We start from the raw sequence: 70,387 nt of genomic DNA, 5'->3' as shown, positions 1-70,387 counted from the left end.
ACTTCTGCGATGCAAAATGAAAAAATTCTCAAATTTAGTAATCTTGTAAACTACTTGCAGGCTATTCCAGGAGTTCCAAGAATCAAACATGGATACAATCCTGCCACATGGATTTTGGAGATTAGTTCTCCTGCAGTCGAGTCTCGGCTTAAGGTAGACTTTGCAGAATTGTACAATAAGTCAGAATTGTACCAGTTAAGTATCACTTGAAGTTGCACTCCTAGAGTACTGTCATTGTTCCTATTTTTCAATGTGAAATAGACATGGTCTTCTCTTTTCATTTTTGATATCAACTCTTATCAGGAGGAATCAAGAGCTTATAAAAGAGCTAAGCATGCCATTAGAGGGAACAAAGGACATTAATTTCCCTACTAAATATTCGCTGTCCTTTATTACTCAATGTAAAGCTTGCCTATGGAAACAGCATTTGTCCTACTGGAGGAACCCACAGTATAATGCTGTCCGTTACTTCATGTCAATATTTGTAGGTGTTATTTTTGGACTCATTTTCTGGAAAAAAGGAGATAAAACGTAAGTCCACATTTTCTCCTTTTAAGTGTTGTACTTGCAGAAAAAGTTATTCGTGAACTTTTGTTAGGATAACACATGAATCAAGTAAGACCAAGAGTACCATAGGTTGGACAGTAATTGAAAAACTTAAAGTTTTGTTCATATTGGATGATACTCCACATTGAAACTTTAGAATTCAGGAGAAAATACGTTGAGTTGGAATATTTGTAGGAATAATCAGTCTTGTCAATAGTCTGTGACTCAATAGTTATCATAAAATTGCACAACTTCACAAGCACCGACAAGAACTCTTGTTGATCGTTCTCTCTCTCGTGTTGATAAAGGCATCAAAAAAGCATTTACCAAAATCCTAAAAATGAAAAGATAAAGGTTATTTTCACGATCATGAAAGGTGACTTAGGTGAGGACATTATTTTTGTCTGTAGAGATAAGGAGCAAGATCTTATGAATCTAATGGGAGCTACTTTTTCTGCTATTTTCTTTCTTGGAGCCACCAACACTGCCTCTGTTCAACCTGTAATTGCAATAGAAAGAACGGTCTTCTACCGTGAAAGAGCAGCTGGAATGTACTCAGCTCTTCCTTATGCAATTGCTCAGGTAAATGCAGCTATCCTTTCAATGAAAGCAAGGCAAAAATAATTGAAAATCTTAGTGCATGTTTGGTTTAATTTATTTTGGAAAAGTATTCACTCTTTTTTCTTTCATTTTTCTGAAAGCTTTTGAAAAATAAGCGATTATTTGTCTAAATTAATCTGTTATCATCAAACATGGGCTAATTCCCAATGACTGAGCAAATTTATGGTATCTATAAGCATTGCCTTGCAGGTAGCAATAGAATGTATTTATGTTGCAATCCAGTCATTGACCTTTACCCTTATCCTTTACTCAATGATGGGGTTCCCTTGGCAAGCTGACAAGTTCCTCTGGTTCTACTACTTCATGTTCATGTCATTTGTCACCTTCACACTTTATGGCATGATGACTATGGCTCTGACACCAAACCCACAAATTGCTGCAATTATTATGTCCTTCTTTCTAGTTTTCTGGAATATATTCTCGGGCTTCATTATCCCAAAATCGGTAAGTATAGCAAAGCAAAATCAAATATATTTGTAGTCAGGGAGTAACAAAACAAATTCTAAATTGGCCTCCATTAAATATAGTTCACACACATAACACATCAAATGTACATATTGAAATCTTTTTGAAATCCATTCTAAAAGTCAAATTGGATAAGCTTTTGAGCAAAAATATGTATAGGTAGGAGAAGAAAATAAAATAAATAATCAAATAACATAATCAAACTTCTCACATGGATTAAAATTAATTTATGCTCCTCAACTTATGATAAAGTTAAGTGATAGAGAAATGTATAAGATGATTTTAACTAGAAGAAGTTTAATTTTGTTTACCTCTTTAATTTTTTTATAATAAAGAATCTTCTTAAAGAAAATGGTATTATAGTTCTTAATATTTGATTTATCATTTTCCTTTATCATAATATATTGGTCATGTACACTTTAAACCGGAAATAGCTTATTCCACAGTTATAAAACAAAATGATTTTTTTTTTCAATTTCAAATTGTCAGCCAAATTAAGAACTATAACAGAAATTGGATAATCACAGCATAGGATTCTTCCACGATTGTTTGACAGGGAGTCAGTCACCCTAGAATCCTTCAAGTAATACAATTTTTTTAAATTCTCACCCCTTTTTGGACCATTGTGTGCAGTGTCATATCTGCACAGACCCATTTACAATCTTAAAGTTACTCACACAAACCCATTGTGTGTTCAGCACTTTTCTTAACACAATCAAGTGCTGATAGAGGAAGAGCACGGGATGCACTTCTTTGAACTTTGATGTTCGTGTGTTCTAGGACTCTCGTTTCTATGTTAAATAAAGTACAAACATTTGTATTCATCTTTGAAATTATTATCATTAGTTATTTTAGTCTCTAAAACTTAGAAAAATAAACTTTAGTTCCTTTAATTAACAATTGTTAATCCTTTTAGTCTCTAATGTCATAATCTGTCAATTTGATCTTTAATTTCGACAACTCGGTTATTTTAATCCTAAACTTTAGTGCATATCAATCAATTTAGTCCAATTTAGTCCCTAACTTGACGGACCGAATTAACTTAAGGAGGGATGGTTGTCAAATTCAGGAACTATATTAGCGATAGCTGTCAAAATCAAGGATTAATTACCTGATTTAAAATTGTTATGGACGAAATTGACCATTGATGCCAAAGTTAGGACTAAATTAATTGACAATTGTCAAAGTCAAGGACAATTATATTGTCTAGTGGTGTTAATTTGAGGGATAAATTATTATTTTATTCATGCTAATTGCTAAAACATAAGTGCTTCTTTAACAGCTCAAACAAAGTAAAACCATTAACTGCTTTTCACTTTTGCAGCAAATTCCTATATGGTGGAGGTGGTATTACTGGGCGTGTCCAACTGCTTGGACTATGTATGGCCTTCTGACATCCCAGGTGGGTGACAAAGATACTCCAGTTGAGGTACCTGGATCTGGATCAATGTCAGTAAAAGCATACCTTGAGAAACAGATGGGCTATGAATATGGCTTCCTAGGAGTTGTTGCTGTGGCTCATGTTGCTTTTGTTGCACTGTTTCTTTTTGTTTTTGCATACGGTATCAAGATCTTTAATTTCCAGAAAAGATAATTACCAAAGATAAAAAAAATGGAAAGAACAGACACAGCTAAAAAAAGAGGAAGGATATTTAAAAGTTTCTGTATCATTAATTGTTCCAATAAGTAGCATTATGGTTTCCAATGCTGTGAGGAATTTCCACTTGTAGCTAGTTATTGGTTATTGTTCAACATCTTCGGTTTGGAATTAACATATCCTTCCATATTATACAATTTGAAATGATACATGATAATGACAGTTAAGAAGTTTAGTGTGGGAATGGACCATTTTCCAAAGAAGGTAAACTGTGTTTTTCCTAATCAGGAAAAGTATTTAATTTGGGAAGAAGAAAATAATTGGTTATTTTGTCCTTCACAAGTATAAATGGGAATACAGCAAACAACTTAGTAACAGGACATGACGTAGCAGTTTAAATGGAATAAATTAGTATATTTTCATATGTTACCTTCTGTTTTTATTGAAGATCGTCCGCGAATATTGTATGCCAAAAAAGAAAGGGGTATCAAAATAACATCCTTCAAATGTAAGATATTTTATAAAATTGAGTAAATATGATCATTACTTATTAATGCCAAAAAAAAAAAACCTACAATTTTTATATGTAAGTCTTTAAAAATAAGTTAACTTTTCCATCAATACGTGCATTAAGAATGTAATTATGAATATGCAATCATATAGACATAAAGAACAAATTATTACTGAGTCTACATAAACAAGGAACAAGACCTGTCGAACCTCCTAGGAGTCATGTATTAAGCTGTTCTCTTCAGTAGAGCCCCCTACACTTCTTCTGAAAAGGCTGCGGGATTTTAGTCAGCTCTGCCAAATGAATTTGTTGTGGTAACTGCAGAAAATCCTTTCACTGGAAACAACGCAAAAATTTGTACAATATAACAAACACGTCCTTGCAGGTAGAAATAGAGGTGGTTTTTGTTGCAATTTAAACTATGATCCCATTAGTAGAAGAGTTAAATAAAATAAGAATTGTTGGCATGATGACAACAGACAAGTTTCCTGATCTCTCATGTCCCATTGCTTAACTCAACTAGACTTACAGGTTCTATACATCTTCCTTTATGACAAACAGGCTATTTTAGGTAATGTATGGTTGTCATTGTGGATTGGGCAGAAGGCTTTAATACAAGATGCCAGGTTGGGCCGAGTATTTTACAAAAAAAATTTAATCCCATTATTTAGATTTTAGACACATTAATCTTTAGAATTAGAAACAATTTGAACCATTCCAAACCCATGGCCGATGTTTAGAATTAGAAACACATCGAACACAATTTTATGGACATTGATTTCCTTTTATCATTATCCATTTGGTTAGTGCAAGATTGAACTCTCTGTCTTTTGCTTTCGTTCATAACATAACTAAATGCATTAATAATGGATTAAACTGAAGTTAGTTAAGAACTTGAACATAAACAAGTTCCTTGTTATCAACGGTTGAGTACACAAGTAATAAGGAAACTCAAATTAAACACTTCAATGGTATATGCAACGTAAGTTTGAGTCTGCATGAACATGCTGCTGGAAGAGACAATTTTAGTTCTGAGTAGAATTTATCCCAAAGATTATGGAGATACATTAACAATACTGATAATGGTTGTAAGTAGGATAATTTGGAAGCCTATATTGTGTTGAGCACGTGTAGGGAATCTTGAATGATGGATTTGCTTCAAAATTTAGATTACCTAGTGAATTCTATTGATCTGGCTCTCGGTATATTTCAAAATACAAATTTATATATTAAAATTGCCTATGTTTGCTTTGATTCAAATATAACAACCAATCCAAACCAGATAAAAGGTAAAATTTGTGTAACACAGCTGATAGATATCATAAAACTGTCAAATCTCTATGACATCAACGAAGTAATAGTGTTAAAAGCTTATTTTGTTTATATGCAGCTGAGTGGCATCCTTTTATAAGAGTAACTGAGAGCGCTAAAAACCAAAATTTAGTGCAAGTTAAACCCATTGGAAATCCGAACTCAAATTACAAAATTTTACAAATTTTTTTCTCTCCTATATTTAATGTCTATTCATGATTAGTCAGTAATAAAGTTATTATAATAAACTGATTTAAATATAATACAAATTTAGAAATGTCGAACAGAACCTACATTTTACAAATACATAAAATACATTTTATGTAAATTCCAAATAACTGATGGCTTTAGACAGTAGTCTTGCCCTCACCCTAAGAGTATGATAAAATATTATTTTTAGAACATCGGTGACATTCATCCTGAACTACCATTTAACAAAAGGCTACATTGCTCCTCACAGTCACAGAAGCTCAAGATTCTGCATCAGCCTTCAGTCAAATTCAGTTAAAACATTCAGAAACTGAAAACATATCTCTTACAAAGGACGTTTTAATGAAATTCCAGTTCCTGACTCATATACATATGAACTATTAATAAAAACATAGGGACAAACAGATTATCCAATTAGAACACTCAATTCTTGGCGTCAAGGAGTCCATGAAATTCCTCAAAGGACTTCAACCATAATTGTAACTATCGCCTCTCGTCAGTTTTAACAGGAGCATTGTCCAGGTCGTCAATCTCCTTCCTACTCTTTACCATACTCCATTTCTTACTATTGAAATCTAGTTTGTCAAAGTCCTCTGCAATTCCCACGTAACCACAGAGAATATTCTCCACTTTGTCTCCTTGATCTGTCTCTCTGATATTACAGCTTTTGATACTTTCAGATTTTAATCTCTCATATTCAGCTCTACCACGATTATTATCAGAGAGATATTTATGAAGCCTCTCTGCATCTCCCAGCCCAACAAACGTGCCCAGGAATTTCACCAATATAATACTTTGGTCTGCAGGCTTCCCTAGGCATAATTTAATTCTTCCTCTCACAAAACCTTTGCCTGCAAGTTTAAAATAAATAAAAAATTGCCAAATGTGCAGTTTTCACAAGGCAACAATTAATGAGCAAATTCCAAGGAGAAAAGTTTCATACTAACATCCATTTTGCTAAAAATGCATATTCAAATGGATTATTTATGCATATAATCAAACTAAAACATAAAGCTAAGTAATATTTGGTTCATCATAAATTGTGTTGTTTAAATAATTATAATTGCGTAGAATGTCACAACATCCAAACACAAACTCACCTCTTAGAAATGCCTCAATTGTTTCCATACTCACAACCTTCCAGTTTTGTGGATTGTCATCAGACATCGATATGTTATGGATGATAACAATAGGAGGCCAAAGAATCAAATCCTCCTTTTGAGCCAGAGCTTCTGCATGTGGCAAGACCTGGGGAACCCAAGTTACTGTATCTTGAGGAACAACAGTATCCCATCCCATCAGAACACAAATAGCTTTGTGAAGACCCAAGTGCTTTGCTCTCAGCCCAGCCTTATGGGACATATAAGCATGAGTTACTAGGCGTTGTGTGTCCATGAATTCTTTTGAGGAGCTGTTACCATAAAGATAAACAGGACAAATAAACATGTTATGAGTTATACAACATTACTTATACTTATCTTAAAAAATAAAACTTACTGATAACTTGTACATTATAAAATTTTCTCAAGCATAAAAAGTACATGAGAAATTCAGAAAGATAAACTATTTTCATTTCAATGTAACTCACAAAGTTCAAGTCAACCTAGGAAAAGATGCCAAACATTATATAAAAAGAAAAAAATCATGGCAATAGTCAAGATAAACAAAATATTATACTCAAAAGACAGAAATAACCTCAATGGCAATCGTCGAAATAAATAAAATATTATAGTCTCAAAAATAACCTCAATATAATCCTTGTAAATGCATCAATGAATATGGCAGGATATACAAGACCCTTTGATTATCATAGTAATAACAGACACATGATAACTTGCATGTCATCAACTTCCTGAGAGTACCTAAGATAAGGAACTTGGTTTTTTCACTCATAAATTCCCTAAAAATATGATGAAAAACCAACAGTAATTAATTTACTAGGACTTAATAGATTAATGCTTAGAAGAAAAATCATTAAAACCTCATTATATACACCTAAAATTATATTAGTCCTAATCATGACACAAGTATATCTCTGAGAAATCCATCCTCTTCCTCTAAAAATCTAAAACCCAAAAATCACAGCCACAGTTGTACCAGGAAAATCAATTTTCACACCCAGCAGTCCTTAAAGGTTCTAGCAAATTTAACCTACAAACATTCTCCTACCATGACGATGTACTGACATATCAGAGCCATAATTTTTGTGGTTGTCAATCCAAAGACAATAATTCAGGATCATTTACCCTTTGAACATCATTTATCTTTCTTCCCTTTCTTCCCTAAATATAATTAATCTGCAATTCCATGGGTATCTAAAGGCTAAAATAATTACTTAACAAATTATTTACATTTTAATTGAAAATGCAATTAGATGCCAGCTGTAGAAAAAAATTTAACCGAACTTCAAGACCATGCAACAGAACAGTGAATTTAAGTCTAAGTTTCACCATCATTCACAAGAAAAGACACCAGTTCAGCTGGTTTTCTGACTCATGTTCATCCGCACAGCATTTTACCATATGTTTGACCCTATTGGCAAGGGGGGTTGGAGCTATCAAACTGTCCACACATCTGCCTTATTAAAGTATAACAATTACACATACCAACATGCATACTTCCAAAGTTTGAGAACCTAAAAGGTGATCCCAGGAATAATAGCACGTACTTGACTCCACCTGTAAGTTAAATACTAGGGGAATTTCTTATTCAATATGTGAACAGAAGTGCTCCGTCTAATAAAAGAGCATCACAGAAAAGAAAACAGACCTTCTGCCACATACGATGCAGTACAAACTACCCGCTTTTCCTTGGTCCTGATACCTTCTTTGCACAAATAAGTTCAGATTCAACTTCTTGGAGTACATTAAGAAATTCTCATGTACCATTTGATTAAACTCCTCAGAGCCCTCAGTTGGCTCAGATTCTGCAGCATTTATCAAATCTTCAGATGATTCATCATTAGTTGTATGGTTATCCTCATCATATCCATACTTTTTCCAAACTTTATGTTGTTTTTGAATTGCATTTCTCTTAGAAAAATGCTGGGGTTTGTACCAATTTGAAGAACTGGACTTTGAATGATGCTTTATATTTTGATTGGAATACTTCTGAAATCGAAATGAATTTCTTTGTACATGTCCCATAGAATCTTGAGGTAAATTCCACTCATCAGATGGAAAATCTTCTTCATTCTCTAATTCATCATATTCTTTCTTATACTTCCTGTATATCTTATGGTTGAATCCAACATTACCAGATGAATACAACATATCCATATCTCCAACATCTACCCACTCTTCAGTTTCATATACATCTTGAAACTCTTCAGTTGCATTCCATTTACTTGGTTTTACTGTTCTCAAATCATGCATATCTATTTCATCATTGGCATTGCATTTCCTCTTCATAAGTCTATCTGAATGGTCATGAATGCCAATATCTTGTCTCATTTCTTGCACTCTGACAGCTTGTCTATAAGTTTCTGAATTATGTTTAGACAAAGGTGAATTTTGAAACCTTTCTTGCTGGAGCCCTGGATCACTATCTCTTCGAGATTCATATTCTGTTCTTAAAATTGATAATCGATCAGCCTCAGGTGCACCCATATATACTTCATAATCTTGTGGCATTCTCTTCCCAATTTCAAGATGATTATATCCAGATTGCAAATAGGCCTCACCTTGCATTGATGCAATTGATGTTCTTCTAACATCATGATAATCAAAGTACTTTGGCTTCTGTAATGCAGGGTGATCATGTATATTACCCCTTCTTTGATTTCCATAAGATTCTTCCCTATTACCAGTTCTATCAAAATCTGGATTTGAGATATAAGGTCTGGAAGATTCACTAGTATCATATTCCATTACAGCTTGCTCATAGTCCAATCGACCATGAGGAGCTATCCTTCTACGTAAATCATCATATTGATACAAACGCTCATCCTGTGCTGCTCTTACCTGCAATTTAGAATTAAGATAATCTACATGCTCAGACCTGGGAGGACTAACCTCACATCGCTGGTGACACATCATATTCCTATGTCCAATTTGAGGACCTCTAGCAGTGTCTACATGTGTCCTTTGCCCATGGCCACTAAACCCTAGAGGTTCTGCAAGTTTTCGACTGCTCCTTGATAGATCATAAGATGTAGTAGGTAAACACATGCCATCGTCATGTGAGCATAGAAAATCACTCCTCCGCATTTCTATGGAGGAGCTTCCATAATCCCTCATGTGAGAAGTGCCTGCAAAATCCCTTGCATAAGAGGGAGATACAGGAGCATAAGAAACATCCCTTGCATGAAGAATAGTTTTTTCTGTCCCGCTGTGGGATTCTGTGATGGGTATCTTATCCATAGGTGGAGTGTCCCTGTGCTGTAGTCTCTCATGCTCAAATCTCCCCATGGGCACAGCCCTGGACATTGGAGGCAAGTGCCCGCCAGCTTCTTCATATCTTGTTGTTACACTTACACCCATATCTGGAATTGACCTATATCTATATGAACCTCCCGTTTCATTTTCACGTATCACAAACTTCTGATCCACTACACCCTTCCCACCACCCAATCTGCTGTCAATCAATTCCTTCTCTCTATTAAGATAAGCTCGCTTTGCATCCAAGTTTTCATTATCCACACTGTAATCCATGGTTTTTGACAACTCATATCTAGCTCTCAAGCCCATAGGTGGTGGGGGTGAACAACTTCTATGGTCAACCCCATCATCAAAATGTGATCTTTTCCTCACTTGTTCAGCAGGAGGTGACCTTGACCGAGCCCTACCACTCCTTCGACCACCCAAATGCCAATCATAATCCCTCCCTTCAAACCCTTCAGAACCTCCTCCTTTGTTCCCACCACCAACCCTTCTCACCCCATCCACTTTCAAAGGGCTCTGCTGCACCGGAGACCGATCCAACACGTCTCGACGATTCCTCCTAAACGGGTCGGAACCCGCTTCACCTCGGTGCGGGGCACGCAACTTCGAAGATGGAGACAGTGCAGCATGCTCCTCTTCGCGCCGTCTATATTGCATAGTTAATTGAATAAACAAAGCAAACCCTAAATGCCCTTTTGGTGGAATTAAGGTAATTCCAAAAGGGATCTAAGAAACCCTACCGACCACCAAAACCCTAACCCTAAAATGATATTGATAGGGGATTGCAGATAGAGATCAAGCGAAAAATATAAGGTGCAATTAATGAATAAGATAGAGATTTATTGTCGTTGTGATGGTCAAACTCACACCTTTTGGGGGAAAGAGCGAAGTTGCATCGATAGAGAGAAACGATGAGTCATGATAAGAGATTTTGTGTGCGATTTAGGAGTTTCAATTTGCAATAAAAAAAAGGGGGGGGAAATTGAGGATTAGAATTGGAAAGTAAATGGCTTCCTGAGTTAAGAAGCAGTGAAACTGAAACTGAAAGATTGATATTATGGATTCATGGTCTTCTGGATTATGCTAGTTATAGTCAAAATGCCAAATTTTATATAGTATTTGAGGCTTCACATATTTAATTAATAAATGCTGAGAAATTATTGAACACCGATTGACTCCACTTATCGCACCGAACCTCTTTAGTTTTATTTTTTCTTAAACAAAGCCAAAATGAATCTAGATTTAAGTTATTTTTGTCTAATTTACTTATACAAATTACAATTTTTTAAAAAAAAATTTGAATGTTCAGTTTTGTGCAAACTGAAAAAAATTTAAATTCAAAATTATTAGATACATTCAATTCAATGTATAACAAAGTTGCAGGTGAACTTGCATCATATATAGTAATACAGTATACTTGCAAAATTAACTGATTAGTTATGATGATGAAGTAATTTTTTTTACAAGATTAGTTTATAAGAAAATGTTAGTATTAAAATATTAAAGATTTATTTTAAGTAATTTTTAAAATAAGAAAAAGTAATAATTTGATCTTTTAATTTTAATTTTTTTTTATTTTAAATTTGTTCTCTAATATTTTTCAATTTATTCTTTTAACTTGTATCTTAAGTTAATCTTTTCATTATATCACAATCAAATCTGATTGTAATCTTGTTGATGATTTTAGAAATTAATTAAAAAAATTCTTTAAATGCTGTATAATCAATATAACAAAAAATTTAATAATTCTATTGATTACAATAAGATATTAAAGTGCAGAAATTAATAATTTTTTTAATCAAATCTAACTTTTCAATACTTTTTTTATAATTACTGATATTAATCAAAGAATTTTTTTTAGATATTAAGTTGTGATTAATATAATATTTTCTCTTATTTCATTTTATTGAATAAAATAAGAGATTGAATTGGTCATTCTTCAATACTCATTCTACTTCAATTATGTAATATTTATATTTTGAGAATGATTGATCAATTTTTTTTAAAATTTTATTCCTTTTTAATGTTAATTTTAAAATTTTATCACATTTCATGACTTTTAAACAAATTAAGATAGCCTTAATAAAAAATGCAGCTTATGACAATATATATATTTTTTTAATGAAAATCCACTGTGTTATGACAAAAGAACTAATTTAAGATAACAAAAATTAGTTTAAGACAAAATAAAAGTTGGAGAACTAAATTTAATAAAAAAAATAAACAAAAAAATTAAAACTAAAAAAATAATTAATCACTGTCTATAAAATATATTTAATATTATTTTAAATAAAATTTATTATTTTTAAATTTTGTAAACAAAAACCTTTAATTATATGACAAAATACTAAATTTAAACTGGTGGCCATAAAAAAAAGTTTAAATAGTTGATTTTATGCTTAAGTAGAGCTTTTTAGTTTTATAATTAAGTCTTCCAATTTTTAATAAAAAAAGTATTTTAATAAAATATGTAGTTCAAATTAATTTCTGTATATACTAATTATATTTAATGATTTAAAATAATTTTGTTTTACTTAATTTAAAATTAAAGATATGTTTATATTGAATTAAAATATAATTTGACAAAAAAAATGCTAGCATTAAGTGCAATTTTAGGGTACTCCATTTAGGCTAAATTTTTAACTTGTTTTATAATTTTATTCTTATGTCGATTGATCTCACCTTACATCATAAGAGGATGATAAAAAATTTTACTAATAAATATATTTATAATATAAAAATAATAATTTTTTTCTATTATTATTTTATTAGTGACTTATACATTGAAGTGTATTTATTAAATATATTTCTTAATTTATCATTAAGTTCAAATAATAACATTTGTTTAACTATTTAAATTTATTACTATTAAATTCATTGTTAAGATTTTGTCAAGCGTACCAAACTTTCATTTTACTAAAAAACAAGTGTTGTCATATTCACAAAAATTAGTAGATATCTTTGTATTTTCTATTATCCTACTTAAAAACTTTAATAAAAAAATATTAATGTTTGCACAAATTATTCATGGATGAGAAATTCAAAAAATCAAGAATTAAAATTTACTAAGATATAAAAATATAAAGGTTTGAGCTAAGATTGAATTTCATCATTCATCCTTTTTTATATTTTAATGAATAAATATTTAGAAATTATTCTATAGACGTAGATGTACTTTCTAAATATTTAATGAATAATAATTCTTCAAATATTTAATGAATCCTCTAATATTAAAAATAAAAGTTAAAAAACAATCGATATATTAAAATTTATCTCTAACATTATAATATATTGAGTGTGTTTCATTCAATCCAATTATAAGATTTGCTTTCAAACTTAACCTTATATCCTAAATCAAAATACTATTAGCTAAAATAAAACCAAGCATTAAGAACAAAATAAAATAACCAACACATGTAGAAATGGATAATTATATATTAATCATCAAAATATTTTAAAGTAAAAAATTACATTCAATCTCAAAAAGATACAGTAGTACATGACATATATTACAATTAGAGAAAGAAAGTAAAAAAGAATAAAGAAATGTTTTCCATTATAATTACATTTAATCCCTTGCTTTCTAATTCTTTGTTCTTTAAAAGTGGAGTAAATAAATTCTTGTTCAAACTAATAAGTCGTGTTCAAGTTAGAAAAGTATTATCGCTCAAACTCAAATGAGAGACTTTCGCTTGAGCAAAAATTAAGCAGAAACTCAAGTTTGCCTTACAAATTTTCACTTAAGCGAGAAGTAAGAGATTCTCACTTGAGCAAAAATAAATCAAAATAAATCTTGTAGTCTCTTTTACTTTTCATTTTCATTGAACTCCTATAAATCAAAAATTTTAATAAAAGAGAATGATGAGAAATTTTTATCACAATCTCTACCAAATAAATTATTTAAATTTAAATTCTTATAAATTAAAAGGAAATTACAATCTAAATTTAATTTAGTTAAACAAATAAGTGCTCAAATTCATATAACACTAAAACTTAGCATTTATCACTCATCTTTGTATATTATATTAAGATGTAAAAATTTAAAGTCTTAAATCATAACCTTTAATCTTTTGTTTTTGTTTTTATGAAAACTTTACCTCTTTCAGTCCATTATAAAACAAAACTAATTAAGTATGAATAAAGTTTTACATTTGATTATAATTATTATAAATGCATGAAACTTATATCCTAGATCCTTTATGAACTTGTTTAGACTAGTGTTAAAAATTAATTCTTACAATTTTTAATAAAATTATATAGTTAGATTAATTTATGCACAAATTTTAACTATATTTAACAATTTAAAATAAATTTTGCTGTGTTAAACCAAACAAATACTATTACAATTAGTATTTTATTCTCATGCACAAGCTATTATCATTTTTAATATTTATACCTCAGACCTCATGTAAACATTGAAAATCAATATATGAAACGACGATTTCATAAATAAATAAGTATATTATTTATTGAAAATTAAAAATATTAAATCATAAAAAATAATATTTCTTTCAAATAAGCTGTATTAATTGTGATTCAAAGATATCTTTTATATGGATAAAAAATAGTTATAAACACAATACTGACACCTAAGTTTGTTATATCTTTAATTTGTATAAGAAAATTTCATATATAAATTGGATATTTCTCTTCTTTTACATATAGTTTCATTTCTATATATAATGCGAGTCAAATATAGCCGTGATCTGAAAGTCAACGTTGTGCGGCAACACCTCCGCAGATAAATGAAACAAGGAATACAAGGGAGAAGGGGCTATTAGTCACCATGTAGAGAAAGCATGCATGGCTAGCATGGCAATTGAGATAAGCTTTTTATTATATTATATTAATAAAATTTTCATTCTAAAACATAGATATTGAGGAAAGAAACAAGCATATTATATGCAATTTAAATTCTAACAGAACATCCATTTCCCATGTTTTAACTAGTAATCCATCAACTACAGCTTCATTAAACAAATACAAGTAAAACCTTCCCAACTATTCAAGGAGAAATGGTATCTGAGCACCAAGTTCTTTTTATGTCCAGTTTTGAACATTAAAGCTATATTTTTTCTTTTCTTTTGACATTGACAGTAGATTAGAAATTACTTTAGGTATAACTTTAAAAATAATTATTACAAAAGTTAATAATTTTTAAGTATTTGATAGTGCATGCTTGAATAACAATTTATATATAAAAAATTTACTCTGAGAATGTATTCTAATTAAATTCGTTTCAAAGCTGTTTACATAGTGCTGTATAGCTACATCATTCTTTTATTATTGGCAATTGTGTTCATTCAATGTTTATCAGAAAAGTTACAAGTGGGGCTAAGCATTATTCAGCCATAGAATGTTAATAATTGTATTAATTTCTGGGGTTAGCTTTACTTAACCAAGATGATAATTGATTCACAAGAGTTATGTATTACATAGGTTTACCAAAAATATATCTTATGCATGAAGGAATGTAAGTTGGCACCCAAAACACGTATATTGCTTCCCTATTCAGTCTCCACTCAGCCTCGCCCATTATCTGACTTTGAATATAAGATTGCAACTTTGCATGTGCCTTTTGAGAAAAGCAAAGGTTCTAAATTATCCATTGGCAAACAACACAAAACTTCATCATAATCCATCATCAAGTAGGTGTTCATTGTGGAAGCAATACAAGATTAGTTTCAACTTCACTGCTAAAACTTGAGTGCTACTGATCAGTGGCACTCTTAAGGTATCCCCATGATATTCCTCAAATGCATTCAATATTTCTATTAAAGAAACAAACTTCTCATAAAGGCAAGGAGCTCCTGGGAGTATCTTTACTGCATTTAGAAGTCAAGAGAAAACTAGTTGTTGAGATGAAAAGGAAGAATATTGAAGTGAAAGCAAAACAAGCCTTTAGTTGAAATAAACACAACACAATAGTTGGAGTAAGTTCTGTGGAAGCATATGGGCCTAGTCTGTAGCAATAGAGAGGAAATGCAGAAAATGAAGAACCTTGGGAGTATTGGAAGCAGTGGGAGGCTATCAACAGAAGAGTGTGAAGATGAGGAAGTTTCAAAATTGGCCATTTCAACATTTCAATCTAAGGAAGAAGAGATTGAGAGGAAAAAGATGGAGGTGAGAGAGAAGGTTGAACTTCAACTTGGTCGTGCTGAAGAAGAGACAAGGCGCTTGGCACACATTTGGGAAGTAAGTTTGATGACAAGGAGAACTTTCGTGATCATCATTTACTTTTCAATGTTATAAGGTAAAATCTGGTGACAGTTCAAGGGTAAGATGAAGTGAAGGCAAGGGACACCAAACTGACTTGGTGTAACTTGTGAGCTAAAACTCTTGAACATGATCATCATTTTGTTAGAGCTTGGTCTTATTTTAGGACACTGATTAATAAATTAAAAATAATTTTTTATGAAAAAATGTTATGAATATACTTTCATAAATATCTAATGCATCCTGAATGTGATTTCTAATAAAAAATTATATATTGACTCATTAAGTAGTGTCTAACTCTTTGGAAACTTACTAGCAAGACTCTTATTACCATGTTAAAAGAAGACAACTTCAGTTCTTGAAGTTAAATTCTAACATCATTTATGCTAACCCTTAATGTCATGCGTTGTTTTTGTCATATACATTAATCTGCTAGGAGCTTGAAGTGCTGGATGATCCTATGCGGAAGGAAGTTGCAATGGTACGCAAGAAGATTGACTTGGCTAACAGAGATTTAAAGCCACTGGGACTGAACTACCAGAAAAAGGTATGATACTTGTGTTCATTAGAGGCTACATAACAAAGATTCTAATGTAAACTCCAAAATACTTTGAGAACACAATAATGGTAGAAAAAGTGTATATATATATTACAAAACAAGAGTAAAAACTAAAATTGAAATTTACTGATAGGAAAAGGAGTATAAAGAAGCCTTGGAAGCTTTCAATGAAAAGAACAAAGAGAAGGCTCACCTGGTAGCCACACTAATTGAGGTACGGTACTTAATAGTTCGATTTCCAAGTCTTCACGCTTCAAAGTCGTGTTAATGTTTTTAACTGTCTTGGTAACAATGTATCTCTTTTCATATTTGCAATTTTATTAATAGTTGCTGACTGAGAGTGAAAGACTGAGGATGAAGAAATTGGAGGAGCTATGCAAGACCATAGAATCTATGTCACTGAAACCATGACCTGTGTGTGTATTTATTATATTCACTAGCTTTGTTTATTCAATTTTCAGCGGCTTGTATTCAAATGTACTTACATGTTATTCAAAATGCCTTGTTGACGGACCCGTGAAAATAAAAGGAAAAAAAAAAAAACAAATTCACATTGGATTAATTGAAAGGAGAGAGGCAATGAGCAGCCACAGACATTGCTAGTGTCTTATATAAATTATTCATCAAAACTTATTAAGTAATGCCAATGAATCGACAAACGTTAGAAAAAGTATGATTGGTCCTTTAACAGGACCTTAATTCTATGGCATCAACAACATTTTAGAGTAAATAGTTAAACTAGTCTTTTAAAAATTTATAATCTGTCATGTTAGTTCATAAATGATGAAAATTTGTCAAGATACTTAAATAAGCATTTATTGGTTAAGTTAGTTCCTAAATATATAATTCATGGGTCAAATCAATTCTCTCAATCCATAATGTCAAGTACTCAAGACTAATTTGATTGAAAAATAGTACATATTCAAGAACCACAAACGTAACTTTCATTAGTCAAGAACTTAATATAACCTATACATTTTGCAGGGACTAAATTGACTATTTAGTTGCAATTTCATCATATTATGCTGAAGATCTACCTAATAGCCGAGCAAGTAAATACATATTTTAGTTAATAGAGAATCTAGTTAGCTAGAACATCAACATTCATATAAATTGTTCTTTAGTTTGTTTGTTTGTTATTTTTTCTTTTTTGTTCGAAAACCTACTTTTAATTTCTTAGAAGGTTTTTATAGACCCATGGATCATACCATGGGCGATGATGATAATATCATGCCTCCTAAAATCTATTTTCTCCAATCTCCCGTGTTCGATTTTCTGAAGCCGTAACTAAATCTCAAGCCCTTGAAATGATCACGAGGATTGCCAAAGAATAAATCGAGGGGCAGTAATAAATAATCTACATTTAACTTTTTTAAAACCATTTAATTACAAATACACCCCAATAATTTGTTGTCATTCAAATGTCCAAGTACTTCTAGTAACAAGTTCCTCATTCAAGCACAGAAAAATTCTTAAATAGATACACAAATTATTATTTGACGTGTGTAAAATTGGATATGTCATGTCAGACATACTCATACCCTTCAAAATAATTGCCTTTATACATGTCAAATCATTTTTGGAATGTTTATAGAAGACTGCACATAACATTTTGAACATTCCAAAACATAATTTTTAACAGGAGGGAGAGAAAGCATTGGGAAAAAGAGGAAAAAACAATTAATTTTGTACATCCAACATTATACAGTCGATATGATTGAACATCTTTGTCGACGTATGACTATGATGTTGAAAATAGAAAAACTACATTTTAGGATATTAACAAGGTCGATGCTCTTAAAAATTGTAACTTATACCAAAACCTTACAGTGAATCATGCATACATATCTGGGAACCATGCTTTGCATTTCATATAAGTTAGATAATATTCACTATGGATTTCTTTTGCTCCTTGTCTCTAGGGTAAAAAAGTCATTTTCATCGAACAAATATTCATATAGGTAGGCGCTTGTACTCGACCAGAAGTTTTGGAATATCATCCATGCGCAACTGCAATAGTTTTAACACCAATTAGAAAATGATAAAAAGGGTATTGCAATTAAACATAAAAAGGAAATGAGAGACACATGATATATATAAAGGGAGACAAGGATAACTTTCATATTCCATTGAACTTATATGATAAAATGAGGAGGCCACTTTCATATTCTCAAGCTAAAGCGGAAGCAATGGCAATTCCATCACCAGATTAACTAATCCTGCATAACAGGAGTGTATCATTTGAAAACTATTTAACTAATTAGCATGGACAGTACATCTCAAAAAGTCAAATGATAAAACAAGGCACAGAGTGATAACATCTAAACATAAATAGGTGTTCAAGGTCAAATGTATGTACGTTGTATGCCATGTAGCATCAGAGCTGCAGTATTTGAACTGTATGCCTGTTACCCATATCAGCAACAAAACTAGTACCTGTGCTCTGGAATTGCTGGATAGATAGTTTACATCTTTTATAACTTACATGATGTTTTCGTTTGGGCACACATCTGTTTTCTTGAATTGCTTATGTATAGGAATGACAAGTTCTCAAAGTACTAACTGGTTAGATACACAAGTCGCTTCTTTACTTACAGCTAACAAGCCCTTCCTCCATCTATGGACCATGCATGCGTTGCACTTTCCCTAACTAAGGAAAAGGTGCACCTTCAACTACATAAAAATTGGGACAAGAAACAATCACATAAGTTCCGAGAGTGATTTCCCAATATGGACTGCTCCATACCCTGCATTTTAATTCTATTTATTGCCGATATTTGCATCTGTGTAATAGATAAAATGCATTTTGGTTTCAACTCTTAAACGTACAAGACAATCTAATTTCAATATTTTCAATTATGCTCCCTCTGTTTTAGTGACCCCCACCACCAGTTAGCCACTATCCATCTACATGGACAGCTGAGACTTTGCCACATACTAAATTCTGGGTGTAATGGATTTTAGCGGAAAAGAATACTGTCTTGCATATCTCACTAAAAGTAATCTAAGTGTAACTAGAATGATTTTAAACAGTAATTAGCCGGTTGTGAAGAATGTCATCAATTACTGATTTAAACCATATTTAAATTAATTGTCTGCAACAATGTATATCAACAATGTATACATTAAATATTTTAAACAGTAACTAATGTACAAGTTTCATTTTTCACCAAGAAGTAGCAATGGCCACAGTTTTGACTTTTGGCAATATTTTCATAGGTACTAAGAATATTACAGATGCAATACAATGCAATTAATTCATCCTTTTAAAAATGAAAAAGCATAGAAAAGGCGAAACAAAAGGCAGAGGTACAAGTGGATAAACATTTAACCACAAAAGTATACCTGAGTAGCATTTTTGACATGGTAAAATTGACGCACTTGTTCACCAAATCCAGGTTGCTGGTCAGATGCACTCCTTTCTCTAATGAAGTTAGTAAAACAAGCAGTATAAGCAAACTATTCATCGGTCATGATCAAAAAGCAAGAAAATACCCATAAACTGAAAAAAAAAAAACATGAAGCTTCTTCTGTCTAATAGAGTTTCCTTTTCTATCAAAGAAACTCTTTGTCCTCTCTCTCTTTCAAATCCTTACAGAAAAATACTATCTTCTATAATTTATTGATGTTTAAAACCTTCTGCTTGGATCTCCAAGTTCCACTCTCCAACAATTTGCTCCATCAAGCTAACAAAGATTGCCAAATGCCAATGGATCTATAAATTTTAGAAATGATACCCAGCAACATTGATGCAAACATATCAGGTAGCAGATTAGACCAGTAGGAAGGTGACCTTAGAATGTGTGTGATCAATCTAAATTCATATTTGTATTGAAAAGAAAAACAGGAGGCTCATCAAGTTTAGCAATTGTGAACAAACTTTAAAAATGTAGGAAAAATTGTATAAAAATATAGTTCTTACAGATAGTGCCGATGAATAAGACGTTGGTAATCCCGAAGCAATGGTCCCAGCTCTTTGAGTTTAATTGTATTTGATTCAGACTTTTTCCAATGCTCACGAAGCGCTTCAATTGCCTTCTTATTAGAAAATGAAATACTATTTCAATTAAAATTAATTGATATGGATGTTTAGAAGAGTTTTATGCAAGTATAGGAATCTCACCAGTGAATTTGTAGAAACTTTTTCATCTGCTAATCTTGATGCTAATTCAAGAAGCTCTTTGTCTTCCAACTCATTTACAATTTGAATCCTAGAATTGGAGGCTGAAACTGATATTTGCAATCTCCTTTGCAATTCAGAGAAAGAAAACCTATCTGTTTGACTTTCCTACGAAGGTGCCAAGCAGCAAATTAATCTAAGACATAAAGATAAATCTCTTAAATGAGGGAATAATGGGTACTTTACTTAGAATTAACAAACAAAATCCAATATTGTCAAGGAAGCATCTCTTAGGATCCAATTGCAAGGGATGGGACTTGAGTCCCACATTGGAAATATGGGATTTTAATGTGGGGTTAATAAGGCATCGGACTCTCCAACTACAGCAGTTAGCTTTGGTGGTGTGATTCTCCCAAAGTTCTTATTAATTGGTATCAATTTCTTCCACAATGTCTCCAAGCTGCAAACAAGTGGTGCAGGTGGTGACACTAACATTGTGTGTTTGCTTGAGACTAGTCAAAGAGGCTAGTACACAGCCAACTCGCATGAGCTCCAGGGCTGCAAAGCACATTAAAAATATGAAGTGTCGCGTCTGAAGAATCCAAATGAAGCAAACAGAGAGGTTGATCCCATCTCAATTGCTGAAATACACGATCAAGATGGTAGAAAGATGCAAATAGCACGCTGCCATAAGTTTTCTAGGAATTAGTAACCATAATGTTCATTCCTAGTCTTTTGATGATGTTTACAACTTTTGGGATCTTCGTGTTTCTACACTTTTTCCAACAATTTTTGAAATCTTCAGCATCATGCATCCAAGAACGAGGAGAGGAGAGTCACACTGAGTCATCAAATGTGCGACCTTGACTTGCAAGGCAATCCTCTTTAGCAACCAAGTTGTGAACCTGGTTTAGTTCCATGATTTCTGCTTCAGCAGGAATAGTTCCTTCAAGACGAGCCTGTAATGCTGACAATCACACACTTTTAAACCTAATCTTTTCAAAGGAAGCCAGTGAATCTGAAAGTATGTCCCTATGTGCCCCCAACCAATCTAGAGCACTGTATTCATTCAAGCTATGAAGGAATACAGCAAACCTCATACAGGCTGTTTGACAGAAAAGAGTGGGGAGCGAATTTAGGAGCAGCAAGTCAAAGTAGCAGGAGATGAAGAAGGTATTGATCAAGCTGCAGTCTTCATCTGACAATCCCAACGATGCAGAAAAGAATGAGTGGCTTATTACCTATGGTCACTTTGGAAGGAGAGGGGAAAATGGTCTTCTTTCAAAGTGGGGAACAGATTCCTCCATAAACACTGAGAATCTTTACCACAGATGTCACTCACAATCTCCAAAAGGTATACACGCAGAGGCACAGAAGATGAAGAACCAGTTGTAATTGCGAGAAAATTTCGTGCAATCCTGTAATTCCTGCTAGGTGAGAGATGACCAATGCTTCCGAGAGACAGGATGGTCATCACGAGGTAAAGACTCCCTATGGCTGGGATCATGAATTAGGGAGTCCCAAAAAAAGTGGAAGTCTTGTAAAAAGAAGTGAAACTATAGTGATTCTCATAAAGGCAAATGAGTTTTATTACCTTTTAAAAAGAGGCACCAGTCAGATGTAGTACACCTATGGCAAGAGGGAAGAGCAATCTTAAGGGAGTCGTAGGGAGTAAGAATTGTAGAATCAAGCACTAGCATGTTAGAAAATCAAAGTATCAAGTTTTAAGGATCCAAATGAAGCAAATAGGGGGGTTGATCCCATCCCAATTGCTAGCATACAAAATCAATTTGGTAGAGATGGAAATAGCATACTGCCACGAGTGTTGTAGGGTTCAAAAAGGTGGTCTTGTGACCCAACTCTGATTAGCATTTTTGCTAGGAACAAACCTAGGAGCAGGAAGAATGTCCCACATCCAAAATGAAATGGGGTGCAGGAGTGTTTTGCCGCAAGAGTCTACGGGAATCATAGAGGCACTACTTGATGCAGAGAGTTCCAAAGATTATGAATCATAACCGAATGCAAGAGAAAAGAAAGTCTTCAAGAGAATGGAGAATGAAGGTTGGTGGAAACAAATATTTGTAATGATAATTAAAAGGGCGAAGATTGAAGGGTGGTGGCATATTGCAAATTAGGAAAACTTAAATATTTAAATATATGGAGTAAAGGAAGGAGTTATGAGAAGATATGAAGGGAGTTATGAACCAACACAAGAAACTTTGATAGATTTTGCACCAAAACAAAGAAAACATAAACTTTGGTGAGGGATTGGAAAAGGTGGTCTAATTGATTGACAATCTAGGGACCAAACTCAATCGCAACTACTTCGATAATTCCTAGGGACACTACATGCTAGTGCCATTGGGCTACAAGATAGGCTGTCAATAGCATGAGCTAATGCCACTATCACAGTGTCACATCACGTCCAATGTTATCAATGGCGGATGGCAGCTCATGACGAAAATCCAAAAAACTGCCATAAAGTTATTGTAGCCGCCATGGTAAGTTATGGTAGATATAATAAAATACATAAAAAAATACTATATGTCACAGAAAATAATTAACTCAAAATATATATAACATAACTTACAATTCAAAATATAATTCAATACAAAATATGCAATTATCAAATGTCAAATTAACAATAAAAATAAAGATTATCAGAGAATCATGTTAAGAGTAGCTAAAATAAATAGAATTTTTTTTTTTAGGAAAATCAGACAAAAAATAGAGATGTGGGAGAGATAGAAATTGAAAGATGGAAAGGATAAAAATTAAATGAGGGAAATAAAGAAAAAATTGAGTGGAAAAATGAAAAAGATGAAGGTGCAGTCGCCAGAAATGAAGGTTGGAGTCACTGGAAATGGTGCAGTCGCCGGAGATGCAAGTGCAGTCGCTGGAAATGGAGACTGAACTGCACCCAAACAAAAACCCAAGGAGCCCAAGACAAAAAGAGATCTCAGCAGAGAGAGATCTCAGAGAAAGCAAAGAGAGAGATGTCGCAGAGAGAGTGAAATCTTGATGGAGGGCAGAGAGAAAAGAGATGAGCAGAGAGGAGAGTGAGATCGCAAAGAGAGGGAAAGTGAGATCGTAAGGAGAAGAGAGGGAAAAACCTGGATTTAGAGTTGGGTTATAAACCGGATTGGGTTGGGTAGGGTCTGGCCCAAAATTGCAGAAAAACCTTATTTTCAAAAAAAAAATTGTCATTTCCACCGTTTTTGCCATGGCCGGCTGTTACCACCATGCTCGTAACAGCCGCCATGAATTTCTGCCATGCCACGCTATCGTAACAGCTTCCTTCATTTCCGCCACACCATGGCACCGCCATAACCGACACTTAACAACACTGATCACGTCACAGTAGCTAACTGCTACTTTCACTTCTTATTGTCAATTATGAATATGGCATGAATTTTAGAGTTTTTTAAATTTTAAAGCAGTTGGTATAAATTATGTATCTGTATTATCAATAATTTCAGAATACCAGCTGTCCAGCTATATGTTATACCACTATAGCACTTTTAGGGTCAGCTGTTACACCCCGGTATTCGAGATTGATAACTATGGCTACAAGGAAATTGGCAAAAACAATAACTTGAAAAATAATAAAAAGGTGAACAATGCAGTTGAGGCAAGTGGTTTAATGCCTTTGAGGCAAAGAGGACCATAAAGCACACAAGTTACCATTAAAAACCTTAACATTAGAAAAAGAAGGGGAAAAAATATTACCATTTTGAATTAATTTTTCATTATGGAATTAACTACTCATGCATAACACGGTAAAATAAAAATTAAAGCCCCAAAGTGATAAAAATGATATGGGATGGGTGTTATCATTTTCCAACATCATAATGCAAGAGATGGTGCTACCAAACCAAGTTTAGCAAATACCTTGAATTGAGATTGAAAATCATCATTAAGTGAAGCATCCTTACTTTCAGGAATACTTCTAGGGGGAGATGTAGTTAATCTATTTGCAATTGGGTCCCCTGTGAATCATGTGAAAGAAGTGAGAGGAATTTAGGATGCCTTGTAGAGCCTCTACGAATTATCCAGTTCTTTTAACAAATTTCATTTCATATGACCTTGAAATGTTTAAAAAAGTATTTCTTGAAAGGATAACTTTTAATTGAGTATTTAAATTACAGTAGGTAAAAGAAAAATTAGAAAGTTCAAAGAGTAGAATATTCCTTTGGGTCAATTCAATTCAATTCAAAGGCTAACTCCCAAAAAGTATACTCATACAGAAGATACAACAAATCATAAATGTGCACATACATACACACAGAACAACATATTTCATGCAACAACTCATTACTGTTTGACACAGAATCTTTTCAAAGAAGTCTTTGCCAAACCAAAAACAGTTAATTACCCTTACTTGCATAGATTATAATAAGTGAAATACCATAATAGAAAAAAAAGAATTGAACAACAGGAACCAAAAGCTCTGTAGACCTTGAAAGAACAATGCATACCTTGAGGGACTAACCACCATGGATCACCATAAGTTGATTTCCCATCAAAACCACCAATTAGTAGATACCGTGAACCAATAACTGTCAAAGAGTGGTATGCTCTAGCAGGAGGGGGTTCATTGCCTATTGCAAGCCGCTTCCACTGTGCTGAAACTACGTACAACATAAGAACAAAAATTAACACAACTCAACAAAAAGTAATTGAACTTGGTATTGGCCACTTTTCTAAGAAAAACTTTCATTTTGTGGACAACTTTATCGTAATTTAAAGTAAAAAGAAAGGTTTCATATACAATTTGTCTCAAAAATCATGCATCTTAATATCAAACTTTACAGACCAGACACATCAGCAACAGTTAATGCAGCATGTAACATACACTAAATTTCATTCAAGGACACAAATGTGCATTATTAGCTTATTTGCTTCTTTCTAAATAAACTAATCCAAGCTCAAAATGAAAATTAGAGTATCATTAAGCAATAAAGGATAAGTTTGTGACTCCCCAACTTATGAAGATAAGTCAAGCTCAAGGTCACATCATAAGGAAAAATGTAATTCTTTTCTCTCCCCTATAGTGCATTTCTGTAAAATTTATATTAGATGTTTTGTTAATTATAGAACAAACAAAAAACATAAAAATAAGAAGAAAAAGAAGCTCTTACAATTAAGGGATGCTAAATTACTGAAATGAAAGCCAGATACTTGTTATTCTATAAATTTTAATTTTATTGTTTACAAAACAATCATCAAAATTGTATAAATAAATTAAAAACATTGAAACTACAACTAATAAACCGACCTTAGAAGTAACAGGTTAACTTCAAAGAAAACAAAGACTTCTTATCAGAATCTCTGAATTTCCATCTACAGAAGAAAGAAAATAGCAAAAGTCTCGCTTCATACAACTAACATACATCATCCAGTTTTCTCGCTAAAAACATTTAGCAAAATCCCAGACTAATCTATGTTAACCAAAAATCATTAACAAGTCAGCTTTAAATAAAATAGATTAACAGAGACACAACAGTTATAATGGTTCTTTATATAACAATTGTGATAGATATACTGATCGGAATAGTGGAAGTCCTCACCTCTGTCTAATATAATGCAATCATTATAGTAGATATCATAACGACTCAACCATCCACCAGTCCCATGCCCTCCAAACATCAACAACTGCAAAATCCACTCCAGAAATAAATAAATTACAGGATATCAGGGTAAAGCCGTAAATTTACACAATCATGAGGAATGATTAGGAAGTAGTGAATCCCTGGGGGGAAAGGGGAAGCACCACAGCATCAGGATTTATTTGATGACAGCAACCATAGTATTAATATTATTTGATCTTATAATTCTGAGTTGATAAATTTAAACTTTTTTAACCAGTAAAACTTCATTAAAAGGGAACAACAGATATCTCTTGAACTGAAGCATACACATATGAATCTAAGAAAGCAATAAGACAATGAAGGGGAGAATTTAACCGAGGAAACTTGTAAAAGAGAAGCAAAAGATAACCAACCCTCTAATATCACATAAAGGCAACCCTATATCTCATGGAAATACACAAGTTCCTACAGCTCTTTAATCTTAAAAGTAATCTGCACCCATAATTAACATGTATGTTGGTCACCAGGGCTACTGAGCTATCAAAGCTCCTTTACAGTGAATATTGTTTCTTAAACTATCAACATAGAGAGCACTGGGAGGCAGTCACACTCAGTTTAACCATAAGTATTAGTTCAGACAATTCTAAACTCATTGCACTAGACAGGTACTCCTAAGTCTCCTCTATCTTCATCAAATATCCCCAGTTATATTTTACTCATTTCATAAGGAAACTGTTAGCCTTCAATCTCAATAATCAATATGTAGTTTGGTCATGTTTGAAGAAGACTAATAGATAATTAAATGAGAAAAAAGGATCCTATAGAAAATAATTTGATTAAAAGGGGTAGAGTAAGACCAAAGAAAACTATAAGGAGAAATCATAATGAAAGACCTACCCTAATGGTTCTATTGAGAATATGGTTTTTGATAGCCTAATGGGATCAATTGACCCATGACCCCTTTGGGGGGGGATAAGGATTAATCTTTCTTATTGTTAATGGCAAGAAACCCTCAACTAACCTCACGAGTCACAAGTGGACAAATGATCCCTCTTATTCACCATCCTACATATTGTCAATCTTATATCAACACATGCTTAGATGCACGAAATAGTCAATCTTTTCAACACCAAACCTACCACAAAAAAGAATAAGGACAATGATGCACATCAACATAGATCATTCTATTACAGGATAGGGTAGGAACAGTATAAAAATTCATATTTGACAGTAAAAGGCCAAAAGCAATTTACAAAAATAGCAAAACTAGAAAAAGAAGGATTTTGTGAATGAGATTACATAATGTCCTCCAGATGTAACTGTATGGCCACAACGGGGAGAAGGTGCTTGACCTGGAAGCTTTAATTGAGTCCACCCTGGTGCTTCATTCTCTTTCCTCCACAATACATACAAACTATAAGTACATAACCCAACTGAATAAGAAGCTAACAAAAAATTGTATTAAAGAGAAGAGAAAGAAAGTATGACTACACAAGTAATAGACACTGAAATTAAACCAACAATAGAATGTCAGGTGGTCTTTCTACCAATGTTCCAATATATATATTGGAAGAGATTGGCAAGTCAGACTGTCAAGTTAGGGACACACCAATGGATTCAAATGCCAAGCTCTTATCTGTAGTAAGGGAGCCATTACCAAATGCAAAACGGATTGAAGACTTGTTAGAAAACTAACTATCAAATGTCAAGCTTTGGTACTGTTAAGCATGCACCAGGCCACGGACTGCCACATGAAGATTGAAGGTAGAGAACATGTTTCAGTAATTTTCTTTACAAAAGCAAATTAGGCTGGAACTAGACATTCTACTTCAAGATATTATATTCTTATCGGAGACAGTTTGATATCTTGGAAAAGAAAGAAGTGAGAAGTCGCCAAGTCAAGGGCAAAAGCAAAATATTGATTCAAACTAGTGTAAAAAGTTTCTTGCTGACAATGGAATATGGATCAAATTTAAACTTGACTGAATTCAACAAAACTCATAAGAAAGGAAGATTTAGGACCAGACACAAAGCAATGGAATAAGACATGACAATAAAAACTTGCAACCTGCAACTATACAAACAACAGCATACATAATGGACATATAAAGATGGTAAAAAATACATACCTTCTTCAATGAGGCCCTTCAAGGCCCATAAATCACCCATAATTGGTCCGCCTCCTCCTGTTAAAGTCAGGCTATAGCACAATTAACTTTTTGAGATTGACACTATAGCAATTAATACATATGCCCCCTCCATTAATTCACAACAGTTATTTATTTAAATATAAGATAGAGAAATCAAAGTCCAGGAGAATAGTTGCAGATTCAGAACTTAAATGTCACATAACATGTGTATTAGTAAAAGAGGAACGAACCCTAGAATAAGCTTTGGTGTTTTAGATGGGTTTATGATAGTTAGCATTGCTAAGGCAACAGCAGTGTATCTTTGAATCTATATAAAAAAAATCCAACACTTCAAAGTTAAATTTTATTAGTTTCATTACAGAAATTGTGTATCTTAAATATAACTTCAGGGCCATTAGCCCATCATGCAAATCTGAAATTTCATCAATCTAGCCCCCAAATTCAAACCAAGAAAGAAGTGAAATCTTGCTACCAAATTAATATATTAAAATTACTTGCTCCAAAATTGTAACTAAAATAATAATAAAGGTGATGAAATGCACCGAATTTCCAGATTGATCAATATTTGAGAGATTAAAGCATGTTCATTAAAGTTTGCAAAATATAAATAGAAACAACAATGAGGAACAAAATAAAGAAGTAATTACATGATAAAATACTCTTTTCACAAACATGGAAAATTCCTAATAACAACTGAGTGTATAATTCTTATTTCTATAAAAGGACTAAATAAACTCAGAAAAAAATCAACATTCAAGCAAAATAATTCTTAAAAGAGGAGAACTATGTCACTTCACCTCTTCCACCATAAACAAGCAACCGTTTTTCGACCATTGTGGCAGTATGCCCACATCTAGGGTGAGGCAATGTGCCAGCAACTGAGAGCTCCATCCACTCGAGTGATACTATGCGAGGAAAAAGATGATATTATAACTTCTTTCAACTGCATTAAAGGCAATTACATTGTAGGAGATAAAATTTAGTCTCCAAGGAAAATACTTGTATCCAATACATAAACATCAGATAGCCACTTTTTTCCATCCCATCCACCATACCTGCATCACATTGAATCCACCTTATTACATGCTCTAAATTAATCATATTCCAGCTAATTGGCACAAAAAGTCAAATCAAGTGCTATAGGTCTCACATGACAATTTTCCGGTTTCCAACTGCCGAAGCTGCAGCAAAATCTCGCGGGGAAGGCAAGTCACCAAAACTAGTAAGCTCAGACCACTGCCATATATCTGGAACAACATCATTCATTCCAAGTAGCAACATGTCAAATCTCAGCTCCACAGCATGAAAGTTATCACATAATACAAACTCGACAAATACTACACAAAATGCCAAACATACCAGTATCCAAAACCCAAAAGTCCCCCAACCTGTAAAATTCAGACACCATAATGAAAAACAAATACAAGAGAAATTTATATATTATATAAAAAAAAATGATGCAACACAAACCTCTGACCCCCAGAACGGCCCCCAAAAATAAACATGTGACAATCAATTGCAACAGCAACATGGAAAGCCCGAGGGCTGGGACCCACATGCCCATCTGAACCACTTCCTGTGCACTCAGGCTGATGCCATAGCTTGGCCTCTGAAAAAATGTTAAATGAATAAAAGATCCAATTTTGATGAAAAACAATGAATAAAAATGAAAAAGAAAAAGGGGTACCATTACCAGTATCATAAACAGCTATGTCGCTGAGAAACTTCTTATCGACTAAGCCACCGAACACGACAACCTTGGATTTCCCGATATTAACAGCGGAATGACCACTGAATCACACGAATGAACCGAGTTTAAGATAAACAAGTAAACAACTAAGGGAATACAAAAGGTAGCGTATATTACCTGCGAGGTTGGGGTGGAGTCCCGGCGAAATCAGACGATATAGCTCGAACCCAGTAATGCATTTTTGTTTTGCTTTGCCTGAAGTGCTTCAGTTTAAATCAAAGGTTTTTGATGCAACAATACACTATCAACCTAGTAGGAATCAAGAACAAGTGTATATTTTTGCCAAATCAAATCTAGAACTTGACTCCGGCTAAGTAAAAAATCAAGATCATGTCGGGATAAAATTATTTTTTAAACGTTAAGAGAAGTTAAATTAATGCGTTAGCCTTCGTAATTTCTTTAAGTTTTTAATTGGAATCTCATAATTTAAAAAAAAATATTAATTTTTATATTTAAAATATTTTAGTTAAATTTTAAATATTTAATATTATTATATATATGATTTTTATATAGGTTAGTATTTTTTTATAATTAACAATAATAAGTATTTTTTTCAAACTCTTAAATTATATTATCCTTAAGTAATATTATTAATATTGAATTCATTGATTGAAATAAGCTTAAAATAACTTTTTCTCTAATGCTATTGATTAATTATAATAAAAAATTATATAAAAAGTTTATATAAAAATTGAATTCGTGATGAAATAGGCTTTTTTGCCTTTTTAGGGTTAATTTAAAAAAAATTTATGTAAATAAGGTTTCATGGAAACAAATTCCTGGTCTGGGGTTGCGAGTCATGTGGCAAGAGAATCGTCTCTGTTCTAGACGACACAGGTGCTGACGTGTCGAAATATGAGAGTGTCGTCTCCTAATGGGACGACACTCACCAGATCGCGCCACGTGTCATGGGAGGAACTAGTGTCGTCTTATTTGAACGATTTTAGTAGTGCTCACTGCAGAGCCGATTTTACTGCGACCAGTAGATAAAAATTTTGATACATTCTTTTATCCAAGATAGAAACCCTATAAATATGACCATGGAGCTCGGGAAAAAATTGCATTGGCTTGGGAAGAGATAGGAAGTGTGTAGCAGGGATAGAAATCACAATCATAGCTCAATCAGGTTAGTTTTTAAGCATTACAAATATATAATTTATTTTTAATGGTTATTAAGAATTTTTACTTTGCATAATAATATTTAAAATATTTATTTAATGGCTATTAAGTGTTAAAGTTGTAATTTAATTTTTTTGTGTTATTTAAAAATTAAATATGTAAATATTTGTAATTAAAAATGAACTTATAAATATAATTTATTATATTATAAATTAATTTTGAAAGTTTCGCTTATTTTTAATGCAGGATGAATGAAATTGTTGTTATATTATATTCAAATGGTAGAATATATGAAGGAAATGAGGGTATAATTTTTGAAAGGGAGAAAAAGATGATTAAGATAGAACGTGGGATCACATTTGAGATGTTTAAAAGGAAGATCCAGACAAAACTGAAACTGTCTAGTTGTCACGTAATTTCTAGATTAATTGCACGAATTTTAGTTGGAATAAATGGTCGATATCATACAGCTCTAGATGTATGTGACGATGAAGATATAGATTGCATGATAAGTGCTTGTCAACAACAACATCATAGGAATGTAGTTGAGATACATGTGGATGTTGCGGTTGGTGAAACATCTTCTGTTGTGGCACGTCCGTTAAAAGTGAATTTATCACTCTCACATATTCATGGAAGTGATGATGATGATTATGCCACAAGAGAAGGTAATATGAATTTATTTAATTTAAATTTTTAAAATTGATGCTGCAATATTAATTAATAATATAAGTTTACAATGTACAATTTACAGATGAAGATGATGAAGATGATGAATATGAAGATGAAGAAGATATTTCATTAAATAATTTGTCAGATACTGAGACAGATGATGATTGTGATTCAATGATCAATATAGAAGGTATTGTAAGAGTTAGTTCAACACAACAACAACAACAAGGAGGTATGATTTTAGATAGTGATGCCAATTATATATTTTCATTACTTATATTTGTAGTAATGTATAAATTGTTAATTACGGTATAAGTCTGACGAATGAATTGTTGTAATACAGAAGCAACATTGCCCTTTTGGAATATAAGTCCACATTACAGTTATATTAATTGGGAACACCCTGATCAAGAATTAGATTTTGTTGGTATGAATGACGCGCAATCATGGAAGGAAGGAGATGCATTATATGTTGGACAACTATTTGACACTAAAGAAGATGTAAGAATGGCTGTAAAACATTACGCCATGAGGAAACATCAAACTTTTTTTGTGGTGGAGTCAAAAGCAACAACATATGTTGTGAAGTGTGTCAATCACAATAGTGGATGTCCTTGGAGAGTTCGAGCATCCTTGCCAAAAAATGCAGACAAGTGGAAAATTATAAAGTGGGGTGGTGCCCATACATGCGTAAATGTTTCAATCTCTCAAGACCACCAAAAGTTGGATTCCAAATTTATTTGCTCATGCATTCTTGGTATGTCTAATCTTGTATTAAATTTTATTATTTTGAAATAGGAAAAACTAACTAATTTTCACCCTATTACATCCCAACAAATTTAAAAACTCTGTCATTATATGCGATGTAGGTATGGTGAAAGAAGAACCATCAGTCCCAATTTCGTTAATTCAAGAGAGAATTAGTGGTCAATTTGGATATTCAATTTCGTACAAGAAGGCATGGAAAGCAAAACAAAAAGCAATAGTTACTGTCTTTGGTGATTGGGACGAATCTTATGTTGCATTGCCAAGATGGCTAGAGTACATGCAATTACATGCTCCTGGATCTGTATACAAAATTGAAACAAATGATTGTGTTGAAGGTCACACCGTGGATAATAGATATCGAGTTTTTCATCGATTGTATTGGTCGTTCAAGCAATGTCATGAAGCTTTCAACTTTTGTAAGCCTATAATACAGGTAGATGGAACATTTTTGTACGGTAAGTACCGACAAACTTTGCTAATTGCTACGACTCAAGATGGTAACAATTGTGTGCTTCCCATTGCATTTGCCATTGTCGAAGGAGAAACGTTATCTGCATGGGAATGGTTTTTAGCCATGATTCGTATACATGTGACAAATAAGGCAGGGCTATGTTTGATCTCAGATCGACATCAAAGTATAAAAGGTGCAGTCTCTAACCCACATCTAGGTTGGCAACCTCCAAATACTTATCATGTTTATTGCATTCGTCACATTGCCAGCAATTTCAATCGACAATTCAAAAATACCATGTTGAAGAAAAAACTAATTCAATTAGGTACATATTCTGCCCATTTGATTCATTTAAGTTTTAATAGATTTTGAATTTTTAACCTGTACATTATACCTTTTTCTGTTAAACGCAGGATATACACCATCAAAACAGATTTTTGAATCTAAACTTAATACGTTTCGATCACAATCACCTGAAATTCAGACTTGGATAGATAATATATCAAAGGAAAAGTGGAGCTTGGCTTATGATGATGAAGGACGTCGTTATGGACACATGACTACTAATTTGTCTGAGTCTGTAAATAAAGTTTTGAAAGGGGCAAGAAACCTTCCTATTACTGCCTTGGTCAAAGCTACGTATGCCCGATTGGTAGAATATTTTGTGAAGCGTGGTGAAACTGCAATGCATGAGGTTAACAATGGAGGAAGATACTATCAGAAATTAATGGAAGCTATAGAAAAAAATCAACAAGAAGCATCTTCACATCAAGTTCGGCGGTATGACATACAAAGAACAAGGTTTGAGGTTGAGGAAGCTTTTAATCCAGTGACACAAAGGGGTGGTCATAAGTGGACAGTCATATTATCAACACGTTATTGTGAATGCGGGAAATTTAAGGCTCTCCGATATCCATGCTCATATGTCATAGCTGTTTGTGCTCATATAAGTATAGACTTTTGGCAATTTGTGGATCCTGTTTATACTTTACATAATGTTGTGAATGCATATTCATCTCAGTGGTGGCCTCTTGGAAATGAAAATAATATTTTACAAAATACTGAGTGGAAGTTAGTGCCAGATGTAGAAAGAGTACGAGGTAAAGGAAGACCAAAGGCTACTAGAATTAGGAATGAAATGGATTGGGTCGAGTCACAACCACGACAAAGATGTAGGTTGTGTAGACAGCCTGGTCATAATCAACGTCAATATCCTCAACAGAATGATCGTAATCATCACCATGTGTAAGAAATTGTTGCATTTCACTTCAAATTGTTGTTGTTAATGTTATTAAAGTGTACTGTGATATTATGTTGTTAATGTGACCATCTGTATTAACGTATATTTTTATTAATGTCAATGAGAGTGTAACGCATATTTCCTTATTAATGTGATTAACAACACTGTTTTAGGTAATAAGTCAAGTAATATAGTATAGTAATATATCATGTGGTAGAATATTAATAAAAAGTGCAACATACTCATAAGATGGTAAATACATAAATAACAAGACATCAATCTGAATCCAAGGATTGGTCCGCATGCCCTGCCTCATGAGGTGTGAGTATGCACTGTCGACGACGATCTCGTGCTTCACGATGAGGGTTCCGACGCACTTCTTGGACCTCCGCATCAGCAACAATTATAAAATCTGCATTAAGATCAATGCCATGCTCCTCACGTGGTTGGACTGATGATGTTTCCCACCCCTGGTCACTCTGATGAGAGTGTACAGCTGGTGCATCAGGCGTAAAGAATGATGGCTCATATGGAGGAGGTGTCATGTAGAGACTACCGTCGGGGACATAGTATTGACCACTGCTAAATGGTGATACAGTAGGCTGTGAAGTGTACTGTGATGCGTGAAAATAGGATGTCTGAGTAGCCTGGGAAGGGTTGAAGGGAAACTGTGGTGGGACATAATATATGCCATCTCTGCGTTCTGGCAAAGGGGGAAGTGACCACTCTGTCGCCTACAATTTGTCCCACGAGAAACATTTAAGCACACAAGACATACTCATAAGATGGTAAAAAGAAATATAATAGTGTATTACCTTAACTTCTATTCGACGACGCTGTAAACCTTTTCCTTCCTTACGGTTTGCAGGTTGACCAATGTCAATGTCTGGATCAGCTGGATTTCCACTCTGAATAGGAGGGTCAAACGAAGAAGCAGGCTCTAAGATGCGTTCCTGCTCATTCTGTAGTGAGAGCATGGTCTCACACAAGTCGTTCATCTCCTCAAATGAAAATGAGTCTTTACCATCATTACACAAGTAATATGCTCTTTCATGAGCATCTCCCTGCAATAAGACAATATAAATCTTGATCAAATGTGAAATCAAATTTTATTCAAATAGTGTGCAATTCTGTTAATATTACTTACAAGTAATACAAATACAGCTGCATCCCTGGTCATCCATCGTCTGGTGTGAGTAATGTACCACCGCATATAGTCAGAGTTAGAACTTAACAACCCGATTTGAGGATCATTAGTCATTACCCAGGCTTCTCGCATGTCCCATAGCTCCACTATGCCTCTGAACTTGGTTGACCAATTCTCACCAGTCTTTCCTCTCAAAGTAATGTCGTGTAGCTGGTCAGGTTGGTATGGAGCACGAGGAATATGTTGAACCATTCCAAATTGCCGCATTACACGGTCAGGTTGGTGCCACTCACAAATTTGAAAACATATAAGTGGCACAACTGACCTCCAAATATTCGCTCCTTCAATGCAGATGGCAGGCAAAGAATTCATCAACTCCATACTATACGGTTGCCATACAAAATGCATTTTCAAAGTCCCTCAAATGAATAACAAAGTTGTAAATATTAATAAGTCAAGTAAAATGTTTTGTTCCACGTATATTAACAAAATACCTCATCACGTTTCATATGATCAAACTTATATCTGTAGTAAGCGAGATCTCTTTTCCCCCTCCCATAACTTCGACTCACTAACCACCTGCAAGACATACATATAAATCAGAATCAGCGTTACAGAGTTTGAACTGTATACATATATGACAAAATACAATCATTCAGAACATACCGTGCACCGTAAGGAAGCTCTAGTCGTGTGTGGACAGGATTATTAGTCTGTAAAAATGGAAACCTATCCCATGCCCACATCATAAGTAATGGGGTTAATCCTCCAATAGCAGAACGCTCAATATTGGTCGACATGCATAATTCTCAGTATAGGAATGCCAATGCTGCAGCTCCCCAACTATACTGTGCTGTGATAGTAAAATCCTCTAGCAATGGAAGGTACCTAACTGGGACTCTGCTAGAGGAATGATTAGCCAACATGAACCCACCTATCAGCCTCAGAATATAAGTTCTAGCAAAGCGAGTAAGCTGAAGTTCATTATGATTATGCATTGCAACATGTGTAAAGTGTTGGTCCAACCAACTCAACTTCAAACTACTCCCCATAAATGCATCAGCAGGTGGTCTAATACCAAGCAAATCTTCCACAATTTGTGTCTTATCACCTCCTACAGCTGCAATCACTGCCTTTCCATCTATACGAAGTCCTGTCTGAATAGCAATGTCCTGAAGAGTTATAGTACACTCTCCAGGAGGCATGTGGAAGGTATGTGTCTCTAGCCTCCATCTTTCAACCAAGGCTGTAATAAGATGTCGATCAATAGGAAAGCATGCCAACTGAGCTACTCCAGCAAATCTAGCTAAGGTTAGATGAGGAAGTATCTCCACTAGAACCCCTTCCAAGCCAGCCGGTATGAAGTGACTCCTTCTCACCTTTAAAACTGGGTGCTCACGTCCATCCCAAATATGCTCTGATACGTGAACAGACTGATACTTTAATAATGAACCATCCTCCGGGCCAGGATTTAAAACTCTACTTTGCGATGAAGATGATGCCATCTGAAATAAAATTTGTCAACTTCAACTGAAATTATGTACATTAAAATGAATAGATTAAATAAACATAAACGTATAAGTTTATCATCTTATTTTTCATTACTACCTAATTTTTATTACAATTATTTAGCTATAACAATAACAAAATTTCAAATTAACATAAAAAAATCTTTCATTTAATTATTATATTAAATAAATTTTAACAATTTAAAAACTTTTAAATATTAATTTATAATTATAATAAATAGCTATAAATGTAATTACATGTACTCAATTAATTCTGATTAACAATGTTTTATTTACTCTAAATTTAAAAAACTAATTATTATTCTTACTACATCTAATATTTTTTTGTCACAAATTATTTATTATATCTTAATTTATCATCAAAACATAAAAATTTATTATTTCTTTAGGGTCATATAAAATTTTGCCCATTCTACTGCATTTCATATACTTTTTTCTCATTATTATGTTTTTTATTTCTTTTTTTTGAACTGTATATCTTAATATCAAATTTTCTTTCCTCTTCATTTAACAATTAATTACTATAACAATTTATCTTAATATCTTATAATTAAAATATATTATTGACTTACTAAAATTAAATTTAATACATTCTTTAACTAACAAATTATAAATATTTAATATTATATTATACAATTTTTAATACCATTTATTTAAAATTTTAAATCATAAACTTTCAAGTAGATATGTAATGTTTTAAATATATTTGATGATATATTTATTATATTATTTATTGCTATTTTTTAATAAACTTATTTTTTAATATATATTTATAATATAACTGTATATGTTATTTTTATCAATAGTTTTAATAAAATATTGTGTTTACACATATTCAAAAACTAAATATTATTTTTTTACTACTAACATTATTTTTTGTGTCAACAAATTTTTTTATATAGCAATCTACCATGTAAAGAACAAAATTCTTAATTAATTTCTCTTACATTTATTATTTAATATTTTTACTGCATGTGAATATATATTTTTTCATTATCATGTTTTTTATTTTTTTTAACTATATTTATTTATACATATTTTTCTTTCCTCTTAATTTATCTATTTATTACAATCAAAAGTTTTCTTGTTATTTAATAATTAAACACATATTATGGATTACTATAATTTATATTTAATACATTTTTAAACAACTAATTATAAAACAATAACAATTATATTATTCAATTTTTCATAGCACTATCTAAAATTTTAGCTAACAAAATACAAAAATTAGTTTTTTAAATATTTTAAAACAAAAAAATATTTGTGCACCTGTGTTAGACTGAACACAATATATATTTTCTTCTTCAGCAACTCCACTGACCGCCACCGACCGCCACTCACTCACCCAGAAAATGCCCTGCACCATAATCTCAAAGTAAAATGCAACCAATCTCATATTTAAAAACTAAACTATATTTGATTTATTATTTCCTTTACCTTCTACTAATTTTTTTTTCCAATTTCTAAAAGCTCAGACCCAAAAATGTAGGCAATGCTATGATTTTTTTCCCAGGACCCTTTCTCCCTTTCTGCAACTGAAACGAAACGACGGAGAAGAAGAAGGAGGAGGAAGAAGGAGTTGCGCCCAAACGGTCAAACTGCACCGTCACGTGGGCCAATCACAATTGTGTCGTCCCTGACGCAGGCGACACTAAAGTCGCCTCTGGAGCAGCCGACATTGAAGACGGCTCTGTACCAGCCGACACTGAAGACGGCTCTGGAGTAGCCGACACTGAAGTCGCCTATCGACCAGCCGACACTCTTACGATTTACACACGTGTCTCCTTTTCTTCCTCATCCGTTGATTATTTTTGAATCATTTTAACTTTTCTTTTTCATTTAATTAGTGTCGTCCAGAAGAGGGACGACTCTCTTGCCACGTAGATTTCCCAGCCCCAGACCGGGAATTTGTTCTCATGAAACCATATTTAGATAATTTTTTTGAAATTAACGCTAAAAGGGCAAAAAAGCCGATGAAATAAGTTATACTTTTGCAAAAGTAATTATTAAGAGTATTGAAAATTTTTATAGGTAATTTAAATTTATTGTTTTGGTATTTTTTATTTATCAAAATTTTAAAATCGCGTATCTATTTATATATATATATATATATATGAACATAAATATAATTTTAAAAAAATTATTAATTTGATATTAAATCTATCACCTAATAATAATACATTCAAAAATTTAAAGTATATATTTATAAAAATTTTAATAAGTTAAATTTTTCATATAATTATTATATAATAACGATATAATAATTATTATTATAGATTTAATTGAAAATTTTTAAATTATGATAATTTAATTTAAAACATAAAAAAATTAAGAACTAATAAATCAACTTTTTTATGTTAATAATTTTTCAGCATAATATTACATTAACAGTGTTTTTAAATTTTATTAATTTTAAAGAATAGCGCATTTGGTGTATTTGATGGGTGATCCATACAAAGTTATTATAAAATAAATTATGAGAAAAATAATTTAACTAATAAAATATTCTAATAACAACAACATATATTAAAATTTGTAAGAAATTTTATTTGATTGATTAAATATTTTTATTATCTAATTGTGATTTTATAAATATAATATTTAAATATTGATAAAAAGAAAGGAAATTCAAACAATGAATTAAGAGAAATATTAATTTGACACGTGTTATAAAATTAGAAAGACAGGACTTATGTTAAAAAGAAACATATACATTAAAATTAAATATCGAAATTTATAATATAAAAATGAAAAAAAAGATGATTCCCACCTCAAATAATTAATTAAGAACGAAATATTAACTTGACACATGTTATAAAATTAGAAAGACAGGTAGTTAGGTTAGAAAAACATTTATACTAAAAAAAAAACATATAAATTTATAACATAAAAACGGAAAAGAAAATGGTTTGAGTAAAAAATTGTATTAAAACTAGTATGTGTATATATGTATATATTTATTTATTTAAGTTTACTTTCATAGCTTTTGAAATAAAAGTTGTAATTTTATATCTTTCTTTTTATATTAAATCTTTTATTTTGAATTTCTTTTATAAATTATAATAATATTCTTCAAATGATAATAAAATAACATCATTTCAGGTGTTAATTATTTAGATTGTTGGGATGTATACATCATTATATTTTTAATAAATTTGTTAGTAAAAAAATATTAAGAATAAACATAGAAAAAATATTAAATAAAAAATTTGAGACAATTTAAATGTATTCATCAAAATATAAAATTCAATCATTAAATTCAAAGTTCAAATAAATACATATTTTTAATTAAACTCACATTAAAAGTAAATTTAGTGAAAATTAATTTGCTTGAACAGAGCTGTTTACTTAACTAATTTACTTTTCTTCTTGTTCTCTATATGCAACATTATTTTAAGTTCTTTATCTTTTATTCTTTCATTATTTTGAATCATTTGTGCTCTTTTTGTAGGCTTTCTTTGAAATAATAACAACTAGTAAATTTTTAGTATACTCGAAGTTTACTTATATAGTATACAAGAGTAATTAAATTAAAAAAAACTTTTAAAAATATATTGATGATTATTTCTATTTTGTTTAAATTTAAAATTAGTAAATATTATAATAATTAATATAAATATTATGCTATTTTAAATAAAATTAAAAAATATTAAAATTTTAAATTACTATTAAATTAAAAATACACCATCAATCGTGAACGTAATTGCGAAGTTTAGAAGTATAAAAACTCACGTAAAATTTTGTTAAATAATTAACGAAGCTGCATTAATTTAAGCAACAATAAACACACAAACGTACAGATACAAACACAGTTAAAAAAATTAGAAATAACAGTAAAAGAAGAAAAGGAAAAAAGATGTCGGGGGAATTAATCGGAGAATGTGGGGCCGTTTTGGGGCAATGGTGGCCGAAAGAACCTTCCTTCGCACTATCCTTCTCTTTACCTCTTCTTCCTCACTCACACCACAAAACCACCCTTCTTACTCTCAATTGCAATTTTCTTCGTCACCATGCACGATCCACAAGATCTGAGGTTTTTTTCACTTACTCTTTTTTTAATTTTCCGTTAATTTTGTCGTTCCACTTTCCTATTCTGCCTTTTTCGGTTGTGAATGATATTATTTCATATTTTAAGTTCTCCGATTGTTAATTCTACGGTTTTCAAGGAGGAAACTCCTTGTTAGGGGCAAACTTGGAAACCCCTTGTTTCTTCATGTTTCTACCTAAATCTGGCCCTAAAACCCAATTATACATACATAGATACTGAAACCCAATTTTATATATGTGTGTGTATATATAAAATTTATTTACAATTCAGCACGTTTTTAACTTACGAGAAACATACTGAAACTGTTTTTTTTTTCCTTGAAAATTATACATAATTATTATAATATTTTTAAACACATGTTATCATTTTAGAAATGCTTTTTCTTTGAAAAGCTTACATAAACGGGGCTTGAAATTGTTTGAAAATATTAAGATCAGTGATTTAAATTTATTGTAAACTAAGTGGGTGAGAAAGAGAAAGAAAACGTAAGAAAGTGGAGAGCAGAGAGAGAGAGAGAGTGTCCAATCTTGTAGTAGAGGTTTTCTGATTCAAAAACAAGCTCATGTCTCTTAATGAAGAGAATGCTGACCTAGTCACAGAGTCTGTTATAAGTTAAAACAGAATCTAACAGCTCTCTAGCAATTGTCAATATAATAGAATTAGCTATAATTAGGCATGTGACAAAATCCACATAACTAGCAGGGACCCAACAGAATAAGCAAGCTGCTCACGTACTGTTAATGCAACTGGTTCAAACATGAATTGATTTTATCATAAACCTGTGCAATTCATTATGCTGAAAAAATGCTTAAAAGTGTTCATATTCATTTGAACTCTGTTCCTAATGTTTGGTTATGAGCAATTTGACCACAAATCTAGTAGGAAACAGTTACTAATTCATGCTTTAATTTGATACATATATTAAGCTGTCTTCTGATTGAACAACACATGCACATATACATCACCCACTAATTCAATGTCAGTTCAACTACAGATGAATCAACAAACTGTAAACTAGTACCTTCATTTGTACAAATAACAAGATCAGCTTTAAAAACAAATGATTAAGGTCACTCTGCTAATAATTATTTACTTTTCTACTGCTCTTGCATCCCTAGCCCAGGAAGAGAGGTGGGAGAGTCCTTTGGCTTTAGTACCACATTGAGCCTTCTTATTTGCTCAATGTGAGGCATAACATATTTTAGGGCATTTTATTATTTTCGTGAGGAAGAGATACCAAAAATTAATTAGCATTTTCTTGGGGAGGGGGGCTGGGAAGGGAATTTTTCTTAAAATATGTATGAACTTCTCTATTTCCATTTTGTTATTGGAGTTGCTGTGTAGGTCTTTCCTCCATCAAAATTTTGTCAATGTAAATTAAGTGATAGTTATTTACAATTTTTCCATTACCAAGTTAGCATTAGTATAATATTTGTTCCATTTTTCTTCCCTTACAATATCTTCTGAGGTATATTAATTAGATGTGTGTATCACTTAGGATTACTTCCAGCATGGAGGATTCTACTGCAATGACTATTGAATTCTTGCGGGCAAGGTTGCTTTCTGAAAGGTCCATCTCAAGAAGTGCTCGACAGAGAGCTGATGAACTGGCTACCAAGGCATGTTATGTTTAGGTTTGCTAGATTTTGGAATCCCACTTGCTTGATCTTTCTTAATGTCCTCTTTATAACTCCCTAAATTTTCTCTCAAATATATCAATCAGGTTGTGGAATTGGAGGAACAGCTTAGGACAGTGACTCTTCAGAGGAAGATGGCTGAGAAGGCCACTGCTGATGTTCTTGCCATTTTGGAGAATCAAGGGATAACTGATGTATCTGAAGAATTTGATTCAGGCTCAGACCTTGACAATCCTTGTGATTCTGGTGTGAGTAATGAGTCTGTGAAAGAGGTTGAGGGACCTATGAGCTCAAAAGGAAGAAGACATGGGTCAGAAGAAATGTCTGGTTTCAATCTAGATTCTTCGCCAGTATCCAGTAAAAGTTTGTCTTGGAAAGGACGTCATGATTCTTCCCGCTCCCTTGAAAAGTACAAGACTTCTAATTTGAGAAAGCAAAGCAGTTTTTCATCCATTAATTCTTCTCCAAAGCATCGCTTAGGAAAGTCTTGTCGCAAGATAAGACATAGACATACCAGGTAAGTCTATAACCTCTTTTACTCTAGTAAAATTTGTTTATTTTTATCCTCATTTAAATTACCAGGTTCCACTGATAACAGTGTTCTTATTTTCCTTCTTCTTCTTCTTCTTCTTCTTCTCTCTATGCAAGATATGCTAACAATATATCTGCTGTTTTCTAATTTGACCTTGGTTCCAACTCTTAGGCTTAGGGTCTCTTGAGGAACTAGGTTGTCCCTTTTGTTTGGAATAAAATCTGATGATAAAAAAACTGTCTTATTTTCTCAAACATAAGGTAAATTCCATGTTGTTTGGCCCATAACTATTTTAGAGTTTGACATTTCTTTTGATAAGTTCTTCATGCCTCATTTTCTTTTTACATCTTTTGAGGAAGTGAGTCTATCAGAAAATCATTAATGATTGATGAAAAGTAAGAAGCTGGACTCTAATGAATTAATTTTTTATGCTTCAGAATGGATTGTTCTAGAATATTACCGTTTATAGTGTGGTCTTATCTGGTCCAACTCCATGATATGCATATCCCCTGAATGTAATTTACATTTATCTTTCTCTTTTTAACACTTTTCTTCCTGAATGCTTGTGAACTTGATACATAAGTTGTGTTTTCCCAGGTCAGTAGTGGAGGAGTCTAGAGATAAGTCTGTTGAAGTTAACTGCCAAGAAAATGAACTTGTATCCTCTTCTGAAGGATTTCCAAATATCTCAGATGGTGGGTCTAACATCCCAAGAATAGAATCTAAAATTCAGGAAGAAGATGAATCAGAGGCTAGCATACTCAACGAAAATCGTCATGTAGATGGAAGAGAGAAGGACATGGAAAAGGCACTTCAACACCAAGCCCAACTTATTGATCAATATGAAGCAATGGAGAAGGTTCAAAGAGAATGGGAAGAGAAATTTAGAGAGAATAACATCACAACGCCAGTATGCCCAGACTTATCATATTCTAATTGGTTTTTCTTGAAACTTGTTAATGTTTGGTTGTTGCATGTATGAAATTGGCAGGGAGGTTAAAATGTGATTCTAGGCTACTATAGTTTGATTTTAATTTTTTAAAAACTGCTTCTTTCATTAGATGCAGAAGGCAAGAATTCCCTTACGATCTTAAATGTTACTGTTTCAGATTAGCAGGAGGTTTGCAATATTATGTTCTGTTGCAACCTTGTCTTTTCTGCACAACAATGGTATTGGAGGCAAAGGTCTGTAAAATTAAGGAGTTAATTGAGCACATAAGAAAGCAACCATATCCTGATTCTGTAGTTAAGAAGCTCTGATTAGTTTTAGGAAAAAGACATCTGTGTTTCATACTGCTTTGAGGGTACTATACTACTATTGTGGGGGTGGTAGGTGACAGTAGGTAGAGACATGATGAAATTTAAGAGGTAAGATTGTTTGTTGCCTACTCATTCTTTTGTCACTGGAAGTGGGTACGCACAAAGATTCAGAAGGTGACTGTGATGTAGATCCCCTAAACCTAGCAGAAAGCACTATATGAATGACAGTGCTGAGAGAGCATAAAAACAACTACTTATATCATTAAATATTGGATATCAAATATAAAACTTTTTCGGCATGCACATGCATAGGTAGGGGAGGAAGCACGGAGAAAGAGAGAGAATACATTAATTTTAGTTTATCATCAAAGCTGTAAATTATTGACATAAGATGATTCATACATGGCCTGAGTCTATAATTTTTAAAAGATTTATTTTAAACTTAAAAAGAAAAGTTATAAAAATATTGTTAAGACTGAATTAGAACATAGAGTTTAAATTATAAAAAATTAAATGATCTTTTCTTTTTCCTTTTTTTACTTAATTTGTTTACAAATTTTACATATATGTACATTATGTTAAATCAGAAGTGTACAAAAACCTGCAATTAAAAAAATCAACTAATAACTGTTTCACTTCATAAGATTGATAACCATATATGTATTCATTCTTTTTGTATCTAAAAAAATTTTGGAAAATATTTTGAGGATAATTTTTATATCAAATTAAAATAAAATATGAATATTTCAAATAACTTGTATAGATCAATAACTAACTTCTACCAGCTAACTGCATGATGAAGTTAGAACTAATTTGCAGTTGTGCAATATACCAAGGAATGACCATTCAAAATTACATATTGTCATGCGATAAAATGGCTTCAAAATACCAAGGAGTGATGATGAACTATAGACTTCGCTTAGTCAAACAGTGGTTTTGATACCATGTCCAAGGCCTACTCTTAGAAGTTTAAGCTGAAGACTCAAGATTACTTTTTTATGTCTTACTATTACCAATGCTTCTGTAGTTGTTGCTGTCATTTAAAGTAAGTCAAGCAACTTAATTGAGCAGCAAATTAGGGAAATTGTTTTTTATCCAAAGATTAAAGTTAGCTCACATGCAAGAAGTTTGTAAGATCTTTGTTTTTCAAAAGGGAAGTAGAGAATAAATTGAATGAAACACCGCATTAAGTTCAGTTTGAGCCAAAATACACGAGGTAGATTATTTTTGTCTACTATTTGTCAGCCTTTTATCTATTCTTCCACTGAGATGAACAAGTAAGTAATAATAGCATTCTCCTGATTGTTCTTTTAATGTAGCTCCGGTTATTTTTCAATCAGCTTTGTACATCAAATGATTTTATGATTCAAAGTAGGTTCTCTGCTGCTTTTATATTCCATGTAAAATCACCTTAAGTCTCTATAACTTAGTTTTGGGTCTTAACTTTCCAGGATTCATGTGATCCGGAGAATCACTCAGATATGACAGAGGATAAAGATGAAAGTAAGGTTCAGATTCCATGCACTCCTAAGTTAGTTGCGTCAAATGCTCAAGAGGATAAAGGAGAATCAATAGGTGTTTGCTTATCTAAAGAAAAGTTTGAAGCCGGGGCCAGAGATATTGTGCCAAAATCATTTGATGATAGAGGTTACAATAACCAGAAGGGCACAACTTTTAGCACTTCTGATTTGCTTGGTCAAGAAAATTCTCATTTCCCACTGGAGGGAAACCAAAACGAGAGCTCAGTTAACTGCCACTGTCAGTATTCAAATATGAACCATCAAGATTCACATAGGCATGGTTACCCTGATTGCAAGCCAGCTTATTCCTTTCCCACTGATGTTCATGGTGGTCCGCACCAAAATGATGCTTCAAGAAACAAAAATGATCTTTACGCATTAGTTACTCGTGAACAATCTCACCAGTTCAATGGTGTACTTGAATCACTTAAACAAGCTAGGATATCTCTACAACAGGAGCTCAATAGGTTGCCACTAGTTGAGGGTGGGTACACTGGTAAAGCCATTACATCATCATCAGCTCCTGTTAATAAAAGGGAGGATAGATTTGAAATTCCTGTTGGGTGTTCTGGTCTCTTCAGACTTCCAACAGATTTTTCTAACGAAGCAACTGCTAGATTCAATGTTCATGATTCAACTTCTGGATTTAGTTCAAACTTTTATCTTAATAGAGGCATATCTACAACTTCTGATGGTCATTCTTTCACCAATCCTTACTCTGGCACAACATTGAGCTTGTCTGCCGATGATCAATCTCGTGGCATCCGCTACTTGGAAAATGGGTCAAGATTTGATTCTAAAACATCCCCTTTTGATCCTTTCTCAAATGGAGGTCCTCTATCTTCTGGTAAATACATGTATCCCACGTTTCCCATCAATCCATCCTATCAAAATGCAGCACCACAGATGCCATTTGGTGATGAACTTTCAAGACCCTATTCAAGTAGCACAGTCGGGCTTCCTCTTCCTTATCGTTTCTCATTCAGTGGTGATCACTTGAGATGAAAGTGTATATAATCCCATTAGGTTGCTAGCTGCTTCTTTAATGGTGTTAAAGTGATGCTTTTTATTTGTCTTGTACCTTGAAGGTGATTATCTGTATTCTCTCTTGTTGTGTTGGGAGGAGATTTATTTATGGGTAAAATACACTATAAATTCTTCTATTTCTTGGTCATCGAGGTTTTGTCTTCATGTCGTGGATTTTATCATCATGCGAAACTTTGAGAATGATAATGTGAAACATGCTATTTAATAAATATTATTTTAGTCAATGTATTTATCTAGCTTTGAACTCCTAATCAACCCGTTCCGACTAGGCGGATGTTTAGAATTGCCCCTTGAACGTGTTAGAGTTGGTGACGGCGTGGAGGTTGTAGCTAGACTTATAGCCTAGTCTATATTGGACGTAGGGTATCCTTATTTAAATTTAAGAATTTTTAAAATTTTATTTAATTAAAAAAGGTTGAATTTCAGGTTATTCAAAAGGTCATTTAAGTTTAATAAGTTGATTTATTTAAACAAATATAAATAATAACAATAATAATAATATAAAATTATATTTTTTTATTTAAAAGTTTAAATTCACTTATTTATATGAATTTAGGTTTACTAACTTCTCTAAAGGTAAGTTTCTTTGATTTATTTAAAATATTTTACTACAAATTTTTTAATAAATTTACCAGTCATGCTTTTAAAAATGCTAAACTAAACCTTCAAAAATAACTCATTAAATAAATAAATAAACTAAATCAAACATTAAATTAAAAAATAAATCAGATTAAGATTTTACAAACACAATCTCAACTCAACTTATTTCTACCTATACTAAGGCTTACGAAGACATTACCAGTGAATATTTAATGTCTTTTATTAAATATTTTAATTACAAAAGTATTGAAAAATAGTTTGTAATATAAATGTTTTATTTTTAATAAATACATTTTTCCTTATTCTTCTTACCTATTGAAGGAAAAAAGTAAGAAAGTTTTTTTTTTATATTTTCTAGACATTAATTATATTTGTTTAATAGATTTTTTTTATAAAATATTAATAAAAAATATATTATATAATGATATAACAGTACTCACTCGTGAATGGCATCTGTTCAGATTTGACAATGGAGTATCTAAATCCTGCTGTTTTAATATAATTTTACATCCCAACATTATGAATATGTTTTAAAGAATTTTCAATTATTAAATTCAAACTTGATTGTCACTTGATCATCATTATCATATTGAATTAATAAAATCAATCTTCATCTTCAAAAATATGATTCTTAAATTAACCATTATCCTCAAAGCTAAAACTAAAAGGATCACACCACAATGAAATAAAAACCACATTCTTCTCTGTTCTATGACTATATCCTGACAGCAACTTGACTTAGATCTCAAAAATATTGATTATCACCACCATTACCCTTAGATCTCTCCAATCTTTTCATCAATCCAATCACGGTGTTTGTCACTCTGACTGCCACATACCCACCCACCATGCCTTCTAGGGTTTTCATTCTCCCTGTCATTGGGACAATACAACAGTTCAAATCCTCACTCTGTCACACCATTCTCTGATTCACACTCCACACCATACCCACCAAAAAAAGCATGGATCTTGGGTGCCACCGTGTCAAACCCACTTCAGTTTCTCAGTCTCGTGAACTCTGTTCTCTGAAAACGGTGGAGGGTGGTGTTGGTGGTGTCTGTTGAGTGTTCAATTGGGGATTCCTTGATTCTTCTTCTGGAATCTGAAATTGCAGGGTGCGTTTATCAATTTTTGGGAAATTTTTACAAAATGATTTCTTCAGGAATTAACTTGGTGATGACTGTGATTGGGTTTGCGGTGAGCACCATGTTCATTGTTTTCGTCTGCACCAGGCTCATCTGCGCTCGAATTCACTTGAATGCTTCAAGGAGATCCTTTCCCATAATTGCTTCCAGATCCAATCTCAGCATGGTGAACATTTTTTAAGTTTTCAAGTTAATTTTAAAACTTTTGATTTTTTATTGGGGTTTATAATTGGGTTGTTGATATGTAAATTCCAGTGCAAACTTTGTGTTGCTTTCCCATTGAATTTCTTTTTCTTTTTGCATTGGATTTATCAATTAGACATTTTTCCTGTGTGTTTAGATGGAGCGAGGTTGCCATGGTCTTGAACGCATAGCTGTAGCTAAATTTCCAACAAAGAAGTACAGTGACAAGTTTTTTGCTGCTGCAGAAAATTCTCAGTATGTTCATATCTCTGTTTCTGATTTAATTAAATAGAAGTTTTTTATATATATAATTTCCACTTGATTGGTGAAGAGTAGTACTAAGTAGTAAAATTTCTCCTGTTAATTAATGTATAATACTCTCATGGCAAAAAATAAAAATGCAGTTTCTTCCTAATTCAGTTAAGTTAAAAGGAATTGCACGGACAGGGATTTGTAATGAAGATGTGAACCCCAGATATTGCTGGAAAACGTGGATATTGGATGACATTTAAGCTTAAGAAGATTAAGCACCTTATAAGGGGTTATGCCCATTTGTTTTGTGGGTTCGGATGACATGTCTGTTCCCATGTTTGTTAATTTTGAAATGTGTGCGTCTCTCTTCGTTTTTCATTATCTTTTTAAGATATTGTACATATCTTAAGAAATTATTAATAGTACCAAATACTATCACAAGGTGATCTTTTTTTACTAAAATACCCTTATTAAAAGAGTTAGGTGTAATTGTGAATTAATTATTTTGCTGAGATATCAACTAGTATGGCATATTTTGAAGTAAAAAAAAATCTTTATTGATTTTTTCAAGTGACTTTTATTCTGAAAGAAATCCAAATTCCTAAAATGAAAGATAATTTGAAGTGAAGTTTATTTGATATGTGTTCCAGTGGCTTAGAACTAATTCTTGTTAGTTTGTCTGGTTACGTTGTGCTATCATCGCCTATTTTGTTGATTTCTGGCCCTGAAGCTTGTATTTTAGTGTAATTTCTCTCGTCTGTGTGTGCGCATGGGAATGTATCCGCTCATGTCAAATTTTAACATGACATGATCATGTTCAAACATTGTGTGTATTTTTTCTTGGTAGACAATAAATAGGTGGGAGTATCTAATATTTATTAGGAGAGAGAGGCACAAATTTCAATGGATAAAACTTAAGTGCAATACCATAAGCACTACTATTGCTGCTCTACCATTAAATTATAATTTTATTTGATGACTGACCTATTGAAAATCAACGTGAGTTATTGAGATGAAACTTCAATTTAATTGAAGAACAATATTAACAATAACATGTTATATCTTCTAAGTTCATATTGAACAAATCTCTTTGAATGTTTTGTAAATACAAATATCCCCTTCATTGTAATCTTCAATACATTATGACAAGGACTTAAGGAGGGAAATATATGCATATAACAAAGGCAAACCTTGTTGGAGGTCAGTGCAATTTATTCAAGTCCATAAATATTGTCTGTCTCACTGCTCCTAAATTAATGAAAGAAGCATTGTCCCAACCGTGTTCTTCATATTGGATATCGGAATACAGGTGGGGAAGTGGTTGAGCCCCTTTGTTTCATGTAAATCTTGTAGAATGCATTAGGTTTTGGAGTTTTCTCACCATTATTTTGGTTCATGATTTTGAACATTCAATTTTATTGAATTTGCAGATGCACAGTCTGCCTTTCAGAGTACCAAGGGGAAGATACACTGCGAATCCTCCCTTATTGTGGACACTCCTTCCATGTGATCTGCATAGACTTATGGCTGCAGCAGAATTCCACTTGTCCTGTTTGTCGAATATCACTGCGTGAATTTCCTGAGGGAAAGCGATTGATGCAACCCTTGTTCAGCTCTTCTTTGCAACCTCATTATGGCATTGAATCCTTTGACACTCATCATTATCACTGCATGATGGCTGACACCGGATTGTCGTCAAGAGCCCCTGATAACCATGGTGTGAATCCTACAGACGAGGATCATTTTCCATCCGAGGGTGGTGGAGCAGTTGATATGGACAATGTCACCCGTTTAAGTCAGGGTGATTTCATTAAAGATGAAAGGAAGAAGCATGTTGAGAGCCCATCAAATTTCCAGATTTGATCTGCTTCATGGAAGTTGAAGCTTCAATTTGATACTTTCAAGTCACATATTGATTGAAGTTAATGTTCTAAAATTGGAGTGAAATGCAATAGCATCCTGAAGGATGGTTAACATCTTTTCTTTTATTTTACTGTATATATAGCAGAAAGCTCCCTCAACTCCTTTATTCTCTTCCTCTTTCTTTCTTTCTTTCTTGATCCTCAATACTAGCTAGTATTTGATACTCCCTCCTTCTCTCTCTCTTTCCTTCCGAATTGTAGTAGTTGCAAGACAAGAATTAGTTGAAGATCAAGTAGAGATACAGCTGTGTCTTTCCCTCTGCACACCTTTGTATTAATGCAATTCATACAGTGCAATCAATGTGTCTTGTCTTTTTGTAACATTGAGTTATTCTAGCAAGGATCGGTTGGAGATTATTTTCCTTTATTTTTTAAGGAAGATGCAACAATAATGGTTCTCAATTTCCTGTGAAAAAATATGATAGTTATCTATTTGGGATTGGGACAAGGTAAGGCAGAGTATAAATGATTTTAAACAGAGGAATTAGAACCTTTTTGTTTTCATAATTTCTTCAGTCATTTTCTCTCTTAATAGGTAGAACGTGATCCTTTTTTTAACCATTCTTTGTTTCATTTCTCTCTCTTGTTCAATTAACATTAAAAGTTTATGTTACTGTCATTCGAATGGGGAGTGCAAGAGAGTAATGTGAAACTTACATGAATCGCTCAAAGATATGATTAACAACCAAAGGTATGTTAATTCAAGAAACAAGGAGTTAAGTTTCTATAAAGTGAGAATTTTGAAAAATTAATTATTGGATTTTATTATAAATTATTAAAATTAAAATATTAAAGTTGTGTGATAATTCAAAATTTTATATAATTTTGTTAACTGATCATATAACTTTAAAAAAAAAATTCCTGATTATATATACTTGTAAGGTTTAAATTTATTATTTTTGAATAAAAAAAAAGACTTTCTCATTAGCTGTATCTCCTATGTATATATAGTAAGATTACTTTTTTAATGAGAAGTGAAAGAAATAAATTTTAACTATGAAACTGTATATGGATAATCAAAATTTAAATTTTTTTAATAGTTTTGATCATTTTAAAATGCCATATGAATTAATAGTTAATCCTAAGGAGTTGATTGAGTGGAGAAAAACAATATCTCACATATGATAATTCATGGTTTAATGATGAATATTTATTTCTTTCACTCTTACTTAAAAATTTGTTATTCAATTTGATATATCTCAGGTGTATTTTTTTAATTTGTTATAAATTTAATTATTTGAATGAAAAATAATTATTTGAGAGCTTTAGGTAACGCTTAAAAAAAATGATTGTAACAACTAAAAATTTACAAAATTAAATTTGGATAAAAGTATATAGAATACTGTGAATTTTATTAAAAAAATAGAATGCTAAATATTAATGTAAAACCAAACAAATGAAAACAAAATGCTAATAATTTTATAATTTTCTTCTTAAAGAAAAATGTTAAATGATTTTTAAAATTAATATTGAATATGTAGTTTCTAAACATGTCTAGTCATTTTCTGAAAGTTGTATGCCCTTTTTCTAACCAGGACATATCCTGCACTAATTTAATAATAATAAAATTAAAGCAGGCATGGAAAATGACTGAAATAATTCTTTGATGAAAAATATTGGGTTCATTAAAAATAACAAATTGTGTTCTGTACAAATTTATTTTTGATATTCAAAACTTTGTTTTTGTTACCAAAAAACACTTCTGATTTTGATTGCCTTTATTCTTGTAGTTCTTCCAAATGTTCATTCCGCAGTCTTTGATTAGTATCCAGGAATTATTACTCTCTCACTGACACTCTTTTGCGATATTTTAAATTATTTGTGATTAAATTTTAATTTTTTTTTGGAATTGATCTATGTAATCTATTTTATTTTTATCTTATTTTTTCTTTTTTTTTAATCAATTCTAAAAGACACACAACTCAAATATTCAACACAAACTTACTTGAGTTTACTTAAATTGACTTTTCTCCAGTTAGTCTGATTTGAATTTGTCCAAAAATATCTAATTAGAAGCAAGCTAACCCAAAGAATTTTAATATTTTAAACCTCAAGTGCATTTCTCCTAAACCCTAATCGGATTAATTTTAATTAACCCTTCTAGTTAAAAAGTATAAATGAGTAAGTAAATGCCTCCAAAGTTAGGAGATTTTGGTCCACATGCCCATGGAAGAACTTTGTTCACTATTGGGAGCCTTAATTGACCGAAAATGGATAATAAGTGACGTAGGGGAAATTGTTGTGCCATCACTTCAAACAACCAGAAAAGTAGAAGTCAAGAAATCTTTATTGTATAGAAGTTCATAGCCTAAACTTCATAACAAATCACTATTAGACATTTATTATATGCAATGAGACTATAATGTCTCCTTCATTTAACCAAGTAGGTTATGAATAAAGATGGAAACTGATAAGGTTTGGATTGGATATTATAATATTCATTTTTATATTTGTGTTAATAATACTTTTGATTCGTATATTTATATTTGTTAAGTATTTAAATCTTTGTATTTATTTTTTTATTTGTAATTTGTTAATTAAATACAATATTTTTTAACTTTTTGTGAAGTAGTAAAGTATAAATATTATTATATAATAAAAATTGTATTAAAATAATACATCAATTAAGATATAAAATTATAAATAAATAATGCATTTATTATAATGAAAATATAAAAATATAATTAATATTTTTCTCAATCAAATCTTATTATTATTAACTGATCAAATTCAATCCTAAACAGTAAATACTGAAGTTAACAATTTTTTATACATAATGGTGATTTTTTTCATACATTGCATACGTTTAATTAAATTAATATAAAATATTTGAATAAATAAATAAAAATATAGTATATAATTATTTTAAATTTTAAAAAGAGTAAACATCATAATTATTAATAATGAATATTTATTAAATTAAATAAAAATAAATAAAGAGATACGGTTTAAAATAAAAATAAACTATAAAAAACTAAAATATAAAATTAATAATCAATTAAAAATATGTTTAGTGCAGATATATCAAAAGAAAGAAAATTACTTACTAAAAGTGTTGGCATTTAAAGAAAAAAATTATCATTTAAGAATTTGTACTTATAAATTATTGAATAACTATTTTAAAATAATTATTATAATTATTAATAATAAATATATAATTTTAAATAATTAACGATGATGTAAAAAATAATTGAACGTGAGAAAAAAAACTCCTAAACTACTTAGATTTTAAAAAAATTATTATTTTAAAATTTATTCTCATGAATTATATATAAAAATTAACTAATATAAATAAGTGGATATAAATACTATAACACGTAAAAAAAAAAGAAGATATATAACCCACAACTATCTCTAATCATGCATGACATGTGAAATATGAAGATGTGAATTGAATTAATTTCTTGCAATATCTTTTGTATGGCTTTCCAATTCTCTTACTATTTATTTGTCCTTTTTTGTAATAATGAAGTTCTTATAAACACTTATATTTGTTTGTATTCATTGCATCTTTGCAAAGCATTCAATTCTGAGAGAAAGTTTTCATATTTCCCTTCAACACAACTATGCCTAAGCATCTCAGAAGTCTTCACTACTCACATGCCACACTCCTTTTTCCCCTTCATTCAAGGAGTTAATTAAGAAGAGAGGTTTTGTTAAAAAAAAAAATTATTTCAAATAAATAAATTTAAATTTCAAAATAAAAGATATAAAATAATATATTAACATAAATTTTATCTACTAATTTTTTTATAAATAATGCATAATTTTTTTAATTTAAAAAATGTTTACATTTACTATTTTTTGTCATAACTCCTTCCACTTTTGGCATGGAATGTATGAGCTTCTTTATATGTGTGGCCACCGCGAGAGTTTTGATCCCGTACGTTCTCACGGAGTTTGTGCTTGTTTCTTTTATCATTAAAAAATTTTATTTTTATATTCTTTGATAAAAGAATATATATTTCCAGAAAGTATTAAGTAAAGTATTTGCTCTGTTTTTCTTTAATATTTAAGATTTTGTATATGAATTAAAATATTATTAAGGATAAAGTTATAAATAAAAGATTCAATAATTTTATAAATAAAATAAAATTACTAAAGTATCAAAATATCAAAGAATGTTTTTTATTAATTATACTCTTAAATTAAAATAAAACAATGATTAATTAATAACAAGGTTATACCTCAAGAAGTAACTGTCTTGAACTCAAAATACTCAGTATTTTTAAAGACAAATATCAATGAATTCTAATATTTTCCCTTCTTTTATAATAAGTAAAGGATATGTGTCTTTTTAAAAAGCGTTGAAGCATTATGAACCATTGATAAAAATTTAATGGTAAAAAATGAAAGAGAAGTAACTCGTGATACAAGTAATATGTTTGAAAGAATATATTAGTAAATTCAATATTATGGTCATTGTGAGACCTTCGTAATCTTCAACAAGGTAAAATTTTCCGTATTCTCTATATACATGTTCCTCTGGTTCAGGTGAGTATTTTTGTTTATATTGTTACAGCTATAAACACTTTCTTATTCTCATTAACAAAACATCTTATTTTTCTTTGCTCTTTCAAAATTGGTATAAAAATGAGTGCTTTTTTAACGTTGTTTACCTTAGTTACTCGGAAGTTTTGGGGAAGACCTACATGGGGCACCATTTTGGTGTAGGATGCTCATTTAACCTCTGTATTCATCTCATTTTTTATGTGCCTAGGTGCACTACATTTTCAAAAGCTCCATGGATTGAGCAAGTGAGCAAAGTAGCAGGTTTCGACAATATAGGTACAATAGTTTACAGAAAAAAAAATACTAAAAACAAAAAAAGACAATATTTATCAATGGTAGAATAGTTTATGCACTACTACCTTTCTTCTACGAAGATGGAGCCATTTATGGTGTACAAATGCAATAAAATGTGATATGAACTAAGGTGTCAAAAATGGTAATGCATGCAAATCCATGCTTTCACATTTAACAACACCCATAGGACAGATCCGTTGTCGTGTATTGCATTCTTTTAATATTATACATAAAGATTTTCACATTGGTTATAGAATTGAATTGATATACAAGTTATCCAAATTTATGTTGAAAATGAGGTTGGGGTTTTTTACAGCAATTGGACAATAGAACCGATGTAGAAGTAATTATTACGTAAAAAAAATAATTTTCTACACCAGTTCTCTTCACATAACCAATGTAGAAAGTTTTTTTTTTTAAATATTTTATACATCATTTTTATGAGAGAACTGATGTAAAAGTAGTTATGTACAAAAAAATATTTTACATTAGTTCTTTCTAGAAAATCAACGTAGAAAGTTGCAATTTTTAAAATACATATATTTTGTATGTCTTCTCCATTTTTTCTTTTTTTTCAACCACGTTTCATCTTCTTCTTGGCTTTGTTGGAGGTCTTTTCCTTCTCTATGAGATTTTTCCAACCATATCTCAGTTTGTTTTTTGCTATACAGATTGAAACCCAGTTTTGATTGATAAGGTGGTGCATGTGATTAAGAGAAAATTGTGGAGGAAGTCATGGAGGAAAACAAGAAAAGACCACATACTGAGTTACAATGAAGAAAGACCACATTTTCATCTATAGTAATTCTATTTTCAGAAACACGTGTTTGTATAGTTAAATTTTAAGAATAATAAATTAGACTTAATTACATACAATTTTAAAATTATACAATGCATCGATATTAGAATTCTATGATTTGTGCTTTATACACTTATGTGTTGGTCTCTGCAGATTGGTTTATGCAAAAAATTTAAAAATTTTACGCATGTTTTACGTTATGCAGATTGATTTATGTAGAATCCAAAATATCAGTTTTACATTATTATCCCTCTTAGGTGCCTCACTCATAACTCCTCTGCATTTATTAAATTTTTTAACCTTTAATCTTAGCTATTTAATCTGTTTCAAGCAATGGCTCAAACTAAAATATAAATCACTTATGCAAAAGTAATATTTTTAAACTAACACACTTATTATAAAAGAATAAAGAATATCAGAATTTCCCACAAATATTACATAATATGTTCATTGTTACGTTAAAATTAACTGCAGAGTCAAAAACACAATAAATAAGTTTATGAAATTCTAATGCCAATCTAAACTTCCTGTCACTCGATTCTTCAGCTAAGTTAATTGATTGATATCATTAGCAAAAGCAACATAACCACATCGATCTTTTAGATAAGTCAAAATTGCAAGTAAAAGTTTAAAATTTTAAGACATTAAAGAACAGTGGTTGGGAAGTAGCACAAGGTTAAGGTTTTGTGGTGATTTTGGTGACAGTACAAGTTAAGGTTGACAGAGGAATCTCTGAAAGTTGGGTGTTGGAAGCTGAGGTCCTCTCTGGTGAAGTGAGTTAAGATGGAAAGCAAGTACAGAGGTAACTTGGACGGGACAAGGAGGTGTCTGGACCACTTGTGCTTGGAGAGACTACTTCTTTAAAGCATTCTGTCCCCTCAACTCCAAAAAGGAGAGCATTTTGTCTCAGGTTATCTTTATGAAACACTACAAAAATCTTTTATTTTTATCATGAGTTATCAAATTAGGGATGATCATTTTCAGTGATGTGAAAATAAATGAATGAATGTAATACTGAATTTTTTACACAATTAATATATTTTAATTAAATTTTATAACAAGAAATTGTATTGCTCATATAATTATAAATAAATTTAAAATAAAAAATACAAAAGTCTCAATCAGAGTTGACACAGTTATGTAAGATTATATTACTTTAATGTCTGAAATCAATTTATTTAATATGAAATTTTGGGTATATAAAATTCTTCTGAACCACTAAAAATCATGAATCATGAGCAAAATTTTTTAACCTTGAACTAAAAAAATCATAAATTCAAAATATCATCCACTCTATGCTGAATATGAAAGGTTATGTAAGTTCATTTTTTTATATCTATATAAATTTTTGTATCTATATATAATAATATATTTTTAATAAGTGTTTAAGTGCACATAAAAAAAATCATATATATAACAAATTTTAAAGATTATAAAGTATTACGTAATTTAATATATTGATAATATTAAATATTTTTTAATAAAAATTTATTGAATAAGTAAATTTTGTAAAATTGAAAATTAAAATATGTGATGTGAAGGAGAGAGATAGAGAGAGAAGCAATTATTTGAAATACTGCTGTCATTGTGTGCGATATTGTGGGTACACACAGTTTCGTACATCACGTTTTCTGCAAAACTTTTAACCTGCAAGTTACTTGTCCTCTTCAACTACTTCATGCTATCAGAGCCTTAGTAGTTACAGTTACCTCAAAATTCTTGTATCTTGGCTACAACTTTTCACTTCATCTAGCAAAGACCACTTATGCATAATTTGCCTTCTAAAAGCCAAAAAGAAAAAAAGAAAAAAGAAACTGAGAAAAGCATTCACTTCATTCACAGGAAAAGTTATGTATACAATTAGACGTGGATTGCTCCAAAAAGGACTTTCATACATAACTAAGACAACTTGTAAAAATCCAATAGAGATCCATTTTATGACAACTCCAGAACAAATTTCTCCAACAAACAAGACCAATTAAGATATATAATGATGAGATGAAACTTGCAGTTGTATGGTAATTAACCACAAACATGATGATGTATATATAGTTATAATATTATATAAATGATTTGAAAAAACCAAAAGCAGCAAAAATTTACAACTGCAGTGTTTCTCCTCTTGGCTTGATGACTGCTCTTAGAGATTCCTTCATGACCACAGTGAATTCCAACTTGCCAGTGAAATCCAAGTTCTTCCCTGGTGGGTATGCACTCCACTCAAATTCCTGCACCATCCTAGCCATCATGAGATGAATATGCACCGTGGCCATAGCCAACCCAGGACATATCCTTCTTCCCACCCCGAAAGGCATCATTTTGACTCCTGTGACTCCAGTTATGTCAGCTTCCTCACCCCCGGAAATGAACCTTTCAGGGTCAAATTTCTCCGGGTTGGACCAATATCTGGGGTCCTCAGCAATTGCTGGAGTGTAGACCTCAACATTTGCGTCAACGGGTATGTCATAGCCTCCCAAAGTGGTAGGCTCAGTGACAGCATGTGTGAGCACAAAGTGTGTTGGAGGGTGCTTCCTTAGAAGTTCCTTCACCACAGCATGAAGATAAGGCATTTTCTCAACGTCCTTTTCATCGACCTTCTTGTCTCCCACCGCCCTCTTAATTTCTTCAAACAACTTTGTTTGAATTTGAGGGTTAGCTATGAGCTGTGCAATGCCCCACTCAACTGCAGTTGCTGTTGTGTCTGTGCCTCCATTAAGGAACTCCGAGCATAGTGAGACCAATTCAGCGTCAGAGGGTGCTGATTTTTTCCCTTCAACTTTAAGATCAAAGAGTGTGTCAAGGTAGGAAAATGTTGTGGCTGTGTGGTCTGATCCCGGGTTTTGGATTGCTCTCCTTCTTTGCTCAATGATAGGGACTAAGAACTCAACCTGTTCCTTGCGAACGTCCAAGGCTCTCTTTCTTTGCTTTGAGAAAAATGGACTTAGAATTGGAAGATAGTCGTCAATTCTTGGATCCAATGTGATGAGAACAGTCTTCATAACCTGATCTATTCGCTCCACTGTTTCCTCATCCATCTCAAGCCCAAAACACATAGCCACAAGTATGCAAAACACAGCAAACCTTGCATCTTTGAGAACCCAAACAACCCCATTATTCTTCTCAGCTTCAACCCTGAGCCTGTTGATGAGCTTGTCCATTGCGTTGTCTCTAACACTGCGAAACTCCTTGAGCCTGGTTGAACTCAGCATGTTCTGCACCATGTTCCTCCTCAGTGACTTCCAAACTGGGCCATACAATGCTGCATTCACAGTGAACTTGTTGGCACTGAAGATGGTTCTTGTGGGATTCTCCGGAGGCCTTGTAGCATAGGTTGCCCCCTTTTGGATCATAGCCTCATGCACTAGCTTTGCATCAGTGAGGATGATCATTGTCCGTGTACCCATCTTGAGAGTGAAGATTGAGCCATATTTTAACCTCATCTCATTCACATACTCAAAGAAAGGCTTCCCAGAACGTGCAACTTGGAAGAGGTTCCCAACAATAGGCCATCCGGGGGGTCCTGGTGGAAGGTTGAGCTTTTTGGATTTAGTTTTCTGGGTAAGGAAGAAAATTAGGCCGGATACAAAGAAAGCTAAGGCAGTGAAGATGAGATGATAGTAAGAGGAAAAAGTTGTCATTTTGAGAGATATTGAAGAGAGAAGAAATGGAAGAGTTGATTAAGTGAAGTGGAGGGACACAGGGGGTATAAGAATGGAAGGGAGCGTGAAATTGTAGGTGGGTTTAATTAAAGCACTTTGAAGTGAACAGAGAAGGTAGGTGTGAGGTGTATAAGTACTTTTGGTTACTGCAACAATGGTTAGGAAATTGTGTTGAGGGTAGGTTGAGCTAGCTAGCTAGTAAGTTAAATAAAGTGTGTGTGACATAAGGCTCTGATGCTGACCGCTAGTTAATGGACTCAACCACTTTAGTTGAAGAACTTTGACATGCCATCATTTTAAGGAGGTGATGGGATATTTATGACTAAACACAAGAAAACAAATGGTGCGGCTCACAGTTATGAGATTAAAATCATTAAATGCATTACTGACCACAGTAATTGCCATGCACTCAACATGCAACCAAATTAAAATTAAGGTCAACGCCACATTCTTGCTTCGCCATCAAAAGTTACTTGGGAGTTGGGGACCATCGTCAACCTCTAACTTTTACCCAAACATCCTCTTACCAAAGATGAGGAATAAAGCTATTCAAACGTTTGATTTGTGTGTTTATATCCAATATTATATTATAATTTTATAAAATTTTTAAATAATAAATATATACTAATTTTTTATAAATTTTGTTGATTTCAACTCTTAAGATTAAAAATAAACAGTTAATAATAATAAAATTTTATTAAAAAGTGGAGTATTTATTATATTTTTATAATTTTAATATAATATTTTTCTTTATAAATTTTTTTTATTTGTGTATATTTAAACTCAGTTATTAAAATTGAAATTAATAAAATATTTTTTTATTTGATGCATACTTAATAATAATTATAAAGAAGTAGGAATATTTTAAGGAAAATATATAAACAAATGACAAAACTCTAGTTTGAAACTTTCAAACAGAAAACTAAACATGTTCTTTATCGTTTCACTTAAAAGAACTGGTATGGCAATTTTAAAACCCATTTAATTAATATCACTCTTTGCGTCTTTATTTTGTTACTTCTTACAAATATTTTTACACTTTAATAGTTTTATTTTATTTTTTCATTCTACCAAATAATGAATGATTAATATTTGTTTGATTGATGGTGATAAATAAGTAAAATAATTGATGAAAAAGCAAGTCTATATAAATTAATGTATTATTTGGTAGTTAGATTACTTATAATTTATTGTATAATTGGTATTTATAAATCAAGTTAAATTATTTGTTAATTTTATTCACTGAAATTTGAATTCAAAAATATTTTTGTTAAGCTGAAAACCTATTGATATACATGTTGTTTGATAGTGTTTTCTTGTTCTAAAAGATAATTATAGTTGTTATTTTTTTTAAAGTTAAAAACAAATTATTTTAACCAAATTTTTTATAATTTTAATAAAAGAATTAGTTTTTTTTAAAAGAAAAAGAATGCATTTTCCTCAAACTGTGAATCAAAATTACACTGTTATGCTAGATAAAGATTTCATTAAAGTGTATTTTAAGAGTGTGCTTAGAAATTAAAAGAACAAAAAAAGATAAAAAGGGAAGAAATCAACTGAAAGAGAAGGACAGGAAAATCAATGAAATTATTAAACAAAATGAATTTACGATCTTGCTTTTACTTTTAACAAATTGTAATTAACAATTAAATCATAGGGTCTTGAAAGAGAAAGAATGAAAATAGCTTGTCACCAAAGTCGAATCAAACAATTATAGTGGTAAAGTCAAACTCGCACGTATGAAGAGCACAAAAATGTTTGAATTAAAAAAATTACCATAAATATATATATTTTAAAAATATTTAACATAATTACACTTAACGTAATACATAATATAACTATTATTTGCAACAAGATGTTATGATTGTTGTGGCTAATTACTTAGAAATTACCTTAAAACTCTTGTAATGTGCCAAATTTGTCGGTGGGCACTGCATGAACCCCCTCACAATTAAAGTTGCAAAGGTCCAAACGCAGTTTTAGGCCCAAACGACAACTTCGAAACCAAGAGAAAGTGATACTGTGCGGCGCCACTGGACGACGATTACTCTTCCCTTTTTCAAGCTTCAATTTGGAACTTAAACAGAAAGGCAATTACGTAAGTGTAATTGTAAAAATGTTATCATATTTTTTATTTTATTAAATTTATAAAAAATATTAGAATACACGTTAAAGAAATGCATTTCCTTATTTATAAAAAGAATGCAATTATGACAAGTTAATTAGCGATCTAACATGAACTGAAACATTTTGTTTTTTAATTAATGAGGTCGTCATATCATGTTTTTTTAGTCCAATGCAAACGTTTTGATTTTGGTAGCATAATTGGAGTTTTTTTTCTATATGTTTTAAAAATACCAATTAAAAATACTCTTACAGTGTAATTAAAGATTATACATTTTTACAAGTAAAACTTATGTCATCTGCAGTAATATCTATAAAAAAATTGTTAAAAATTAAATTTATTAGAAGACAAATTTAAATTAAATTTTTCATAGAAAAAATAAATTTAAGTTGAACTCTTCACCATCGTAAAAAAAATAAATTAAAGTCAATCTTTTCATACAAATTCAAGTTAAACTCTTCATTATTATAAAAGAAGATAAATCTAGTTATTTGCTTAATTATTAAAAAAAGCCCCCCTCCAAAATTCTATAAAAAGATGATGTTGTGGAACGTAGAATTTTATGTTAAAATTGTTCATTACTTAAATTTTGTTGTAAGAGGTTTATGTTGAGAAAAATTCTAATAAATTTTTTTATAGTTGTTCAAGTGTGCAACTGACTATTAATAAAGCTAATTTTTTTTAATGTATTAATCTTTTTATAAAAAAAATATTTTTTTGAGTATTAATATTTTTCTTTTTAACCATATTTTAATTAGGCAATTTATTTTTCATTAAGAATAGAATGCCAGCATCATTGTTCACCATTTAACTTTAACAAAATCATCTTTTATTTTTAGTGCTGATCTTAAGTTTTCTTTTATTGAAGTGTTGGGCTTAAGTTGAGCGAGCTCTTCGTGCGGGATGGGTTGCTCATGATCCAAAGACAAATCTCAACAAAAATGAGATCAACTCACTTAACTATACATATATATATCAAAGTAATGGAGTACCCTATATACCCCTCTCAATTTTTTTTAATACATCACTCCTCTGAATACTTTATGATAAAGGAATACATATATACTTTTAATGCCTTGAAAACAGAAAAAAAAAATCAAAACATTATTTATCTATTAACAGTAGCATTTTTAAATAAATGACTACTCTTATGCATTTTAAAGACCTAATACACAATATGGGAGAGAGAGAGAGACTATACGAGCCTAATTGATAACTCGACAGAACTATAACTATACTAATTACGTTATGTTTTTACCTGAAAGATAACCAATTAGGGTTCACAAGAATGGTCACATATTTTTCCCCATAAAAGATATTTCTAATTGAGTTTCATCGAGTTAAGTGCATTGGCATAAAATTAGCTGACTTCTGCCTTTCTCTGCCAGAAGTATAAAGTTCTTCCACATGTACGCTTCTTTTCTTCATTTTCCTTTTCACCTTTCATGGCTCTTAAATAAACTTCACCAAATCTACTTTTTTTTAACTTAGATATACTTTGTTTGTATGATTATCACTTGTTAGTGACAAATAATATAATCAGGCCCTGACCACAATAATAATAAAATAAAATAAAATAATCTCTCTTTTTTGCAGTTGTAGTCAAAATGTACAGTGTTTTTACTTCACCAGACTTGTTTCATCTCTCCTTTGCTATATATATTATATATCATTAATACAAGAGTACAGAAAAAAAAATTTGATAAAATCCAATTTGAAAAACCCAACCCTTGTTTGCCAATGTATAAATAAATATTTCACAAAAAACATTGTATAAATGAACTAAGTATCCATTCTTATCAAATGTAAAACTTCAATATTTTTGCTTATTAATAACCTTTTTCATAAGGTGTGTGATTAATTAAATTAGTTATTAATTTAAAAGTTATTATAAATTAACTTTATAAATTTTATATAAAAATAAAATAAATAACTACTTCACTTTATTACTTTATTTAAACGTATAATATTTTATTTAAAATATAAAATTTTGGATAATATTCTTATAAATGTTCAAAACAAGTAAAAATTATATACACAATCATTGTAAAAAAAATATAAAATTATTTATTAGTTGGATTAGTCAACATTAGACTCTATAAAAAAATTATTAAATGATATAATTATTTAAGTTTAACTCCTAATTTCATTTGTATGAATTTTATAAAAAAAATTGATTCATGATAAAATGTTATTTATAAGAACCACATAATATTTTGCTCCTGGACCACATCTTTCTTGTTCAGGGATACGTCTTCATAATTATCATGTTTATTTCATTTTCGTGCTGCCTTATTTACATCTGAAGTTATTAATTTCCTAGCTGCACAGATAAATTAATAGTCATTTCCTGCAAGGAAAAAAAATGGCAGAGAGAGAGAGCAGGAAAGATGAAAAGCTTTAAAAGAAAAAAATAATGAAACACAAAGACATGAATATTTATGAAAAGGTGAACATTTAAATGAGAACACCTTAATTTAATTGCTGTTTTGTGCTATGGGGTGTATTTTTTAAACGTATATGTTTAAAAAAATATTATACAATATCATTTATAGTTTTCATTTTTAACAATTTATTAAACAGCAAAACTGTATATGAAATGATAATCCAAATGCAAATGGTCAATTTTCCTGTAACCAATTATTTTATTTCTTTTTCTTTCTCTCTCCCATCTTTAATTTTCTTTTCTCCTCTTCTTAGAAGTCTAAAATCCTTCTCCAGATAAACGATGAGCTTTATCAAAAACTTAAAACTGCAATTTAAACCAGCTGCCGCACGAATACACAGGATATTATTGTACTATTTTACAAACTGAAACAGTTAAACATATATCGATAATTAATAAACAAAACATCAGAATTTGCGAAGCTCATAATTAATAACTGAACTCTAGCATTTGATGCATGGACATAACTAAAATGAAACAACAATTAAATGTCAATGCTTACACTGAAGCACGAGTCCTCATACGTTATATTAAGATATATATAGTCAAACACTTGGCCTAGACCTATATACCTTGTGATATTCAAATGAGCCAAACTTGCTACTTCCTAGTTATTGATAACCCTTTTCACGCCCTAGCTGGTTTCTCCCACAAGTTTCCTTTTCACGCTAGCTCAGAACTCTAAAGTAAGTGTCATATACACTTAACCTCTCTGATGCCTGCGTTAAAATTACTTGAATGTGTCAAAGATCATCATCATCCGTCAGCTTAAGTCCCAAACACCAAGGCCTTGTTTTGGCACTATCATACTCCACTGTCCTTCTAAGAGACATGCTGATCTCATCCCATATTTGCTTGCACTCACTTGCACTCCTATCAAACCCCAAACAAGCCAGTTTTGCTGCTATTTCTTCCCAAAGGCCATTTTCTAAGTACCCATTTTCTCTGAGTCGTTGTTCAAAACCAGTCCTTAGCTGTATCAGATTTGAAATCTCCATTTCGGTCCATCGACTACTTCTATGATCAACACCCTCACTGGGATATTCATTGGCATCAATAGTTCCCTGGCTCTTGTTCTTATTTGGTGGTTCTTCTTCAACCATAGCTTCATACAATGGCAATGTTTCAAGCTCTATCCCAATATGTTTCCTCACAACCTCAATCAATGCAGCATCCCTTGCTTCAACCCATGCTTTTTCTTTAGCCCACAGTTCATGCACTTGTTGGTCAAATCTCATTGACTCTTTTCTCTTCCTTTCTTCCTCTTTAGATGCCATCTCTTGCTCTCTTTGCTCCACAACCCTCAACATTCTCTCCATCCAAGCATCTTGAGTCTTTATGATCTTCCTCATGTGGGAATCCACTATCTCCTCCACTTTAGCCCTCCAGCTTTTTCTTACCCTCCTATGACCACTTTGTTTCTGGTCTAAGTCTAACCCTTTCTGCTTCTCCCTTGATTGCTTCATCATGTAAGCAACAGCTGAAAGATCCTCATCATTGTTTTCAGATGAGGATGTTTCAAATTCGGATGAGTTTGAGATGCTGAGGCTCTCTGAGCACTTTATGTTATTATTAGAGACGTCACCGTTGTGATCTTGGTTAATTGTCAAGCTTGGTATTTGAATGTTAGCAGTGTTTCCACCAGCTCGGTGAGTTTTATCTGGAGTCGAGGCATCATTATTATTTGCTTCTCCACATATTGCTTCAAGTTGCCTGAAGAATCTGTAGTGCTTCCCATCTTGTCTACTAGCTTTTCCTTCCTTGGTCTTCTTGTAATACTTGTACAAATTCTCAAATTTCTCTTTGCATTTCTTTCCGCTTCTTTGGTACCCAAATTCCTCAGCCATTATCCTAAACACGTAGATCACACAGCTATATATTTTAATGCTTATGTATAAAACGTGAAGGATGAGAAGATTAATTGGCACATCGATCACAACCCCCCCCCCCCCCCCACATTATTTCCTCTTTCTTTTTTGTTTCGACCCTCTTGTTTTTGGATTAAATTTGGGGTAAAACCGTAAAAGAATAGGACAATAATATCTCCTCATAGTTGAAACCTTGGGGAGTTAAAAATCGTAATAACTAATGAAACATAACCACGAGTCTTTTTTTTTTTAATCATGCATGTGATGGAATTAATGCTCGTATAATTATATATAAATCCAAGGTTTCTTCATTAACCATTCATATTTAATGCCAGAGGATTAAAATAATGAAAACATTCTCTCTTGGTAAAAGTTGTCAGAAACATCAATTATCTCTGAGTTTGAATTAACAAAATAAATTCCAATTCATAGCCCTAGCTAGCTCAGCAAAACATCTAGGTTAATAGGACTGCAAAACAAAGGCAGGCTTTCTGGGAGAGAACTCCTTGCACCCATAATGATTTACTCACAGAAAAACCAGCGCAAAGTATTCACATTGAGTCAGTGAAATTTCTTGGACAAAACTAGAAATAGATAATAAAAAGCACATGGATCTCCCAGTTATCTGCAAGTAATGGCCTGTCATTTTCAAGCACAAAGAGAGAATTAGACCCCCCCCCCCCCTTCCCACCCACCCACCCACCCACACACAAAAAATCAAAATCAAAATCAGCAAGACAAAAAGAAAGACAGGAAGAACAACAACCATATATGTTTCTTTCTTCATTCCTCACTATAGTCACCACCATAACATTTTCCCTACTCATTCACTGGGGAAACAAACACAAAAGCAAAGGTGGGTTTTTTAAGTTTACTACATCAATATATGTGTTAAGAGTATTTTATATATATAAATACCTAGAAATTTCATTCCACAAGGGTGCTTTCTGATTGTTCTCTCTGAACTTGGAATCAAGACGAGATCTGATCTCAAGAAGTGAAAGGGTCTCTTGTCTGGGCCACCTATTGTTCCCGGAATCAAACCCAAGCCACCCTTTCTCTGCACTCTCTATGCTGCAGAATGGAGTAGTAGTAGCATGATCGGAGACAGTGGCAGCAGCAACAGCAGTAGTAGAAGTCGTGGCGTTTACATTAGAAGAGGAATAGTCATGGTGTGTGAAGTGAGTGAAGGAGCGAGGGTAGAAAGCGTTGGCATCCATGATCGGGTCATAGGTATTGGGCGGAGTAGTAGAAGCAGCAACAGCACTTAGAGCATGGTGGACACACAGTGGTTCAAGTAGATGTGTGTTGGTGGTGCTCAAATGGGTTCTCGCTGATATAAGTCGCCGGAGATCCTCCTGTAACCCATATGGGTCACCCATCTGAACTTCAGACAGTGAGAGAGAAAAGAAAGTGTACACCAGACAGAGGATGAGAGAAGAGTCTCGCGACTACTACTTGATTCTGTCAATGAAATCAGATTTTTTTTTTAATTTTTTTTTTCATGTGATAAATTTGATGGCACACACATTAATTCTTGTAAATATAAAATGAAAATATTCTTTGTATGTTTAAAGTAGGATATTATTTTTAGTATATTTTATTTTGAAATTTTTTTAGAAACATGTATAAAAAATAAAAGTAATTATATAGGACAATACTTTTTAGATGTTCAAGTAATATTAAACTTCTAGTTCAATGAACTAGGTTATTATTTTTAAAGATTCATTTAAGAATTCTTTTAGTCTAACTGATACTATTTATTAATTAAATATAACTTTTTATTAAAATAGATTTTTAATTTAATGGATGATTAAGATGTGTGATTGGCTTTTGCATATTAAAAACTATCAAACTAATCATAAAATTTTTCAAAATTATTCTATTTTTTGTAATTCATATACATATAATTTGATCATATTAGTCGACTTTCCTTTCTCACCTTTTTGAATTGTAGAAAAAATCATGAAACACATGTATAGGAATAGAATTTTTCATATTGTCAAAGATGAAATTAGATATTGATTCTTTTGTTTACTTGTTATTATTATTACTTTTGGGGGAGGGGGACAGGATCCGAGTCTACCGCGACTCTTAAAAGTTAGACTCACTCTAGCTCAGAGTATCAGAGAGAGAGAGAGAGAGAGAGAGAAGGGCAAAGGAAGTGATTAAGTAGCATGGATTGAAGTACTTTGTTGAATGGTTGGTAAAGCATAAATTATAAGTTCTCCTTACACTATCTTCTTCCATACCTACGAGATATAAAAGTACTACCATGAAATGGTGTAGCTTATTCTGTTCCTTCTTAATATTTTAAACATTATATATAAGTTATGTAGAGAGACAAAAAATATTGTTGTTAAATTCTCTTAAGAAAAAGTGATTGAGCAGAATGCCTGTAATGCTATACCCTGCCAGTTAGAGAGAGACAAATGGCAAAGCATCACGCCATTAAATTCTATGCCTGCACTGGTTAAAGTGACGGATGTACAGCTCTTGAGACTCATTCTTCCTGGTAAAACCTTTTGAGTGGGTAATAATACTTTTTTTATTACTTTGCTTACTATTTAGTTACAAAGAGGTAGAGGGTGGCTTAATTTAACTTAAACCAATTCTCTATCTTAATCATAGCTTTTAAGTAAACATCCTCACATGCATTTGTGTTAGATATAACGTGTTTATTGCTTTAAACAGTATATCTTTATTATATTTGTTAATAAATGTCTAGTGTCGTGTATACCAAAAATATAAATTTATAGGACTTGAACTCATGCTATATGTATACTACAACCAAGGGAGAATCTACTTATAGTTGAGCTAAAAACTCAATTAGTGGGGAGAATTCCAAGTATATGCCTTCTTCTACGATTGCACCTTTTATGGATGGGGCCATATATGAATAGTGATGGTGGCTGTTGGGTAACGTGAGCAAGTACAAGGTTCAGCTTCTTGCTTAGTGATCATATATACACTCTTTTAATTAATATCCGTTTTTTAAAAAATATTTACCAATTTAGAAATAAATTATGTTTTATTTTATTTAACATTTTAAATAAATCTGTTGGCTTCTTTTATTTTGTTCTATCTTTGCACCTAGTTTAAATAAGATGAGAAAAATAACTAATGCGACAATATTTTGAATACCATATACTGAATAACATTTAGTTTAACGACGTTAAATTTTCACTCGATTGAGACTAATTATTTAATAATTTTCGTAGTCTAAAATTAAACGATAAATATTTTAAAAAACAAGTATATAGTGTTTCCCACTAAATTATTGTTTGTTACTATTATTTTAAAATATCTCTTATTTGAGAATTTTTTTTTATAGATTAATAAATGATGAAATATTTAAAATTATAAAAGTATAGGCTAATTGAGTTATATTCTTAATTTTTTATATATTTTTATTTAGTCTAATTTTTCATTAAATATTTTTTTTCTTATAAAATGATTCATTTGTTAATCTTTTTATTTCTTTTATGATCAATGCCATTTTTTCACTTATATAAAAAGTCAAATTGAGATTCAACAAAATTATATAAAAATATTAAAATTTATATTATTTAAAATATCT

At 31.7% G+C, this 70,387-nt stretch overlaps 10 protein-coding genes across 15 annotated transcripts in view; 5 read left to right on the top strand and 5 right to left on the bottom strand.

Moving 5' to 3' along the window:
• The window catches only part of LOC113873719 (pleiotropic drug resistance protein 2-like), a 15,177-nt gene extending 11,692 nt beyond the window's left edge, over positions 1-3,485 (top strand). For 2 of the 3 annotated variants that reach the window (XM_027511981.1, XM_027511980.1), the window contains exons 16-20: positions 61-194; positions 304-531; positions 957-1,128; positions 1,357-1,611; positions 2,957-3,484. In XM_027511981.1, coding sequence (XP_027367782.1) covers positions 61-194; positions 304-531; positions 957-1,128; positions 1,357-1,611; positions 2,957-3,226 — 1,059 coding nt within the window. In that variant the 3' untranslated portion in view covers positions 3,227-3,484. Of the gene's footprint in view, positions 1-60; positions 195-303; positions 532-956; positions 1,129-1,356; positions 1,612-2,956 lie in introns of all 3 variants that reach the window. The other variant, XM_027511979.1, reaches the window with a different exon arrangement.
• Positions 3,486-5,273: 1,788 nt separating this feature from the next.
• On the bottom strand, positions 5,274-10,728 carry LOC113872028. The gene is made up of 3 exons (XM_027509196.1): positions 8,031-10,728; positions 6,362-6,672; positions 5,274-6,112 (listed from the first exon to the last, which is right to left on the bottom strand). Exons 1-3 carry the CDS (start codon positions 10,298-10,300, stop codon positions 5,745-5,747), a joined length of 2,949 nt encoding a protein of 982 aa, XP_027364997.1. The 5' UTR covers positions 10,301-10,728; the 3' UTR covers positions 5,274-5,744.
• Positions 10,729-15,414: 4,686 nt separating this feature from the next.
• On the top strand, positions 15,415-16,926 carry LOC113872823 (protein translocase subunit SecA-like). The gene is made up of 4 exons (XM_027510657.1): positions 15,415-15,838; positions 16,296-16,406; positions 16,552-16,632; positions 16,746-16,926. Exons 1-4 carry the CDS (start codon positions 15,596-15,598, stop codon positions 16,827-16,829), a joined length of 519 nt encoding a protein of 172 aa, XP_027366458.1. The 5' UTR covers positions 15,415-15,595; the 3' UTR covers positions 16,830-16,926.
• Positions 16,927-18,079: 1,153 nt separating this feature from the next.
• Positions 18,080-30,368, bottom strand: LOC113871302 (protein GLUTELIN PRECURSOR ACCUMULATION 3). 3 transcript variants are annotated; one of them, XM_027508327.1, is made up of 16 exons: positions 30,147-30,368; positions 29,973-30,070; positions 29,750-29,888; positions 29,639-29,667; positions 29,430-29,526; positions 29,279-29,334; positions 29,077-29,184; positions 28,259-28,315; positions 27,429-27,520; positions 26,109-26,193; positions 25,017-25,169; positions 24,430-24,527; positions 20,542-20,706; positions 20,341-20,453; positions 19,764-19,842; positions 18,080-18,428 (listed from the first exon to the last, which is right to left on the bottom strand). In XM_027508327.1, the coding sequence occupies exons 1-16, from the start codon at positions 30,206-30,208 to the stop codon at positions 18,372-18,374; spliced, it is 1,488 nt and encodes a 495-aa protein (XP_027364128.1). In that variant the 5' UTR covers positions 30,209-30,368; the 3' UTR covers positions 18,080-18,371. The 3 variants fall into 3 exon arrangements, with proteins under 3 accessions (XP_027364128.1, XP_027364127.1, XP_027364129.1); XM_027508326.1 differs by having other exon boundaries at positions 18,090-18,428; positions 26,109-26,205; XM_027508328.1 differs by lacking the exon at positions 29,279-29,334 and having other exon boundaries at positions 18,090-18,428; positions 26,109-26,205; positions 30,147-30,190.
• A 1,111-nt stretch (positions 30,369-31,479) lies between these two features.
• Positions 31,480-34,288, top strand: LOC113871751. Its single transcript, XM_027508851.1, has 6 exons — positions 31,480-31,816; positions 31,966-32,052; positions 32,164-32,577; positions 32,690-32,838; positions 33,022-33,364; positions 33,453-34,288. The coding sequence occupies exons 1-6, from the start codon at positions 31,480-31,482 to the stop codon at positions 34,286-34,288; spliced, it is 2,166 nt and encodes a 721-aa protein (XP_027364652.1).
• Positions 34,289-36,235: 1,947 nt separating this feature from the next.
• Positions 36,236-36,931, bottom strand: LOC113871750 (protein MAIN-LIKE 2-like). The gene has a single exon (XM_027508850.1). The coding sequence runs from the start codon at positions 36,929-36,931 to the stop codon at positions 36,236-36,238; it is 696 nt and encodes a 231-aa protein (XP_027364651.1).
• Positions 36,932-40,822: 3,891 nt separating this feature from the next.
• LOC113871301 lies at positions 40,823-47,228 on the top strand. 2 transcript variants are annotated; one of them, XM_027508324.1, is made up of 5 exons: positions 40,823-40,991; positions 42,505-42,625; positions 42,730-43,160; positions 43,773-44,085; positions 45,887-47,228. In XM_027508324.1, the coding sequence occupies exons 1-5, from the start codon at positions 40,969-40,971 to the stop codon at positions 46,958-46,960; spliced, it is 1,962 nt and encodes a 653-aa protein (XP_027364125.1). In that variant the 5' UTR covers positions 40,823-40,968; the 3' UTR covers positions 46,961-47,228. The 2 variants fall into 2 exon arrangements, with proteins under 2 accessions (XP_027364125.1, XP_027364126.1); XM_027508325.1 differs by having other exon boundaries at positions 40,864-40,991; positions 42,517-42,625; positions 45,887-47,220.
• Positions 47,229-48,285: 1,057 nt separating this feature from the next.
• LOC113873018 (E3 ubiquitin-protein ligase ATL76-like) lies at positions 48,286-51,512 on the top strand. Its single transcript, XM_027510959.1, has 3 exons — positions 48,286-48,913; positions 49,088-49,185; positions 50,613-51,512. The coding sequence occupies exons 1-3, from the start codon at positions 48,752-48,754 to the stop codon at positions 51,043-51,045; spliced, it is 693 nt and encodes a 230-aa protein (XP_027366760.1). The 5' UTR covers positions 48,286-48,751; the 3' UTR covers positions 51,046-51,512.
• Positions 51,513-58,286: 6,774 nt separating this feature from the next.
• LOC113872464 (cytochrome P450 77A3) lies at positions 58,287-60,522 on the bottom strand. Its single transcript, XM_027510038.1, has one exon. The coding sequence runs from the start codon at positions 60,345-60,347 to the stop codon at positions 58,809-58,811; it is 1,539 nt and encodes a 512-aa protein (XP_027365839.1). The 5' UTR covers positions 60,348-60,522; the 3' UTR covers positions 58,287-58,808.
• A 5,160-nt stretch (positions 60,523-65,682) lies between these two features.
• LOC113871748 (trihelix transcription factor PTL-like) lies at positions 65,683-68,189 on the bottom strand. Its single transcript, XM_027508849.1, has 2 exons — positions 67,726-68,189; positions 65,683-66,790 (listed from the first exon to the last, which is right to left on the bottom strand). The coding sequence occupies exons 1-2, from the start codon at positions 68,187-68,189 to the stop codon at positions 65,683-65,685; spliced, it is 1,572 nt and encodes a 523-aa protein (XP_027364650.1).
• Between the last annotated feature and the right edge of the window lie 2,198 nt (positions 68,190-70,387).

This window comes from Abrus precatorius, unplaced genomic scaffold (genome assembly GCF_003935025.1).
Source record: "Abrus precatorius isolate BTA unplaced genomic scaffold, Abrus_2018 Scaffold7, whole genome shotgun sequence".
Taxonomy (NCBI): Eukaryota; Viridiplantae; Streptophyta; class Magnoliopsida; order Fabales; family Fabaceae; genus Abrus; species Abrus precatorius.
The sequence above is the reverse complement of the archived record's forward strand: the minus strand, read 5'-3'. Positions and strand labels throughout refer to the sequence as shown.

Excerpts from the sequence above, each read along its gene's own strand:
- LOC113871302 (XM_027508326.1), bottom strand. The coding sequence starts at position 30,208 with ATGCATTACTGGGTTCGAGCTATATCGTCTGATTTCGCCGGGACTCCA. Across the intron at positions 29,335-29,429 it reads GGAAACCGGAAAATTGTCAT|GTATGGTGGATGGGATGGAA; the intron begins GTGAGACCTATA and ends AATGTGATGCAG. Across the intron at positions 29,185-29,278 it reads TGTTTATGTATTGGATACAA|TATCACTCGAGTGGATGGAG; the intron begins GTATTTTCCTTG and ends TTCCTCGCATAG.
- LOC113872464 (XM_027510038.1), bottom strand. The coding sequence starts at position 60,347 with ATGACAACTTTTTCCTCTTACTATCATCTCATCTTCACTGCCTTAGCT.
- LOC113873018 (XM_027510959.1), top strand. The coding sequence starts at position 48,752 with ATGATTTCTTCAGGAATTAACTTGGTGATGACTGTGATTGGGTTTGCG. Across the intron at positions 48,914-49,087 it reads CCAGATCCAATCTCAGCATG|ATGGAGCGAGGTTGCCATGG; the intron begins GTGAACATTTTT and ends CTGTGTGTTTAG. Across the intron at positions 49,186-50,612 it reads GCTGCTGCAGAAAATTCTCA|ATGCACAGTCTGCCTTTCAG; the intron begins GTATGTTCATAT and ends TTGAATTTGCAG.
- LOC113871751 (XM_027508851.1), top strand. The coding sequence starts at position 31,480 with ATGATTAAGATAGAACGTGGGATCACATTTGAGATGTTTAAAAGGAAG. Across the intron at positions 32,053-32,163 it reads ACAACAACAACAACAAGGAG|AAGCAACATTGCCCTTTTGG; the intron begins GTATGATTTTAG and ends GTTGTAATACAG. Across the intron at positions 33,365-33,452 it reads GAAAAAACTAATTCAATTAG|GATATACACCATCAAAACAG; the intron begins GTACATATTCTG and ends TGTTAAACGCAG.
- LOC113872028 (XM_027509196.1), bottom strand. The coding sequence starts at position 10,300 with ATGCAATATAGACGGCGCGAAGAGGAGCATGCTGCACTGTCTCCATCT. Across the intron at positions 6,673-8,030 it reads TGCATCGTATGTGGCAGAAG|CTCCTCAAAAGAATTCATGG; the intron begins GTCTGTTTTCTT and ends TTATGGTAACAG. Across the intron at positions 6,113-6,361 it reads AATTGAGGCATTTCTAAGAG|GCAAAGGTTTTGTGAGAGGA; the intron begins GTGAGTTTGTGT and ends TTAAACTTGCAG.
- LOC113871748 (XM_027508849.1), bottom strand. The coding sequence starts at position 68,189 with ATGGGTGACCCATATGGGTTACAGGAGGATCTCCGGCGACTTATATCA. Across the intron at positions 66,791-67,725 it reads TTGTGGAATGAAATTTCTAG|GATAATGGCTGAGGAATTTG; the intron begins GTATTTATATAT and ends CTACGTGTTTAG.
- LOC113871301 (XM_027508324.1), top strand. The coding sequence starts at position 40,969 with ATGCACGATCCACAAGATCTGAG. Across the intron at positions 40,992-42,504 it reads CACGATCCACAAGATCTGAG|GATTACTTCCAGCATGGAGG; the intron begins GTTTTTTTCACT and ends TGTATCACTTAG. Across the intron at positions 42,626-42,729 it reads CTGATGAACTGGCTACCAAG|GTTGTGGAATTGGAGGAACA; the intron begins GCATGTTATGTT and ends TATATCAATCAG.
- LOC113871750 (XM_027508850.1), bottom strand. The coding sequence starts at position 36,931 with ATGGCATCATCTTCATCGCAAAGTAGAGTTTTAAATCCTGGCCCGGAG.
- LOC113872823 (XM_027510657.1), top strand. The coding sequence starts at position 15,596 with ATGGGCCTAGTCTGTAGCAATAGAGAGGAAATGCAGAAAATGAAGAAC. Across the intron at positions 15,839-16,295 it reads GCTTGGCACACATTTGGGAA|GAGCTTGAAGTGCTGGATGA; the intron begins GTAAGTTTGATG and ends TTAATCTGCTAG. Across the intron at positions 16,407-16,551 it reads GACTGAACTACCAGAAAAAG|GAAAAGGAGTATAAAGAAGC; the intron begins GTATGATACTTG and ends ATTTACTGATAG.